The sequence below is a fragment of the Hydractinia symbiolongicarpus genome, chromosome 14 (genome assembly GCF_029227915.1).
Source record: "Hydractinia symbiolongicarpus strain clone_291-10 chromosome 14, HSymV2.1, whole genome shotgun sequence".
NCBI lineage: Eukaryota > Metazoa > Cnidaria > Hydrozoa > Anthoathecata > Hydractiniidae > Hydractinia > Hydractinia symbiolongicarpus.
The window spans coordinates 14238095-14310183 of record NC_079888.1 but is presented as its reverse complement, the minus strand read 5'-3'; the positions used below and the strand labels follow the sequence as shown (position 1 = coordinate 14310183).

The following is a 72089-nucleotide window of genomic DNA, read 5'->3' as shown; positions in this document are numbered from 1 at the left end:
ACAAGACTAAAAAGCTCACTGCCATTATTGACAGGTACATAATTAATGTTGGCGATATGGAAGCCTACATTTTGTAATATTCACTACCCGAAAGAAATAAAAGCGTCGGGTTAAAAGTATTTTGTAATGTCTTTTGTAAATTGTAAAGTTCTCCTACCAAAACAGAAGTTTTGAGGAGGAAAGAAACTTTTTTTTTTTTAATTATTGTGGAACCTATATGTAAAATGAGATCCGCTTTTTGCTATTGTAGAGCAAAGAGCAAAGATTAAACATTTTCAATAAAAATCATTCTAATTGCTTAAATTTATTTAATGCCTTTTATCTCAAAAATAAGTTCCTCCAAATATTCTTCCCTCAAAAATGTCTTCCCTTGAGGCATATGCATGCTATGCGTGTGTTCTCTTTCAAAATTTAACAATGCAATGTTATTTCCCGCATCCTTAGCACAAAGTATTTTGTACACAATACAGATATTAATAAAAGAAATAGACCATTCCGAACCATATTCATAGGCTTTCTCAAATGAAATCAAACTTGGTACAGTTAGAGTATATCATAGAGGGAATAAAACGGCAGCAATAAGTTTATGCTTATGCCAGCATTATCTCTGTGGCGTCTGCAAAATTTGGCCAAAATACCACTTCTTAACATCAAATTAACAAAATTTAACATTCTGTTTGAAAATTAGATTTTTAGAAAGATTTCTCTTGATGAAATAAAATTACAAGGGCGGAACACAGTTAGCAGATTATATGTTGCATGTGTTTTTTAATCTTTAGAAATTGTTTTGGATAAGAGTTTGGAGTTATGAGTTCACATAAAAAACAAGATCAAAAATTAATTTGTCATTTACTTCTATTATTTATTTTTTACAACCATAATCGCAACAGTGAAGAATATGGTATCTGTGGACTCCTGGGCAATTCCATCCAGTGCTACCCAAAGTACACGATACTCTGTACACGCATGTTTTAGCTGCAACAAATTTGCATTTCACGATCAGTTTTGGTCCAGGACATTCTGCAATTGTTAATTGACTGTTGTTATCGCAAGCAATAAATTCTGTCACAGTCTTTCTCTTTGATCGACCAACCTTTGACGCTATGTTGAAAAAAAAAACACGGTAAATGTAAAGTACCCTATCGTGGCTTATATCGTTATATTGCAATTTCATATCAAATCCTACCTTTGGCAGCTTGAAGAGCAACTGTTTCCATATCTTTTTCGGCATATTGCTTCACCTTTACAACAGTGTATTTGCCACAAAAGTCGTTGATGGCTTTGGATAGTGAAGTAGAATCAAGTTCCGTTAGAGGAAGAATGTCTAAATTCTCAACCCAATATTTATGGCTTGGGAATTTTCCATTAACCTAAATCAAAATTTAAAAAATACATTAGTAAGCATCAAACACCTGATAGATTTTATCAAATACATAACTTCATGAACAAAACTTAGATTCTACCTTCTTAATGCCAATTTCATCATCTTTGGGAGTTGGTTCCCCAGCAGGGATTTCCATGGCATAGCATTTCTTGAATCTATCCAATTTCATAACAGTTAAACGCTGGAATGTAAAAAGGAGATCTATTTTTAAATGTTTTTGATATAGCCAGTTACCATTAGTATACCTTGTCGGTAAAAAATACTCAATGAAAATTCACTAAGTTGTGATTCAGCGACTAATATTTTCTGCAAACAAAAAGCTTATACTGACCAACTATTTATACATTTTTTTTTGCTGAATTCGCCTTCCCTTTTTAGTGCATTAATAACCAAAATTCAAGAGAAGAATGTAAATGGCCCCTAATATCAGAGGATAAAAACATTTCATATTTTCAATATTCATTTTAGTTCGAAATTGGTATATAAAAATGGATATTTGGAAACAACAATTGAAATTGAATGATATTTGACGAACTTAAAATTTTTACCGCCTTTTTTCAATCTTTCTTTACCGATGCGCTATGTATATTAGTAGCTAGATGGAATTTATTCTCTTGTCTTATTACGGTAAGGTTGAAAAAGTAAATAAATTATGTCATAAATTGTTTATGTAGATACACTTACTAAGTTAAAATCTGTAAGATATTTTCCAGCTTCAACTCCAGCATGTGCAGGCACATCATATTCAATAACATCATTTTTCTTGTCGACTAAAATTTTTTCTGTGAAAGATTGACCCTTCTCGACAAAATCAAGAGTGTAGTCCTTCGCCTGTAAGTAAAGTGAAGAACATAAAAAAATGTGTCCGGTTTGCGAATTATACTTAACGAAAGAAATAGACCATTGTTCACAAAACCTAGATAGAAAGCGTTGACATGTTATACATACCACAGCGCAAGCCACTAATGCCAGAAGTGAAAATGTGATGAAAGCCTAAAATGAAATAGTGAGAAAATATTAAAGTATAACAAAAAGGAAAAAAAGTAACATATTATTAAAATAACTAATAAAAATATACATTACCATATTTTAGATCAAAGAAAGTAATAAATTTCTCACTTCGAGCAGTCAGATTATAAGCACATGGCTTGTTTGTTCAGGATGGTTTCGTAGTTGTAAAGGGTTCACTGCTGTGCAAATATATGTGGTGGTTTTTTCTTCCGTGTTTGAATTTTGACTTGTTCAAATTGACCAAATGTGTCGTAACCGAGCGGGTAAGGGAGCTAACTTCACTGAAAAGCTAGTTCAAAGATTGCGCATGAAGAGTAGCTACTGCGATTGCATAAACAATCTGATCGTTTATTATATACAAGCAGCAGAATGGATATCTGTCGATGAATGTCCCTATATCGCGACATTGGTGCAACGTTCTTGTGACGGCAAAATTTCCAATGTGGTCCACACGTTCGTTTTATAAAGGCACCAAACACTGCGTTCGAGAAAATCTTTGAAAATTCTAATTTTTTGAACTTTTAGAGCTTAAAATATTTTCTAAAAATGTTCTTAACAAGAGTTTTTTTCATATACAAAAACTATGAGGCATTGAAGTCAATTTAGGTTATGGACGCAGTAAAAAAACAACAAGGGGAATACAAGGTTAATAACAGCTTTTTTGTAGCTTACAGAAGTAATATTCCCATTTTTAGCAACTCAATAAAAAAAACCCATACAGATCAAATACAAAAAAATAGCAGGTTAGGGTAAGGGTTATAAAAGTAGGAAGAGAATCATAAAAATTGCGTTTTAAATATACTCTAAATTTCAGAACAGCCATTTAAAAAGAAACTTTTACCACAGAATATATTTTTTACAGATTTTTAGTATGTGCTACAATCGGCCGACATCCATCACTAAAAATCTGAAATCAAAAACGCGCCACGTACGTCTAAAAGAAAAACTATGGCTAGAGAATCAATGCAATTTTGTTGATCGTACTATGCATTAAGATGGAAGGAATTATGAGTATTCCTGTGTACACTATTTATTTTTCTTCCAATTTCGGTAGTATCCTCAATGGACCCCCAAAAATATGGTTACCCGTCGAAAGTGGAAAAAAAAAAAAAAACGTTCTAGACCGAAAAGAAAGCGAACTTTCAGAAAAAGTTAATTAAATATGTGTTGGAAGATATTCATTTTCACTTGCGTTCGGAGTTGATAATTTTTATTGATTACGATCCTATAATATCTCCTAAATTATTAAGGTACAATTAACCTCATTTGTAACACTTTACGTGACAACCAAATGTCTCTTTCGTCACTTTAGAGCCCCCAAAAAGCCCGCATGAAAAAGTTTAGTCAAAAACTTAAGAATCTTCCTATAAAAATACTTATTTTAAAGAAGACTCTCGTTAGGAAAGTATAATGTCTTTACGGTTTTCGCGGTTTACTTTCTTCATATAAAAAACGAATTCTTCAAAGTTTTGCGTTTTTAGACAAAGTTATCACACAATTTGTGATCTATATTTTGTATCTTTACTTACTTAATTTCTTCGGCAGGTGAATTTGGCGAGATATAAAAAATCAGCAAATAAAAAAACTTTTCGAATTCTAAAGCCACACCTGGAAAATGTGATAGTAAGATCTAACGGCGCCCCAGAGAACTTTCCTATTAAAAAGTATAAATGTTACGATAAGTATAAATTAAAGATCCCACGTTACGACTGCAAGAATAATGTTAACCTCATTCAGGCTGGGCTTTTTGGGGTTTCCCGCCCCCCTCATTTTCCTTCCATACCTAGAGTAACGGACGGCAAAAAGTTCAAGGATGTTGAAAAAGGCATTTAGCCGATTCCTTTTTCCGGACAACTGTTAACAAATGAGTTTTTACGACTACAAAAGTGACGTCATACCAAACGTTTTTTGACTATCGTAAAACTAACAAATGATGAAAAGTTATGACAGTATGCTTCAGAAGTTATGAAAAAACACTTAGGAGGAGGAGGGCCAGTCCAAATAGGGTTAAATACAACATCATTTTGCCATCATGACGACGTTAGTGTGCCTGCTGAGATAAAATTGACGGTAATTATTAAGTTTAAAATGATACAAATTTGATACGTAAAGTTTAGTCTTCTACAAGCAATTTTAAGAACGAAGAAAACGCCGTAAATAAGAAAAGTATAATTAATAAAAACAGTAAGCTCAACCGCTCTTTGGGCTGTATTAATTTGTAAAAATTGGACAATTTGTGTGCTGGAATTCCAAAATTACGTTAAGAACAACAAACATGACCTTCCCACTCTGCTCGCAAATATTGCACACATCTATAGATAAAATATGTTCAAAAGAAACTATCCATAAAACAACTACTATCTCTTAGGCTTAAAGTTCTTTGAAAACGTTATTCTCGGGCCTTCAACATGTATGCTTTTGCTCAGTTGATATTTTTTATTTTCTAACATACGATTGTACCCACTTTACGCATGCGTAGTAAACGATCAAGTGCTAAGTGAAAGTAAGTGACAGCCTACTTTAAAACAAATTTTTTAATTAAACTTTTCTTAACAGAAACAGTTGCTATTTGCACAGTCAGTTTTGAATCAACAAACAACTTAACGTTTAGAGGTTGGAATTTGCACACGAGAAGAATGTTTATATTTATACAAATTTTGTATTTACTTATGTACTCTTACGTCCATAAAATTATTAAAAAATCACACCATTTCCCTCCCATTGTCTTCATTGAAAATAATATGATACACTGGTTGATTGCACACCAATTAAAGGGGACTACAAAATGAGTTGGTAATTTTTGAGCTTAGTGACGAACGTCAAGCTAATGGTGCGGAAAAGGTATGTAGCATTGAAGACAAAAACAGCATATTAAATTATCTTGGATATTGAGATGTTTCAGCACCTCTTTCAATACCTATATGTTACTTGGAACGATAAAATATTAATCATTTTGAATTATTTCATTTAATCAAAAGCATAAAAAAATATGTCTAATTTCATTGATTAAGAGGGAATATATACGATATATTAGTCGGGAGACCTGGATTCGCGCGACGAGTTCGGCGCAGTACAAGTTAACCATGTGTGACATCCGTGCTTACATCAGGAAGATAATTAACGGTTGCGTTCGCTTGAACGTTAAAGTCATAAATAAACGTTTTAGAGGCGTACCAGTGTAAGTGTACCATTAACTGTTATACATTTTAAGCGATATCTTATGTTGCTTCCTTAGCAAATACCATAGGCGAATATAGATAAAAGTGTTATTATTATCCGTACCGAAAAGAAATTTTTCTGCTAAACTGATGCATAGTTTGCTCTCATCCATACTCGTAAGATAATAAAATTTAACCCTATTCGGTCCGGGGGGGACGGATTCCGCCCCCCTCACGGTTTTTTTTAATAACTTCTTAATGCTATGTTATATGGCTATGAAATTTACTGAGTTTCAATTTTTATCTATTACACACCTGCATGCCAAATTTTTTGGTCCCATACATTTCAGAGGCTTTGATATTGGCTATTACTCGAAACTACCCCTAAAAATTTAATAACCTCTCTTAGGATTATCCTTAGAACTTGAAACTTGCAACACAACTTTGTTTTATTAAGAAGAATCATTTTGCAAAATTTGGACACGTGAATAATCCGATTTCCCGATTTTGTCAGATTTTACCAATAATCGGAAAAAACGGATTTTCGGGCCATTTTTGGCAATTCTTTATGCGATCCATGTAAAAACCAGAGAACATGTTAAATAACTTTTATTTACCTTTCAGAAATTCCAAACAGAATGCAAAAATTCGTTCTGGAACAAAAGTAATTAAATTTTAAGCAGATAGTGGCATTTTTAACAAATTTGAAGGTTCTGATAACGTGACGGAAAATGTTCTGACGCAAGCAAAAATTGATTGCTGGCATTTCGTTCCTTTTATGACGTACTTTAAGCGTGCCAAGTTTGATTCAATTTGAACGACCCTTTCAAAAGTTATTGTGAGGGGGAGGGGGGCGCAATTCCCCTCCCCCCACACCCCTGGTCATAGTATGTTCGAAAAACCCCGGACCGAATAGGGTTAAGATTTGAAAAATATACAACATATTAGAATTTGGTATCGTGCAACCTAGTACTAATTTTCATTTATTTAATTTTTTTAACATTTAACACAGTTTCCAGATTTATTTTGTGCATAACCTATTTTATTACATGAACGTCTTTTGTTGACCTATTTTTATAGTTATTCCGAACAAAAAAATTAAGTCAAGTCAGTTAAGATCTAACTTGTTTCAATACATCTATTTAATTCAAAAAAGTATTGTTTATCGCGTTTCAGCAAGTCTAAACATTTTCATGATGGACATATGTGTTGTGGGACTGCGTTGCTGTGTTTGTTATTTTTATTTTTGTACTTATATGTATGTTATAAACAAGAGGGAAAGCGAATATTTGAGGAAATTGTCCAACATGATAACAAAAATCATTTAAAATTCAACTTTTTTGTCTTGCTAGTTACAGTAACTTCTCTGTCCAACGTTGGATTAAGGAACTTTATACTTTGACCGCTAAAAACATTGTTGCGTCAGTGGAGAGTCAAATCTCTGTTAAAGGAATATGATTAATTCCTTTCTCAATCATGACAGAATCTTTGAGTGAAATGTTTTTTGTTGGAAAGAACCCTGACATCAACTGTGTTAATCAAAGAGAAGAATAGTTTTTTGAACAGGTTTTCAACCACTGTAGTGAGTTGGAAGGGACATTCTGAATGACTCTACTTGCCTGTAGGCTATTCCCAGTACTTAATATGAACCAAAATCATACAGTAATTTATTTCTAATTAAAGGTTAGTAAACAGTAATAGAATGGTAAATGTCAAGAAATTCATATATACAATATTACTACGTCATATTTTGGTTGTCGTTTCTCTACAAATTAAACGAGAAAAAAGTGGAGATAAAGTAATAAATGTTGAAAAATGTGCTAATTAACGTACATATGTTTTTGGAGGAAGTAAAACAAAACCTGGACGTTGTGTTAGTAACATGAAAGAAGCCGGTAAGTAAATACTTTTCTTTGAAATATCGCTCAAAAAAGTTTTAACATAACTTCATTAATTATGCGCAATAAAAAAAACTTTAAAATATAAAACTCACCTTTCATTCATTTTAATTTGTCGAGCAATCTTAATGCCGGGTTGTCGATTCAATAATCACAAAAACCTTTTTACAGGGCCTATGTTTGGCAGCTTTTCTCGAAAACAGTCAGAAACTTAAATCACAAAAAAAAAATTTATATTAAATGCTACGCATTTATTAGAAATCCAAATGAAAAGAAAACAGAACCCTTATTGTTACAAGAACACGTAACAAACAAGAGAACTGGGGGTTAAAAAACTGTGTAAAAACTACACTAAAATCATCAAATAATAGTTCAAGTTAAGACAAACTAATAAAAGCCGTGAAGAACAGCGTTCAAGTGCATAGATTAACTTGCATATTAATGACACAGATTCAAAAATCAGTGGAGCACGGTTATTCATCATCATAATATTTTTGAGCCTGAAAAAAAGACTAAAGTGATGAAACAAAAACTTTGGAATGAAAAAGGTTTTAAATGGTCCAAATGCCTAGAATCTATATAATAATACACTAAGTGTGTCCGTCTGTCTGTGACAGGCAAAGTTGATATCGTCATTTTCCTTTGATGTTGCCGAAAAAAATCTTTGATGTTGCCGAAAAAAATATGTCTTCTTTGTCGTGAAAATCCGCGAGTTTTGTGTGGTTTGTTAAATGAAGTTCTAGCACAAATTAACGGAAATTGTGTTTGCAAAAAAGATGGCTGTCCTTTTTAAGCATTTGTCTTCTCTTGCCTTCAAAATAAATCTTTACAAAAGCATTTAAAAAGGGGCATGGTATATAAATGAAGTATAGAAAGGTTTCTGTAAGGTTTGTTTATGTTTTTTAAAGTTTTGATGATATTATTGATGCGAGACATGTTTGTTAGCTAGCATCAACCACACCAACAACAACTAGCTAGGTAGCTAGGAATTTATAAATATGTAGCCATGTTCTTTATACCTAGCTAAGTCTCCAGTTTATATTTAAGTGACCAGCTATTAGCTGCTGTAGCTACCTTATGTTAGCTTCAGTTTATGTTGCTTTTTACATGTAAGCTAATCTTAGTGGTCTTTGCTAAGAATGTGACTGTAACTTATTTTAATTGACATTTTAAGCTTAAATTAACAAGCCACAACAACTTTTAAAAAAGTATTACATAATATTTAAGAAGAGTTTAAGGACTGTTTTTAAGCAAATAATGTATTTTTCACAATTTGTGTATGCAAATAATGTATTTTCACATTTTATGTAACTAAACTTTTATACATCGGTTACATGCAATATGACGAAACGATTTTTATTTAACATGTAGTAATTCTGGTACCTTAAGTGTCGTGATTTTTTGTTGTTCTAGATGTTCTGACTAAAGTGTTACTGTTTATGGCATTTTGTCTCAATTAAGAAAAGTTTCAACTTTTTTGAGGGAGTACAACACCGAAAAAACTTGTGTTTTTGTTATATTTTGTATAAATTCCTACCGGGCAGGACTCTGTACAACATACCGAAATGACTGAAATTTTGAAATTTTGGGTAATATTTAATGAGTACAAGATGCAAATACTGATTTTTGTTGAATCAGAAGTATTTCCTACAACCATTTTTTTTTACACTTTTGTGGAGAAAAAGTGTATGCAATATAATCAGAATAACTGATTTTGTTGCAAACTGTTTTTCTTTTTCACATTTTGGATTGAAATATTGTTATAAAGGGCATATATCAATGGACATATATATACCAAAATAATTAAATTCTGCAAACTTTGATTTTGTCGTTCACCTCTCATCTTTTATATTTTGATTAAACTTTTGAGGAAAGCCATAGGAATTATTTAGAATTTGTATTTTGTGTTGCAAATTTAGTGCAAAAATTTAACTGTTGTGAGGGAGGACCATATGCAATTATATATACTAAAAATAATAATTTGATATTCTACAAGTTGTATTTTTGTATGCACTTAAATGACTCCTTTTTCTGAGTTGAATTTGATGGGTTTCATATCAATTTTGTGGAAGATTTTATGGCTGAAGACAATATAGAACATGCCAATTGAACTGATTTTTATTTATATTTTGATTTGCTCCTCATAAACCTTTGTGTTCTACATTTATTGTAAACTTTTGTGAGGAAGGACCTACTAACTAGATTTTACACCTTGGACGTCGTTGTTTTTCATATTTTGTCTGAAGTTTTGTTGGGAGGATTTCATGCGATTTGACATTTGATATTTTGTGTTAGATTTTAAGAACTTTTTTGTTAAATTATGACTTATATACTTTCTTTTTATGCATTTTCAGATTATTTTTTTTAGTAAAAGGGATATTCAATATACTGAAATATTTGCTGATGTCATCAAAATTCAAATGACAGAACTTTTCAATTGTTTTTCTGCCTAAGTGGATTTTTCCACGGGCCTAATCGACTAGTTGTATAATAAACACATAAAAAGGTCAAAATATCACTTTGGAATTGTGAATTATGGTATTTGAAGAGAAAATATTCTTCACTGATTTTCTTTCTCACCTCCTGTTAACCCAAGAGTCTCCATGTAAACTGAAGTGACGTGATATTAAAAACAGTGTACTGTCCAGAAACGAAAAATATGCTGAAGTGCAAAAAATCAAAAAAACATGGCACATATAAATTTCTTTTGTTGTCATTGAAAGTAACTATTAGTAACTGTTAATAACAACTTGTTGAGTATTTTCAAACAAAGTTGAGATAACATTTAGCATTGATTGCTATTTTGTTAACCTATTTTATGGTTATCCTTACAAGAAAGAAGTTAATTGAGAATTAAACTTGTTTCTATAAGACTACGTAATCTAAAAGCACTATGTTGTTTCGGATTAGCAATTGAATTATGAGATGAGAACATATAGAGTTGGATTGTGATTGTTAAATTTTCATGTATTATTTTTTGTGGAGAAAACATTATCCAAAATCTTGTAGATACTAGTTGTTTCCCGTGGAAGAATCCACTGTATTCCACTTAATTTATGTAGCAGATATATGTCCATCAAAAAACAAACAATACAGCAGTGTGCATCTTACATCTGCATTATTATATAAATGACCAAAAAAATTAAAGGTTTTCAACAACTGTAGTATTTATGTGACATTTAAAATCTAAATCTACTAAAATTACTGTTCTGACCATCTGACAAATGCGAAAATTATTCGGAAAAAATTTTTCAAAAGCATTTCAACATACATCTCACCCATAAAATTTAAATCACTCAAAACGCCACATATATACAAAAAAGCTGATCAATGTCAAACACAAATCTCTCTCATTGTATATGTTAAAATCAGTTAGTTTATTGCAAACCCTGCCAAAGGTTGACACAAAATGTGAAAAATAAACAATAAATTTTCCCTAAGTAGAAATTTTTATCTAAGGTGTTAAAAAGGGATTTGCAAGGATAAATTATAATGCAATAAAACATTATTTGATATATTGCATACGGTCCTTCTTCACCAAACTGTAGACAAAATGCCAACAAAATAACGGTGTTTAAATCTAAAATTAATAAAGTCCTTTTAGCAATTTGCATGCTGTTTTACCATCAATAAAGTAAACAAAATTTCAAATCTCACATAGTATTCTGTCACAAATTTTCATAAAATATATATATAAGTCATAATGAGTCATGTTAAACAACATCAATCAATCTGTATATAAGTTCATTTTATGTCAATTTTTGCACCAATTTTGCAACACAAAATACAAATTCTAAATAAAACTAAAATCTCTTATTTTGGTCCTTCGCATACCGACGGTCTCACACAAAAGTTTAATCAAAATGTAAAAAATGAAAGGTAACGACAAAATCAAAGTTTGCAAAATTAAATTATTTCGGTACATATGTCTACTGCATATGCCCTCTAAAACAATATTTTAATCCAAAATGCCAAAGAAAAACAGTTTGCAACAAAAATCAGTTATTTCGATAATATTGCATACACTCTTTCCTCACAAAAGCTTCACAAACTGTAAAAGAAAGAATGGTTGTAGGGAGTGATTCTGATTCAACAAAAAAAAGTTTTTTTGACATATTGCATCTAGCCCTTACCCATTAAATCTTACACAAAATTTCCAAAACTATATACGATTTAGAACACATCAAATTTAAATCGAGAAGGATCAGTCATTTCGATATATTGCACGGAGTCCTCCCCAGTAAGAATTTATACAAAATATAGAAAAACAAAGCTTGCAAGGTGTAAAATTGAATTCTTCTTCTGTGTATATATCTATGGTCCTTCCTCGCAAAATTAACATAAAATGTCAAAAATGTTCAGATATAACATCTAACACAACAAAAATCAGTTCTATCAGTATATGTCATGTCATTGTCTTCCACCAAATGTTCCCCTTAAAGTTTCACAGACACAGCCTGTAAATTAAAAACAACTAAGATCAGGTATTTTGGTCTATTTCATACCATTCTGTTCCAAATAACTTATAAAATGTAAAAATTGAATGGTAAAACATAAATTTGCAAAATTCAATTTTTTTATATGCATGTATATTATATGCCTTCTACAACAATAAGTTAATTCAAAATGTCAAAAAGAAGAAAAAAATAGCTTACAAAGAGTATAAAATTGAAATCAACAAAGTAGCTTTTTTGGTGTATTAAATATAAGCCATACGCACAAAAGTTTACACTAAATGTAAGAAAATGGTTGTGTTTAGTAATTCTAAATTAAGAAAAGTCAGTTCTTTTAGCATGCTGATTAAGGTTTTTGCCCACAATTCTTACATGAAAATGTCAAAACCACAATTTGAAACAAATTAAATTTATATTTTAAAAATAAGTAATTTCTGAACTTTATTTTCAGAATATTTGGAGGAAAAGAACTTCGCAAACCAAAAAAAAAACAGGAAAATGTTTAAAATTTTCAGGGTTAATAACGTTTGATGGGTCTTGTGGGAATATATATACTGGGAATCTTTAGTTTAAAGCTAGTATTAGCTAGCTACAGCAGCTAATAGCTAGTCACTTAAATATAAACGGGAGACTTAGCTAGGTATAAAGAACGTGGCTACATATATATATATATATATTCCTAGCTAGCTAGCTAGTTGTTGTTGGTGGTTGGCTTTTTATGATGCTAGCTATAAAACATGTCTGGCAACAATAATATAATCAAAACTGAAAATAAAACATGAAAAAACCTTACAGAACCTTGCTATGATTAATTTATAAAACCATGCTCTTCTTCAAATGTTTTTTTAAAGATTTATTTTGAATGAAAGAGTAGAGAATACTCAAAAAGAACAGCCATCTTTTTCGTAAACAAAATTTCCGTTTTATGCTAGGAACTTCATTTAACAGTCCGTATGCTTTGTGAATATCTAATACCGCTTCATATGTAGCGACACCTATATATATATGCTAACATAGAGTTTTTTGGCATAAGGGTATATATATATATAAGGAACTAAGAAAGATAAAAATCACCAAATTGGAAAGGGCTAAAAAAGCTCCTCAGAGCCCAATGGAGTTAAAAATGTTCCTACAATAATACTTATGAGCGCAACAACTTTTTGATTTCTTTTTGTAATTTTTGTTATCTTTGCAAAAAAAATAGTTGGTAGCAAGGAAAAGACTTAAAGGATGTCAAGGATGTAAATAAAGAAGATTTTCGTCTCCATTTTACATTATGGAAAAAAAGGAGTAAATGAATAAGGTAACACTAAAGTTCGTAAAATTGTAGATAATATTTGGCCTAATTTTGACCACGACAAATGCATCCATGTATAATCCATAAATGTATGAGAAGAAAGTGCGAAGACAGTTGTTTTTCATAATCAACTGTGATTGGGATTAATAATAACCCATTCAAGCACATTCACAGACTCGTTTTGTGAAAAAATTTTTTAATTTTTAGCTGATATTGAGACTAAAAACTCTTGAAAACTGAATGCATTAAAAAGCGTACAATTTTCTTATACTCATGGATGCAAAACTGTATAACTGGTAGACAACTTCAAAATTTAATCCATGCAAAACATAGCAAAGCAATAAAGAGGCCGATAAGTGAAGCACTTTGAACACAAAAAAGTAAAGTTTTTATCAGATGAATAAACACTGGGATCAGAGTAAGCAGGAAAAACACACAAAAATGCATGTGCCAATTTAAATGAAATTCGAAACACAACTAACAAAAAGCCCCTCGGCATTCAAACTGGTAGATATCGGCTATTTACATAAAAGAACATGAAACATTTTTTAAAATGCAAAGAGAAACTGTTTTTAAAAATAAAAATTGTTTCCACAGAAAAAAGCCTAATGCTTCAAGGTTTGTGCATTCTTCTGAATATTATTATCATGTAAAGCTCTCCAGAACGGTCTGTTTTTTGAAAACTTGCAACGCGTTTGTTGAACAATAAGGCAAATCAAATATTACCTACGCTGGAGAAAATGTTTTAATACAATCCTTTGATACACACAAGACGAAAAATATGCTGAAGTGCCAAAAATTTAAAAAAAACATGGCACATATAAATTTCTTTTGTTGTCATTGAAAGTAACTATTAGTAACTGTTAATAACAACTTGTAGAGTCTTTTCAAACAAAGTTGAGATAACATTTACCATTGATTGCTATTTTGTTAACCTATTTTATGGTTATCCTTACAAGAAAGAAGTTAATTGAGAATTAAACTTGTTTCTATAAGACTACGTAATCTAAAAGCACTATGTTGTTTCGGATTAGCAATTGAATTATGAGATGAGAACATATAGAGTTGGATTGTGATTGTTAAATTTTCATGTATTATTTTTTGTGGAGAAAACATTATCCAAAATCTTGTAGATATGAAATTAATTAATTAGGTAAAATGGATATTGGGAGTAATTGTGTTTGACTAGGCAAGGAGTTAACTTAAATTATTATAATCGGTTGGTTACGTTTTATTTTATTGCGATATATTTAGAGTAGAGTAAAAACTCTTCCAAGCGCACACCAATTGTGTCTAATTATTGAAAGTAACCATTTAGAAATCTAAGATAGGGACGCTATAACGTTACACTTCCTGAACGTTGCTGCTACCAACTTTTTTCACCGAAAACAAATATTGGTTAGATTTTTTGAATTAATAGGATAGACCTTTGATTCAGGCATTTTAGAATCAGAAAATGGTAAATGTAACTATATGTACGGTATTGCTACTTCATGTTTTGGTTGTCGCTTCTCTACAAATTAAACGTCAAGACAATGGAGATGAAGTAATAAATGGTGAAAAATGTGCTAATCAACGTACATATGTTTTTGTTGCAAGTCAAACAAAACCTGTACGTTGTGTTAGCAACATGAAAGAAGCGGGTAAGTAAACACTTTTCTTTAAATTGTGCTATTATTTCTGATAATGTTTTTTAACTTATGTACGCCGCAGTAAGAAATCAAATAAAGCCTCTTTAACCCATGGGTTTGGAATCGAAATGTGATTTTAAGCTCATGTGTTAACGTGGATTAAAGAAACTCCAAAGAACACCGGTACTCACTTCGTTTATAATACATCATAAAATGTCAACATTGTGTTTTATTTTGGGTGAGAGTGTTAGATTGCAGTTTTTGGTTGTAGAAGGTCACCTTAAAAGGTTGTAAAAGGTTACTGTAACAATGGGTTTATCGCGGAGCAAAGAAGATTTGTTCACTAATAAAAAATATACATGCAAAACAGAATGTACAAGACAGAAAAATGCAAATTGAAAACAAAAAAAAGAATAAGAAGAAAAGGAAGCTCTTTCCCTCGAAAATTAACGCCCTTTCCGCCATCCCCTGTGTGGGTATCTTGGGATCACCAGTAACTAAAGTGGAACAGGCTTTCAAAACTTGATTTAACCTACCCGTTATGATACAGACAGGTTGATCACGTCACCGAAAAATCTTTAAATCACAATATCTCTGCAACCGTCCGTCAAATATATATATTTTCTTGATCAAGATTTCAAGCTCTAGACAAGAGAAGAAATGGATAAACAAATTTCTCTAGCATTTTTGCAGGTGTACCGACAACGTCATCAAAATTCCTGAAATAAGCCGTGCTTCTTCCATTGTAGTTCTGCTCAAGTGGATTGTTTCACTGGATTATCGACTAATAATACCAATAATAATGACTTAACCTTTTTCAAACCGAAATGTCTGTGGTCCTTTCTCAAACCGAAATGTGTGTGGTGGGTAAACCTGTCATACCTACTAAGAGGGACATAATTTGGCGGATAGGGCGGAATATAGGAAATATTAACGAAAAGCATTCTACAATCGTGGACAAAAATATTGAAACTCAGGCAGTTTTTTACTCGTTATCCAAATATGGACAAAACAGTCAAGTAGTCAATACTCTGCAGCCAGGAGGCTGCAAAGTCGCCACTTTTGCACACAAGTAGGCCAGGTAGAGAGGGTTGAAAAGTTGCTAGTCACATTCTTTAGCACGCCTGCACACCGAAATAATTCACGTCAGGGACCACGAAGACCCCGAAATTCGTAATTAATAGCCTTGCTGACGTCAGCAACAATTAGCACATTTTAAGAATTTTGTATTTACCAAATAACCTAAGATCCTAAGTCCACTCTGAACATTGAAAAGATGTGTGAATCTAACATAGAATCAGCTTACGCAATTACTTGTGGTAGCGAACTTCGAAATTCGTTGTCTTGTCCCAATATATTGTGACCACGATTGTAGGTCGTAGTTTATATTTAAGTAACACAAACCCAAAATGTGAAACTTTACTTGTCATTGTTCACAGGTAAGTTCTTTGGTTACATTCAAAATCTGACTTTTCAGAGGTCAGCACATCCCACTTGTACAATTGTTCGGAAATGTCTGAACCGTGGAGCGGATTGTACTTTAATGCGGGCATGTAAAAAGTGCATCCAGTGCATATTTGAAAGTATATTGGTCAAGTGGTGCTATTTGGTTAGGAAAAAAGTACTTAATGATGATTATTAGAACAAATGTTCCATGTTCAAAACCTTAGTAAACCTTTGTTAATAACTTTATATCTTCGTATGAGAAGCAGCTTCAATGCATCAACGGTTTTTGAATAATTTAATGTTTTAATTCATATAATTTGAACATTGTTTTCAGACCCCATGAGTTAGAATTACGCAAGTTTTACTATACTTACTTTCCATCTTTACTGTTACGAATATATGAACTGTCCATTTGCAGTTAGTCCTAAAGGTTATTATATTGTCGTAGCAAGTGTATTGGAAACACAGCTTTCCTGACGTTTTCTTTCGTGAGTCTTTACGACATCTTTTTTTAAAGTTTTTAAGACGTCTTCCAAATGCGTTTTAAAGACATCTTTCAAATGCGTCTTAAATGCGTCTTTTCTAGGTCTTAAATGTCCGCTTTTCCGACGTCTTTTTGTGCGTCTTTATGGCGTCTTTTTGTGCGTCTTAAAGACGTCTTTTTCGCAGTCTTAAAGACGTCTTTGTAATGCTTTTTAAAGACGTTTTTTTAAATGCGTCTTAAGTGCGTCATTTTTAGGTCTTAAATGTTTGCGTCTTTTTTGTGCGTCTTTTTTAGTGGCAAATAAGACGTAAACTCATAAATACGAAAGCTGTTCAAACAACCTTTGTCCTTAGAGGGGTTAGAAATGCAGTAAAACTGTATAACTTTATCTTTTTGTAATATTTTCTTTAAAATCATAAATATCATAAATAATTCTATATTATCAACAAATTTACAATAATTTTATTCACAGTAGTTAAACATTAGCATTTGCTCAAATTAGTTAGTTACTACACGTTTTTCTTTTTATGAGAACCTAGTTTAAAAGAACGTTGAGGTTTAGTACTCAGTCTGAATTAAACATAGATTAAGGACCAAATAATGTGAGTCTAGAATCGCTAATTATATTCGAATAAAGGTACCGTAGTTCTTCTAATTATAAAAATAATTATTTTCACGCGTTAATAATTAAAGGAAAATAAAATAGAAACTGGAACGAAACTAAACACGCGTTAATAAAAAGCAAAAAATTTATAAGCGCGGAAAATAAGAATTTTTTTCAAATTATATTATCTGCCTTCTGTTATAGAAATACTGTGACCAAACATAATTTGCTTTTTTACTTTTTTTATAAATCTTGTTAGAAGACCCAGTAAACACAAGACGTCTTAAAGACGTCTTTAAGACGTCCTTTAGAGACCAGTGGAGACGTCTCTAAGACGTCTCCTACTCGTCTAAAAACGTAACGCCGAAAGACGTCTTTAAAAGACAGGACAAAGACGTATTTTAAAGACGTCTTAAAGACGTATTTAAGACGTCTTTGTAGCTACCAAAACGTTTTTAAAACGTCTTAAAGACGTCTCAAATACGTCCTCGTAGCTACCAAAACGTTTTTAAGACGTTTTAAAGACGTCTCAAACACGTCGTCGTAGCTTCCAAAACGTTTTTAAGACGTCTTAAAGACGTCCTTGCCATAACATATTTAAGTTTTCCTCTTTAAAATGTTATACTGCTAGTAGACCTTACAATTTTGTGATCTTTAGTAAATTTTTATTCTGGACAAGGGCATTAAAAATGAACAAAGAAAGGGTTTAATGAAAACATGGTTAAAAAATTTGTTAGAAAATTTATATTTATATACAAATTTATAATTTACATGAACATTTCTACAATTTATATTTCTATGAACATTTATGAACAATTTGATATTAAAAATGTAATATAACAGCAAATATACAACGCATGGAAATAACATATGTAAAAAATATAATTAAAAACACAGAATGACAGTGATGAACATTCATAGACAGAAAAGATTTTTATGGTTTTGATTGATATTTACGGTTTTTATTTTTCCTAATTGGAATAAAAAGGTTTTGCTGTCTTTATTACTAATTAATTATGTGTCTCCGGCAACACTTCAACGTTGTTAGGAACACTGGCATTTTTTTTGCGTCCACCACCACCAGACCTGTCGGGGGCCTGTTTAAATGCAACAGACATGGTGGTTTGCACATCTGATGCGGTGGCATTTTTGAAGTTGTTCAAAACAGCTTCTAAAATAGTAGAATGAATTTCAGTACACCGCTGAAGCTATTTGCGTACATACTTAGTAAAACTTCAGGGCGGGATTAAAAAAAAATTGCTTTTCCTCTAATTAGAATGAAACTAAAAGAAACCAACTTGTTAACATACTCAAAAGTAATTTCACTAAACTTCATATCAAATAAAACTGGGTTAAAATAATTCTAAGGAGGAAGTTTTAAAATAAGATTATATACTCACTTTCAATTAATAGAAGAAGATTTGAAAAATCCTTAAACTTCTTCTTTCCCCTTTGCCCATTCATGTTATATTGGGACATACACCCGTTAGTCATAACTCTAAAATCAGAAAACAAAGCCTTAATTATTGCAAACATACGAGAACATTTACAAGACATCACACTTACATTAGCAAAAAGAAGACGAAAGGGCGATACAGACACGACACTTAAATTAGTCTAAAAAACTAGAGAATAATGTTCATAACTCGACTTTGCCAATGAATCTGACATTTCAGGAAAAGTTTACCCACCTTCGCATTGCATTACGCGTGTTGTCTTTATAATTGATACCGCCAATTCTTGATAACTGTTGAAGCTATAGAGCAAAAAATACACACATAATTAGTCTATATGGATATGATTGCAAGGAAATTCATTCAATTTATCTTTAATAACTATTATTTAATTCTTTTTTATTCAAAATACTGTCTAAACAATATATTTTTATTCATTTTTTGTATTTAGAACAATTGAACATACAACTATAAATGACAACAACATTACCATGCTCTTGTTCGAGGAAGCATCTCCCAGCTTCACCTCTAGCGACGACAGCTCCTCGTGTGTGTCGCATATTCTGTATTCTTCTTCTATATCTATTTCCTGCTCCCCCACTAACTTCTTGAGCATGTCTCGCATCTCAGTTAGGATGGAAAGAGTCTTGTATTGGAATTCTATAGAGATCAAATAGATAGAAATAAAAATCTAGCTTACTCTTTGTGCACGTTTAAAAGATTAAGCATGTCTTTTTCATTTCAACAGGTTAACACTTTTACTCCTTAAAAATATAAAATTTAAAAATTATCGCATTGTCTCACTTTTTTCGGACAAAGGAAAGCGAGAACAAGCAGCATCATCTTCAATGTCTATGCATTTACGTTTGCTGGCACTGCTAATTGGAGTACCACTACTTCTCTCTTCAGATCTGACTTTCAAAGGAACTATAGGTAAAGTAAATGCATGATCGTTAAGAAAATACTAAAAACTCAAACAGACAACTTTATAAACAACTATATTAAATACGCTCACCATCTATCTCCTTACTGTTCATCGCAATAACAGGAGAGGTATTTGGATTTTGAACTAAATAATTTCGTTGGTTACTTAATTCTGTATTGACATATTTAATAACACAGGAACGGAAACAAGGTCTACGAAACTTAAGATGTATATATGGAAAAAAATGAGTTTCTTCAAAGAAATACCTTGATATATACTTACAATATGTGTTATGCGCCGCAGCTTGGAGAGTTGCAGGGACGACTTCTGGTAGAGCTTGATTTTGAACTGAATAAGAAGTTATAATTAGCTAAAACTTATAAATGTGTGCATGTATTCAGGAGCAACAACTGTCTCGATTTTTTTTTTAAATATTTAGATTCGCACAAACAGTTTCTATTAAAATTACCAAAAAGTATACGTTCTAATCTGAGTAACTTTGTTTCATAAAGCTGGTACATACTTACAATTCAAAGATTATAAATTCGTAGGTGTGGATTTCTTAACTGAAAAAAAATGTGTCTGTGTAGGTATATATCGTCCTATTTGTAGTCAAAATATTAAAATAGCAGCATTACTTACAATATATTTTTGCAGTCTGTAGATTGCGAATTATTGATTGACCGGCTCAGTGTCTCGGTATCTAAAAAGAGGCAATCCTTTATCGTTTTATTACTTTATAATAGTATTAATTTTTTTAGTATTATTTTAAATGGTTAGTGTATTATGAATAGTGTAAGCAATGTTATGATAAAACTTAGACATTTTTACCTGATACGTCACTTTCATTTGATGCAGATGTAACATTAAATGCATCACATAATCTTATATCATCTTGTGAAAAAAAGAAAAGATTTAAATAAAAGTCAGTGCAAAAATGTTCACAATCAGTATAAAAATATTTCACATACCATCAGCTAGTTTTACTTTAACTAGGTTGAAGGTTTTCCAGTTTTCCTGGGGCAACCTCTGCTCCTGCATTGCTCTCAGGGCATTTACTTTTACTGGCCACCTAATTACGCAAATACCCACGATGATGGTATTGTTGCCTCTTGCTCCATACCGTTTAATTTTTCTACCCACACGCATTTCGTGTATGCCATTTTTAACCTAAAAAGTATTTCAAATTAATAAATAATGAAAGAGAAGGTGGAAATAAAATCTACATTAAAATTATTTTGAACACAGTTTTATAATAATATTTCGATGAAGTAATACAGGATGGCTCAATAACATGGCATAAAATTAAAATAAAATTAAAATATCATACAAAGGAGCTGTCATACAAACAGGAAAATAGAAAATCTTCTGGTAAAAAGAAAGCTACTAATAAACTGTTTTTGTACAGTACTTATATCCTTAAATGGAGCCCAAGGTATAAAATGATGTTGCACTTATGCTATAGAGCTTAAAAAGTTGGTTAACAAGTCTTTTTTTGTTCTAAGATATTTACAAGGAATCTCAGATTTAATTATGTTGCATAAATTATGATGTCATATTTAAGTATTAGCAAATTTTGACAGTTTATGTCATCAGTAATTTTAGACCTGTTAAGGGATGTGCATTTAAACTTTATCAATGCATAGATAATATAAAAGTGAATTGATTAATATAAAGAAAAAAATTATGTTAATCAATTCACCTTTATAATATCTATGCATTGATAAAATACACATCCATTAACAGAAAATTACTGATGACAGAAAATGTCAAAATTTGCTATTACTTAAATATGACATCATAATTTATGCAACGTAATCAAATCTGAAATTCTATAAATGAAAATATCTTGAGAACAAAAAAAGCTTTTAAAAAAATTTAAAATGATTTGTTAACCAACTTTTTAAGCTCTATAATATAAGTACAACATCATTTTATACCTCATACATACTCTCATATTTTATAACTAATCGCATTAAAATTAATATCTATAAAATTTAATTTCGTTCAATTTCATGAAGAAGTGGAAACAAGCATTTCCCTCTTCTATCTGGTATGCAAACAAGCTTTCTATCGAAGTCAATACCATCAAGCCATTTTTTGACCAATTGCCTTGCAATTAGGGCGAAGCAGAAATATGTTAAATATCTTTGAAGGACATGGTTTACTAAAAACATCATCAAATTGATAATATTTGTAAATGTTACACAAGTATCGATTAGCCTTTATCTCCTCCACTGACACAACATTGTTTCTGTTTATGAACCAACCATCCTTATCGTTGCACCTAACTTTGGAATATTTTTCCTTCTTCTTTGAAGGTAATAAAAACTTTTCAGCTTGCCGCTTACAAATTTGAACCAATGGACTTTTTCCCGATCTTACTGCTCTTTTGATGTGCTGCATAAAATTTTCAAATGGGAAGCATGATATTTTATTCAAAGAACATTTGTGGAAAACAACATCTTCATGTATATGTAACAGACCATGAACATTATAAACACAAAATGTACTACCATATATGCTAAGACAATTGGATACAAAGCAATGAAGAAGATCTTTAGCAAGTGACAGATTGTTTTGACGGAATTCTGCATCTGAATTTAAAAGTATTGATACTGCTACACTCAATAACAAAAAATGTTCATAACTTTTTTCTGGTAAAAGGTCACGCAATACAACAGGACCAGTATACAACAAAAACTGGCGGAACTCTGTTGCTGTCCAGTAATCCAGCTCAACAATTGAACGTGGCTGCCTTGAAAACTCCGAAGGAAGACATCCTTTTAAAGTGATCATGTTTGTTGAAAACTGTTGTTTCAAATTAACAGAAAGCCTTGCCTTGGAACCAAAGGACGATTGGGTAAGGGCCTTCAATAATCTTTTCACAACCCCAAGTGTAACTAAATGCATATAATCCAAGACAAAACCATGAATGCATGAAAACCCTGCATTGATAAGTGGAGAAATTTGTTTTTGATGACTTGGGTAGTATCCAAAATCATTAAATACATCCTCCGAGCGCATGTTTAGTTCTGGAGGAAAGTCATTAAACACAACTCTACCTTCATAAGAACCTTTTATTGTACATCTCTCACAAGAATAGTACCCACTGTGGTAAGCTATCCCTTTTAAAAAAGCACGAGCAGGAGCATCGCACATTATTGCATTCAGAGTGAGATGATGTACTGTAGAATTAACTTCAATACCACTTATTTTTAAAATCTCCCATTCAGTAAGGAAGTCTTCCAAGAAATCACCAACAAGTTCAGGTTTCTTAGCACCGAAATAGAGACCAACAGTAAATATTTCACCGTTATTAAAAGCACACAGAATGGGCTAAACAGACTTTGGGCTTGAATTGTAAAGTGGCAAACCATCAATGTTCAAGGAAAGTTGGATTAAGTCACATTCTTCTGGATTAGAAAGCAAAATTCTTCGAATGTTACTTTCTAAACCGACATACACATAGTCACCACCACATTTCTTTTCAACTTGAATTGATGTTGGAGTATGCAGCAGAGTTCTTGCAGTTTTTGGGAGATCCTCATGTCCATGCAATCTTAAAGCAGATAAAAGTTGGTCCACTGACTGATGTGTCCAGCTATTGTCAAGTGCACATTTTGCCAATGATTGAGTTAAACTTGGCTCCTTATTGCATTCCCCATAATTCTGTAACCTGATCTCATCCCGAACATCCATATTTGATAGCACGAAATCCTCATTATCACTACTAGATGCACATTCCACATCTGATGATATTAATTCATTTATATCAGCGTTGTACGCATCGTCACCATTACCACCACAAATAGCTTTTAGTGACTGAAATCTCGAGGAATTACAAGATATTTCATCTGTTGATGAGGTATCTTCGTCAATATAAGCAAGTACTTTTTTTTTTCTTTTCCTTCACTTTCGAGCTCGATCAGCCATGGTTCTAGTTAAAACGAAGTAAATTTGAACAAATATATATAGCCTGGCAGTGGGAAAAAACTTGTTTTGGTAACTAATTAATTATACAGACTAGCTAGCTACAGGGTGTGCACAAGGTATGAACACACTAATCATATATATACTAATTTAATTACTAATTACGGTTGCTTTTTTGTAGTGTATGGTAAGTAATTGCTATAATATAGATGAATTCTGTTGTTTACATTCTCAGTGGTAAGCTCCTTCGGCTCTGGTAGGAAAAAAGATAGGGGTTCTAGGTGAAGCAAAGTAATTATCAGTCAATTTCTTCACATGAAGGCATTTCTAGGACTTTAGCTAGCTAAATGAATTCAAATAAATCAGAAGACATAAATCTGCACTTGATAATAGTTTATAACCTCAAACGAAAAGCATGTAAACAAATAACGCCATGTTGGAATTCACCTATATTTCCTTTATAGGCATAAAAAGCTTGAAAAGTGTGAAAAAAAATTTTTAAGCTTGTCTGCAGCTACATCAATTGGTTATTATTATATAATTGCAAGTTTTTCCCTCACTTTATTAAGCTACTAAATTTAGTAGCTTAATAGCTACCTGCACTGCATGGGATTTTAACTTCTTAATATCTGCTGTAAAGTGGTCAGAAAAGTAGAAAGAAAATGACAACACAAACGATTCTTACCACACAACCAAGACAAGCAAATTCGAAGAATGACTTTAGTGGGCTGGAAAAACCTTGTTGGTGGCAGCCACACTACCACACAAACGGTAGCCAGCTAAGCTAGCTTTATCGTTGTGCTTTTTAATTTCCTTGGTAATTTTTATCATTATTTACTTATATTTAACCATTATATTTAACCAAAGTGCTAGACAACGAACGTTCGTTTCAGAATAGCATCCATTCATCAGAAAAGCATCTGCCTACCATTTTTATGTTTGTGTATATGAAGAAAAATAAAAGTGTAGACTTGCCTTTATGATATTTCTATTGTTTCCCGAAGAGCTCGGCCTTATGTGTTTCAGAAAATCTTGAAAAAAATCCGCCGAAAAAATATTTTGAAAAAGGCGCGAACTTTCACGGTATGGGGGTATGAATGTAGAGATGTCAGCAGAAATATTACACACATTCCAAGTAACCCAAAACATAAAGAAGTACAAAAATTTCTTATAACACACCTATTTATTTTATTTGTCATTATAACTAATTCTGTAAAGACTATGATTTAATAATGTAAACTACTATCTGTGCTACCCCCTTACATATAACTCTAACTAGTTTCAGGCCATAGTGTAGAGTGGGCTTTAACTCGTCTCGGTGATACGAGTTTCACAATAGATGTCTCGCACTCGTCTCGGAGAAACAGGGTTGCAGTTTTGCAAATTTATAGGAACTGAATTTCTCTTTTCAATGAACACACGCTTTTTTCAAAAAAGTTTTTAGTATCATGTGTTATTATTCTAAATGTTAATCATTGTTCAGCTTGATTTGTTCTCCTACAAACAAAGACGTCTTTAAGACGTTTTTTTCGAACGAGATATAACTCGTCTTACGGAGACCAAATCACCAAATAAAGACGTCTTTAAGACGTTTCTTTCGAACGAGATGTAACTCGTCTTACGGAGACCAAATAAAGACGTCTTTAAAACGGTTTCCTTCGAACGAGATTTAACTGGTTTACGGAGACCAAATAAAGACGTCTTTAAGACGTTTCTTTCGAACGAGATTTGACTGGTCTAACGAAGACCAAATAAAGACGTCTTTAAGACGTCTTTTTCTGGTCCAAAGACGTCCGAACGAGCTGGGGACGAGAAAAGACGTCTTTAAGACGTCTTTATGTTTACTGGGATGGTACTTCCACTAAGTCGGATAGATTTTTTTTCGGGCTCTTTCAATGTTTTCCACCACAGGTAGGTTCCACTTTCCCAGAGCGTACTGTACTGATATGTAAAAAGAATAAGTCTGTCTTGGTAATAAATTACAATTTTTGCTAAAAATGGCCTATGCGCGTTAATAAGAGGGCGTGTTAAATTAGACAAACTACGGTAGTTTTTGAATGACTATCCTGTTAAATGCTCGTGATAAATAAATAAAGACTAACAGTTCCAAATCCTGTGGAGCGAAATAAACAAACAGAAAAACAATAACAAAAATATTAAATATTTCATTCTGGCTGGTTTGCTTTTTGGCGACCGGCACCGCCCTTTTGATCAGGGGCGTTTTTTAGCTTTATTGCAATTTGATTGCGCACATCCTTCTCCGTGGCGGCAGGGTACTTTCGAGCAATGGCGTCTGAAAAAAAAAAGAAAAAAAAAGACGATTGTGAGATTTTTTTTTCTAAAATTTGAAATAGGCAAAGCCAAAAGCACTCACCGACGATTATTTGGAAAATTTAGTGACAGGCCGACATGCATATTAAAAAGTGAAAAAGAAGCTCTTGGAACGATATTGCATTTTACTCAAAGAGTTACATCTTGTTTACACATTCTATTGCTAGATACTTTTTCTATATATAAAATTATGAGGAAATCAATTGACATTTTCACAAAAAAACATATTGATTTATGAATTTAAGTTTCTGCAACCTTACTTTCACGGAAAGAACTAGACGAAGAATTTGATGATGAAAAGTATGAGCAGTTCTGTTTCACCAGATTGAACTTCGAGGCATTCTCTTCGCAAAAGTTTTGATTTCGCAGTTTCAACGTTATAGGGCCGAAATGTTTGGCTCTATATTTTTAACCATAAGACGCTGATGAGGTTTTTAGGAAAATATTTTAATCAGTGTCTACTTTAATATACTATCACTTATCTCCATGTGCTATTTGAGTTGCATTGACTTTGTCTCAAACTTTATCGCACTATTTTGAATAAGGGAAGATTCTAAGTTAGTGTCTGCTACTATTAGGATATCACTTTTATAATGAATTTTTGCATTAATATTAGGATGTGACTGGGAGCTTAAGAGTAAATCATTAACTTTCGGATTTGTTCCAAATGAAACAATCAAAGCTACAACATGTCATATCAGACTAATGGAAAAGACGCATTTTCCAGACGGACAGTTATGTAGAAATCATTCAGATGAAAAAATAGAAGTTCAAAATACGAACGCATATTTAAACACATCAATTGGGGTTCCAATATTGGCGAACATATCAAACGCACTTTGACTTATCAATTTGATTATGGTAACAAATTTGTAAGTTATTTTTAGCAGCTATTAACAGTTCCATTAAAGAAGAAATGCCCCCCAAAAAAATTTATAATATTTTTTCTTTCTTTAAAATATAAAAAGAATTCTTAACAATTTCATGACTGAGTCTTGCGCTATTGGTAAATTTTAAAAAATGTTCGCATCCAAAGCAAAAATTCCCGCCTTAATTTTGTCGCCAATTCTCTTTTCAGGTAACAATAGGTTTCGCTTATCACTGGGATGGAATGTTAATCAAAATATTTATAAATTGTTTGGATGAGAATGGAGAGAATATATCAGGGTCTGCTGGAACAAGATGTGTGGTTATTAATAATGAAGGAACTGCAACATGTAAGTAACTATTAGTATGCAATGAAACATTTTTATTTTATTCTTTCTCCCAACATTATAATTCTGCCACAATATTTACTGCGATTTATTTTGCAAAATTTTATCAGCAAAACGAATTTCTCGCGCTATTATGACAAATCCCCAAATCCATTCTATATGATCAAATATGTGTGAAGCATGATATGTCATAAAGGATAATAGTTAATTGTTCCAAATTTTTTTTTACTTTTAAATATCTGGTGTTTATTTTATGCACCCTTATATTTCTGCGGATTTTTCCTTTTTTTTTCTCAAATATTAAATATTATATAGTATTTCTGATATGCAGCTGAAATGGGTAATTTTTATAAAAAAGTACATGGTAGACACAAATATTAGGAAGCAAATATTTCCACCAATGCATCCTCCTTTCACAACCAAATGCACAAAGTATTAACATAGCATCGGATCACTCCCTAACACATGCCTAAGTAAATAGTTACGTACATAAACTTAACAATTAAAATATGGTATGTAAATTACCACAATTGTCCTACTTTTTAGATCATCTAAAAGGTGATGAATATTTCCCTCCTTCCACCACAATCACAACAAGAAGCCCTGGGGGCTCCAAGAATTTCCGCGCGCTACCAAAATATTTGATGAAAACCTGCTAATTCGTTGTGTTATTGTGCCAAACATTCAAAGGGGTTCGGTGCATGAACCTCTGAAGATAAAGCACACCACTGACATTATATCTTACAACAAACGCAAACAAATCGAAACGTGTCATTAAACTCACATTTTAAAAGAAGCTAACAAAAAATACAGCCTATCATTCATGGTTGAAAGTCTTGCGATTGAAACGTTTATGGTCTTAAACGGCATTAGTTGACAAAAAATCAAAATTTTGATGTGACCATCATTTTCAGCATACTTTTTTTATTAACTGTGTCAATTTTTGTCGAAAATAAAGCAGTTTTAATTTTTGGATAAATTTTGGCCTGAAATGACATTTAGGTGCCAAAAATTAAACTTTTGTACCATCATCATTTTCAGCATACTTTATTTGTTAACTGTGCCAGATTTAGCCGAAAATGAAGTGGTTTTAATTTTTGGACCAATTTTGGCCTAAAATAGCATTTAGGTGACAAAAATCAAAATTTTGATGTCACCATTATGTTCAGCATACTTATTTTGTTAACTTTGCCAATTTTTGTTTAAAATAAAGTAGTTTTAATTTTTGGACCAATTTTGGCCTAAAATGACATTTAGGTGACAAAAATCAAAATTATTATGTCACCATTATGTTCAGCATACTCTTTTTGTTAACTGTGTTAAATTTTGTCGAAAACAAATACCAATTTTGGCCTGAAACGTCAATACGAGACTTCCCAGTAGTTAAGGGGCTTGGGTACGAAGTTTACATCTGTGACTGAGCAAAGTGAAATCCCATGGTCGATTTTTTCTCAAAAAATGCTCCGAAAGAAAAAAACGACGGTTTTAAAGAATTTCCTACGCCTTCGGGCGCGGAAATTCAACAAGTACACAAACCACTTCAACAACAACCAATGATTTCACGACAACTACAAAAGTAACAGGTATTTTGGAAAATTATTTTTTATTAGATAACGTAGCGTTTATTTAAACATTTTAATGGTTGAGTGCATAAATTCAGTCTTTGAAGCTTGTAAGCGTTGCATTTAAATGTACTACTTTTGTATAATTTAAGCGTTTTTTCGTTTTATTTTTGCAAAGCATTAAACAAAATGCACTTATGGCATTATGAAAACAGATTCTGATTTAACTCATTGAGGGAAAACGCAGTAAGAAATGCCTTTTCTCACAGTTCAAAACCCACAGTTTAAACATAAGATTCATTTATCTTTTCAGATCAATTAACTGAAAGTACATTTCCTCCTGCATGGACAACCACGAGTGCAAACACACAACCCGTGTATCAGTGTAGTATTGAGACTAAAAATGTTTTAATTGCTTTGTTGAGTGGTTTTGGTGGATGTCTTATATGTTTATGTCTTGTTATTTTGATTGGAAAGAAGAGAAATTTTCTGATGTAAGTTTTAAACAAAATAATTTTCTGTTGATTTTTATTTCTTGACTCTGTGATTTCGTAACAAGTTATTAATGCCATTGTCAATCAACCTTTTGCTCACAACCACATATGTCGCGTCTTTTAGAATATCAATCCGTTGGAAAAAAAAATAAAATAAAGAAGCATGTGAGTTCAGAATATCATTTTCCCTTTTTGTTTATGCTATACTGTGACACGTCGAAATAAAAAATATTCAAATTCATGGCAGCCTTGATATTATACTGATTGTGATATATTATCTTCCACTTCGTATTTTCTCCACCACTTTGTAATTTCTGTGCCTAAGCAAATAATATATATGTTCATAACTAGTTGAACAACGTATTGTTTTAACAGATGCAGAATTGAAAGTTGTAGCTTTCTATCCACTTGTTTTTAACAGCAATAGTACTACCAAGTAAAATTACGCTATTTAATAAATTCTCAGGAACTCATGTGCAACAAATTTTAGAAAGAGATTTCTGGCCCATCGTGTTAAAGGGGTTGTTCTTTTAAACAGAAAAAAATTGTTAAAGAAACTATGAGCACTTATTATAGCTAGTTCGAAAAATTGGACATGTACTGCTCTCTTAATTACAAGGTGGTGCAAAAATTCCAAAGTAGTACATAACATAGTATAAACTGCCGAGCCTAATTTTTAAATAAGCTGCAAATCACAAAAGCAGTTGAAAGACATTTTTTAAAAAGCGAGGCGTGGGAACTGTGTTGTTCACGCCTCCTTCGTCACTTAGAAAACCCAAAAACTTGACTAGAAAAGGGTTTATGATATATGGCCAGTTGTGCACAAATTCTTTTAATATTAATGTCGAAAACGTTTACTGGTATGACTTTGGTCAAGATGTGCATTAAAATTTTCTTATTTCTTTTTTTTAAGCTAGGCAGTGCTTAAACAAAATTTCAGGTTAGAATGCCAAATTAAAATGTACGAAAGCAAATAATTAAGGGTATTCAGATTCAAATTCATAGGCAGCGGCAGGGAAAGGGTTATAGTATATTAAAACGTTCGGTTATTATTGACGGCATTGCTTTTATTCTATTTATTCACCAGACAAGGAAAACACAAGATAACTATGGAATAATGTCAAACCGTATAACTAACGGTAAAACATTCGTCGGCAAAAAGTGATAAAGCTTTGCTTTTGACTAATACACATTACGGACGAATTTTTTTTTCCGAGGAAATTTTTTACCGACAATTTATTTTTTAACGATGAATAATTTTTATCGACAAAATGTTGTTTACTTATTTGCACAGTATTTGCAGTTTATAGACACAGTAGTGCTTCCTACTAACTGTATTTTTCCTTAATTTATGTTGGCAAGTATTAAAAGATAAATAGAATGCGTAAGCTTGAAATGAGTTTAAAGATTATTGCGGAGAGTAGCGGAGCCTATTTCCTCATTATATAAGCCAAATATAAGGGAAAAGAAGTACGATGGAGAGTATATAGCATTTCTATGCGATTTCGTCCCTATACATCCGAATTATAAAAATTCAAACAAAAAATCACAGTAATCCAGCAATTTAATGTGGTCATTCTTTAGTACAGTTTATAGTAAGCGAGAAAACGTGTTTATCAAGGAGCAAAGCGATGGAGTGTTTGTTGTTTTTTAAAGATGGGGACGAACTGATATTTTCAAGAAAACGAAAGAGGGAAGTATGAATAGCTAGCTAGTATATCACTATTTTTTACATGTAATGAACCTCTTCTCACCCACACCTAACTAGCAAAAAACTACCAACATATGTGGCAAAATAAGCTGGTATAACACTACCAAATTGGCTAGCTAGCAGCATAAACTAGGTAGTTAACCAGCACAAAACTGTTTTTCTCACTAGCTACTTATCTGACATAAAACTGGCTACTTGGCTGGCATAAAATTAGCTATGTAGCTAGATTTAAATGATCCTTAAGACATATTTTCTAGTCATACACATACTGCACAATGAGTTAATTATGCTCTGATTAGGAAAGTACCATCAAATATCTACAATTATCCACAAAATATGTTGGTTCTAACAATTTTAGACAAAAAACTAAGAACCAAAAGTTTAGCCAAATCAGCAAAAGAACATTGGTATAGACATATATTCTTTTTAGCAGAAGAGCCTGGACTTTTTTTATAAATAAAAGAATAAATGCAACCTCCATAATGTGTTTTTTGCAACCTTGTCCATAGTATTTATTTTGAAAAATATAGTGAAAATGGAAGGTTATGTAGAGCTATCACTATTTTTCACTTTTAGGTCATTCACACCCCTAAAAAGCTCCCTAACTAAAGCATAAAACATAATTTAGTGGCTCAGATTTTCTAGCTAAATAAAGAGGGTGCCGATAAGCCGCAAACGCCCGCATATATACGGGCGAGTTCGGGCGACTTTTCGAATTAAATTGACGGTTGTCGGCCGAAACCGCCCGCACTTTCCCGAACACGCCCGAACTCGCCCGGAACATTCCCGAAATGCAACACCTTGTAACATAAACATGGCGGACGACAGTTAAAAGAATGCGTTTGAAGTTATTTATCAAGTAAATATTATCACAAATCATAAAAAACAGTTCTTTTAAGAACTTCGCTATCACATAGTTAGTTCATTTTAATTTTTATACTTTTTTAAATAATTCTTCGAGAGTCATTTGTGGTGAATCTTTTTTTTTTCGGGCATTGTTCGGGACTATGCGGGTTTTTTCGGGCAAATACCTGAATTTTTTTCAAAACGCCGAACTCGCCGAAAACGCCCGCACTTTTTACGGCGTATGCGGCTTATCGGCACCCTCGTGCTAAATATCCCAAACTAGGTGCCATATTTTTACGGATTCTAATTCGTCAGATTATAAACAGAATGTAATATCATTGGCTCGTGAAATATTGTGCCCGGAACGAACTGTGGATTAGCTAATACAGACACTGGTAGCTAGTTTTTTCAAAAAACAAACATTTTTCTGTTCATTTATAATATATTTTCTGCCTGTGCATATGCATGCACATGTCCATTGGTGTGGATGCAAATCAAAATATTAAGTCGTGCTGCAACTCATCTAAATCCAGACAAGCGCTTCTTGTACAATCATCTATATCACATTCATTTTTGCAGTCAGAACACCTTTCAGAAATTAAAAATAATTTGCAATTGGAAAATCTCATAATTTCTACACCGGGAAATAATTTCCCTTTCTGTAACTTGACCTTAACTGTATATACAACATTGCCAGATACCATTCTAGCATCATTGTCTAAATAAAATGTGTCACCGGCCCATGGAATATTAATAATATATAGAAGGGACATATGTCCTCAAATCAAATCTTTTTTTTGCTTTGGTTTTGTTTATATATATATTTTCAAATTTTGATCTTATTATCTATTGTGGCCAATATTGGAGTACATGTTTTAAGAATTGGAGAAGTCTTAAAACTTATATTCTTTTTAGCAGAACTTTGTTATAATGATATTTAGTATATTTTACAGACCATACCTTATTTTACCGCCAAAAAGAATATTGAAGGAAAATTTTCTTTTTTATAAAATAAAAATTACCCAATTTATCATAAAAATTATTTATTTATAACAAGTTATTTGTTGAAATGTGCACCTGTGAAGTTTTGTATATATATTTATTCATGCCCTGTTGGTCTAACGGCTATGATACTCATGTAAATGAGAGATCCAGGTTCAAATCCTGGACAGGGCAGAGAAAAACAAATTATCTTGCACCTACAATAACCAGGTAATCATGACTAAATGCTATAGCTGTATTGAGAATAATAGTAATTTTTGAATCGTGGAGGGGAGAGTTGCATACATTCATCATTTTCATTTATACAGCACAATGTCATGTCAAAAAAGGCAGGTATACTTGATCATCCAGACACCAAGGTTAGCTGCTGGCTACTAAGTATATAGGAAAATTGTTTGTGACATGCCCAGACACAATAATTGAGATTATTCTGTTTTGATTAGGAATACCCATTATACAGATATTTAGTTAGCTATATCGTTTCCAAAAAATGAATTGCCATAGGGAGCGTTCACATATTACGTAATCAATTTTTTGCCTAATTTCTACTCCCACCTCCCCCATGTAATCAGTCGTAATCATTTGGTCGACCCCCTCCCAAAATTACGTCATCATCTACTTACCACCCCCCCCCCCCCCCCCCCAATATTTCATTTTCTCGGTTATACCAGACCCTACAAAAGTTTTAGATATTTACAGTTTTATATTTTACTTTTATATTTTACATGCAAGATATAGAATATGGCGAATACAAACGCTTTAAGCCGCTTTTACACGATCAAATTTTATATGACATATACTATAAATTTGATCGTGTAACATACGTTATATGATGAAAATTTTTATGATCATATATATATGATCGAATTTTTAAAGATAAAACACGTCCTATTTTTTATATGATATATGATCATATAAACCTATTGTCCTCTTTTGAAATTGAAATGTTAACCAATCATAACGCGTTTTCAATTGTACCGAAGTTATGTAAACATGAAACAAACATACAGAAGAGCGAGGAAATATTCAAGAGAAAAACATTGCAGAAAGAAAATCTAAAAACACAGACAAATTTTTTCAACAAGCCCAAGAATTTCGTCAAAATTTCTGCCGCCATTTGCAAGTAATTCTTCTTGCCTACCCCCTTGCTGATTCCTCTTCATGTTTCCTTGCCTGCCTATGCCGTGCCTTTTCCTTGCCTTCATTAATGCCTTTGCCTTGCCTGTGCCTTGCCTACCCCTGCCTTACTGATTCCTCTTCCTGTTTCCTTGTGTGCCTTTGCCGTGCCCTGTTTCCTTGCCTGCATATGCCGTGCCTTTTCATTGCCGTGCTCAATGCCTTTGCCTAGCTTGTGCCTACCATGCCTTGTCTACCCCTGCCTTACTGTTTCCTTGTCTGCCTCTTTGCCGTGCCCTGTTTCCTTGCCTGCCTTTGCCGTGCCCTTTCCTTGCCGTGCTTAATGCCTTTGCCTTGGCAACCTCTCCGCAACACTTTCTATACTAGTTTCTTATAGTAAAATAATAAAGAATCATAAATTTTACAATCATTGTTGTTTCTAAATGAATATGTCAAAGTTTTTTTTTAGAATTTCCCAAAATGTAATTTATACCGCTTTAACATAAGGAAATTTTTCGGAAGATTGAAGGAAGATGTATTTTTTTAATAATTGGAACTTTCTTGGCAAAGAATTAAATATTCCGAAAATATCATTTTTAAGTCAAAACGCTTATCTTAATGTTTGCTACAGTGTCTTAAAGTTAGGAGGCACTTTAGGAAGATTTATTCCATTTTGAAATTGAAAGAAAATTTTAAGTGGTATAATTCTTCAGTCAAGAAAGATGTGATACGATTATTTGTCAGTAGAAACTAATAATGTACAAAATTTCATTGAAATCAAAAAAAACCAAAATGAACTTTGAAGGAAGAAATATTCCAAGTTAAAGAAAATAACAGAGCTGCAGCGTATGTATCTATAGTTGCTCATTTAAAATTGGGTAGTTCTGGCTTGCAAAAAGTAAAATAAAGGAAAGGTATAGTAATGTTTTATGTTTTTGTATACCAGTGTTTCTGCATTTAGATGTACGATGACGTTATTCCACCTTCCGGGGTTGGTTTGCATATGCATGAAAAGTCTCACCCGGTTGGACATGCTTCTCTTTTAAAATTGAATATCGGATTTCTGGCTACAATAATAATATGACCCTTTACACTCTTTCATTAATTGAGCTGAATTCATACCTTGTCCTTACAGGTGAATGATCATTATACTGAATTTTCGCTTCCACAAAATGATGGTTTCCAGGCTAATTACGCTAGTCTACATAAAGATAATGATAGTTATGACACAACCTCGTTCCCAGGGCTTTTTGTCTCTCATCGGCGCTGCGCTTATTGATAGGTCTGACGAAAAAGGCCCTGGAGGAGGCTGGTTTTATTCCGAGCCGTGATTGGTCGAGAATTTCACCTAATTATGCGAAAGATAAAACGTCACTCGGTCCGTGAAATATTCACGCTGAAACTAACTGTAAACAATAAAGATGGCCGACACTGTGCATACATGTTTTGTATCAGAAAAAAATATTTGAAAAATACATTTTGGCAAGAAACTTTTATGGCTTCAATTAGTTTTAACTAGTTAACTCTCAGTCCAGATGTGCTTGTATGTAACTACATGCTACTTATGCTCAAATTAATATTAGCAACTGACCAAGAGATTGTCTAGAGCTAGCTAGTTATAAAACAAGAAGTGTAGACATATATATAGTTACAGATAGATAGCTACTAGTTATTTATTATTATTATTACTACTGAACATCAGAATACAAAGTAAGCGCAGTTAGCTACATCAACGCAAAAACAGATAAAGGATTGGATGTATTTTCCATGCTAATTACACAGATTTTACATATTGCAAGAATTCTGTTAACTCTTAAAATGGTAAGGGATTATATATAAGATAAAAACACAAAGCTATCTATACATTTATATATATACATCTATATTGCTAAATATAAAAATTTTCTTTTTTTATTCAAGGTATAGAAGAATGGCTAAGCCAGCTACTCCTAAGAAGATTTACTTTCGTAACACTTCCAATGATGGAAATTTCTGCAGGTTATGTGCCAAATTAAAACAAAAATCTTTGTTTATAAAAATATTCAGCAATATTGGAAAAAACAAAAACATTGAGAACAAAATAAGTCTAACATGTGGGTTAAGAACAACGGAACTGGATGCTCTTCCAACTGTTATATGTCAGTCTTGTGTCACCTTTGTCGAGAAAATGTCAGACTTTCGGAAAAATGTTCAACTGAATCAAATTCAGTTACGACAAAACATGTCTGTCAAACGTGGCATATTGTCTCCGCATAACGAGAAAAATCAAACTATTGAAAGTGAGAAAAAGAACGAAAAAGGAAAATCTAGAAAGCAACTTAACTTTGCTGAAAACAAGGAGTTAACTGAAGTTCCTACCACACAACTGCAACCACGCAATATTGTTTTTCCCAAAGACAATATACCAGCAATGCAAAAATTAAAACTGGAAACAGCGCTTAAATCCAATAATAATATGGTAGTAGCAAATACAATCATTAACCACTGTCCAACTATATCTACATATTTGAAAAATAATTATATTAATAATTTGAAAAGTTCCTGTAAAAAACTTGCCACAAGAAAAAAACCATCAATTTTACACAAAAAAGGGTATGAAGAGATGCAAAATTTTAATATTGAAAAACTGTGGGCTGAGATCAAAGAAAATCATCTATTACTTGTTGATGTTCTTAGTGCTGTGTGTGGGCAAAAGGATATTGTACTTGAAACTAAAAACAAATTTTGTTTCATATATTCCATACTGATGCAAATGCGGTGGCATGAACTTAGTTTATATCAGAGAGTCAACACTGTTTTGATCATTGAGGGTGGATGCAGCAAAAAGGTAATATATAAGTCAGTAGATGTAAGATGTAAATAATGGGAAATGCTCTTGAGATTTTAACTCCGACTAATAGAAAAAGTTTCTGTTCTTATTTTGCTTTTTATAGAAAGGTGAAAATTTATCCAAAAAATTCTAAATGTATATATATATATATATTAAAACTTTTCATTAAAACATGTTTTTGGATATAAGTAAACATAACGAACAACTAAATTAAGCTATGTTGGGTACTTATATTCTAGTTACAAGAAAGATTCAACAAACTAGGAGTATGCCTGTCACACAAGATGAAAGGAAATCTGTTAAACTTGATTGGAAGCCACTATATGGAAAAGGCGATTGATTTAGTGAAAAACAACACAACACTCAGAGGAAGCGGCGATAACTGGGATCTGAAAGTACTAGTAGAGACAAGAAAGGGTGTTGACAACAAAGATTACCATCTTTTTGCAACAAATCTAATCGCAAACAGAATTCCTTTTGACCATCTTCCAAACAACCAGCCAATTGGAGATATTCGATATATGGACAGGAAGAAATTTGCTGTCAATATGGCAGAATGGGAATGTTACAGACAGACAACAAAGGTTCTGATTGGAAGAATTCTGGTTGAGTTTTTCCCAAAATTTAAATTTTTAAAAAAAGTAATCCCAGATCATATTGACAACAGATTTAGTGACAAAATGTCCCAAAAGTCAACAATAATTTCAATGCCGATCATTGATGCAAATGAAGCAAGGTATGCAGATTGTGTCGAGATCCTGCGAACATATGAGAAATGGATTGCAGAGATATACCAAAAGGCTGGTAAACTGACTGACATGCCAATTATCGACAATACACCATTACCTGAAAACACAGCTGAGCCAGGTCAATCATATTCTCACACTGTGTTTACCAACGAAGATCCAATGAAGGACATGAAAATAATGTTTAGTGGTGATCAGCTGACACGAGTCCGTTTCGCTGGTGCGAAATCCCTATTAGCTGGGAATCACACACCAACAGACCGGGTGGATCATTGTTCCCCTTTCAAAGCTGCAATGTGGCACTGTAAGGCATCTTTACTTCAATATTCATTTGCTCTGCTTTACTCAGCAAACTCTGTCAACCAGATAGGAACACTGAAGTATTTCAGGGAGAAAATGAATAGAAGGAATTCAACCCCAGGTAAAGTGTTAGACTAATACGAAGGTAGTGAAGATCTGTTTTTAAGTGTTGGTAGAGCATATGTTGTTGTAGCAGCAATGTCTTTTCTGGAGATGGATACATTGGAAGATGAACCAAAAAGACATCCCTTTCCTAAAAATTTGGTGCATGCTAGCAAAGAGGTAAAAAAAGAATATTTTAACACTTTACTGGATAATTTTGTCGATCAATTTGTTCTCCAAAAATCAATTGAAGATGGTGATCAAGTGAAAAATTACGGTCTGTGTATCATTTTCTTAACAGTCCTCATCCTTCAGATGAAAGATACAGCTAAAGAAGGAGATGGTGACAGAAACCTCATCAATCAAAAGCTTTTGTTGTCAATATTTCGATCACTTGGTGCATACAGTAAATATGCGATAGGATGTTTGTAAGCATTGCACAAGTAGAATGCTTGTTGACACCTAGATTGTCTGAGGAGTTCAAATGGGGATACTTTTCAAATTGGAGAGGTGGAGCAGGGCAAAACATTGAAGATGATCTATCACAAGAAATCAGTAATCGTTTAGAAAAACACATCGTGCAAAGAATGGGAGCAAATAAAACAATAAAATCCATTAGCAAAGTGTGCAAGGCTGTGAGCGGTGTAAAAGAAATCAAAGAAAATTATGATCAAAACCTAAATATTCATGATACATCGGTCCAACACTCTAAACGAGAGTCCATATCTGATGAAAAAGAGATGACAAACGACCTGCTTAATCTTCGCCCATTTAGCCACATTGTTGGAAGAGCTCATCAAAGTTTTCCTGATATTAAACGTTCCCCACTACGTTACTTGAATATTGTAGAACATCAAAAATGGTTAGAAAAACATAAATTACAGCTATATGTTCCCTAGGATTTTATAAAGTAAGAATCTGTTATATCAAGGTGAGTTCCATAAACGTATATATATTATTTATGCTAACATTGACTGCTGATAATTCAAACCTCCAGAAAAAGTAGAACTTTTTTAAATTCTGTCTACTGAGTGCTTTTAATCTTACAAGTTTGTTTTATCAGAAGTGAATATTATATACTATATATTTTAAAGTTTGTTTATATATATTTATATATATACCTAAATTATTTATGCTTTGGGGCATACTTATTTATTTTATCGTATATGGTGGTAGCATATTGATCATCCCAAACATCATATTCAAATAACAGATCATTTTTAGATCTTATAAATGGAAGTTTACTCAATAGTGTTTGAACCAAATTTTTATTGATAGATGGAAGTTCATAAGTTTGATCAAGGGTAGTCAATAGCGAAAGTCTCCAAGTTTCAATAATTTCTTTCAGCTCAGTTTGTAAGCATTTAAAAGCATCTTCTGATACTAAATCACGGCAAGGTAATGTTGTTTCTTTTATCAGCAAATTAGACTTTGTACAATTTGAGCAACAATTATCTTGTTCATATTTTTTAAAACCAAAGAAATTTAGAATAAATTTCCTTAAGCACAGATCTGTTTTGCAGAAGCACTTCATGCTATCGTCAACATTATTTTTATTAACAGCAATATCTGCATTATTGTAATACAATGTTGCAGTTGAGTTTTGCCCACGCCTTCCAGCTCTACCAATTTCTTGCATGTAAGATTCAATATTGGCTGGAGGCGTTATGTGGATAACTTCAGTAACCTTTGGTGCATTAACACCCATCCCGAGTGCTGTGGTTGCAAACACAACTCTAATAGACGAATCTTGTTTTGTAATTTCATCTAAGATTTCTTTCTTAATTCTAGATGTTTGAGGAGCATGAAATTGACAAAATAGTTTTGTGTTATTTGGAGTTACTGTTTGCTGAAATAACGAATAAGCATAGCCACAATATTTTAGCTTCATGTAAATGATTGTCATGGGATAATCATCCCGTAATTTATTTAACTCTTTAGCAATGGGAACTAAAATATCGTCATAGCTTCTTAAGCCAAAGTTGTTTCCGCGTCTTGGCAATTTCTTTAAAAATATATTTTTTCTATTTGGATTTGCAACAACAACCTTACAATAAGGACTGAAACATAGTTTCTCTTTTAAATTTTTTATTTTGCTTGGGGGTGCAGTTGCTGTCAAAGCAATCATGGGTGTGCTTGGAAAAAGAGCTTTCAGTGTGCATAATTTTCCAAAATCTTCACGAAATTCAGCACCCCTAAAACATATAAATGGAGTGTTTTTTTTAAAATTTTGTATAGCTAATATATTAGCAATTTATTATATTATGTACCAACAGATATATATTATCAACTTGTCAAAAGATATGTTCGTTTATATTAGTTTCATTATATATTTTCATATATATATTACATATAGCTATATATATATAACAGATTTTTATACTGTATATATTCAGTTTTGTTAAATATTTCATATGATATGTGCTATATACATACCTACATTACTTCATTATTATTTTATAAAATGAATTTTAAAAACCACCAAAGTTTTTTTATAATTTTATAATCTATATTCTTGAATAGCCAGCTAGAGCTAGTTTACTTACCATATTTCAACATAATGCGCTTCATCAACCACGCAAGCTACCACATTTTGTTGATAAATTTTGCTCTTTAAAATTGAACGCCCTTGATCAGATAAAAAGGATTCTGGATGGGCAAATAAAATCTTAATATCTCCGTTTTTAATACCACAATCAATTGTAATATTTGTACCATCATGGTCGTCCTCCACTGCATCATTACTTCCAAACAAGCTCTCATCTGCCTCAAACTTCCTCTGTTCCAAGTTCAATACAGCAGCAGAAAAACCAATCCCATTCAAGTATTTCACCTGATCATTTATAATGGAAGTTAAAGGGCTGATGACCAAAACAATATTCTTTTCATTTTTAACTGGGAAGAGATCAGCAAGTAAATGAAAAATAATTGATTTTCCAAATCCAGTAGGCAGAACTGCCACCACATCATTCCCCTTTAACAAAGCTTCCAAACATATGACTTGCTTTGGTTTCAGGCAAAACTGAAAAATGTAATTATTTAATGCGAAAGATATTCGCTTTAAAATATCAATATACGTTAGAGCCATCACGACCTAAAGCCTTCAAGGTCCAGTCTTCACTAAAAAGTTCTATTTCCATCGATCACGATAAAATCCAGACCCTAATAATTAAATTGAAACTCGCTTACCAAAGACTAGGAAGTATAAAATTCCTGATAAACGAGACACGAGTGCATTAATTAAAAATCTGCGAAAATCAAAGATTTTTGACCAGCCTCCACCAGGGCCATGTTCGTCTCGCCGTCCGGTATTCAAAAAGAGACAACTTGTCCTGGGATCGAGGTTGAGTTATGACACTTACGAAACAGCCCCAACATACAATTAAAACGAGTGTTGCATAATGCAATTATTTAAAAAGTCCTTTAATATGCATAGTAACAGTTTCAGTGGCTGATAACATAAGGCTTTGCCGTTATCTTGCATCTGTTAAAGATTAATAAATATGCGATCACATGGTAAACGTTGTTCTTTTATCCCGCCGAATCGACCCATCTTGTCTCGGAAAAAGAATGCATCAGGTCGCCTAACCTAACCAGCCCGGTTAGCTGGACCAGCTCGCTACATTGTTTGTTGTAGTATAAACCCTCTAACCATTTTTATAATGTTTTTATTAATTCCTTACTAACATCATTTTTGTTTCGTGTTTTGTGTCATTTTGATTTAAAATATTATGTGAGCTCAACCGCCTACGGTATCAATCCTATTTTTCTACCAAACACTATGGTGAAATGACCGACAAACATATTTAGTCAGCAGGATATTTTGGTATCCCCAGGATAACATAAAATACTAGAGCGAACGAACTCTGTGTGGTCCGGGTGGCAAATTTCGGACAAATGAGTGCGCTCCCCCAATTATAATATGTTCGAAAAACCATATCGAATAGGCTTAAGTGATGATAATAATCTCCGTATTAATGGACAAACATATGAGTGACAGACTTGCAGTATAATATGGCATTAATGCAAATACCCTCTGTATTCGACAGAGGGTATTTTCATTAATGTCATACTACACTGCAAGTACCAAGGCTTTCAAAGTTACAATAATTCCTTTATCCTTATTCTAAATGTAAGTGCTCGAAGGACTACAATCCGGGCATAATAATATCGAAAAAAGAGATTTTCTTGTCCTTTTATGTAAAAAACCCTGGTGTCATACATGTCTGCGACGGAGTAGAAAGAAACTCGCACTAATCGGTACTAACAAAATGGACAAAAGGAAATGATTTTTCTTTGGAATTGTAAAAGCTCACTATTGCGGAAACTCTCCTAATGGGACACTTGCTGGACAAACGTATTTGTTTTTTAAAAGAGACTTGTTTTAAACCGTTTACACATTAGCTAGCAAAAACTCCAAGTGGGGTGATGAATTGAAAACCCTCCTTGTAAGTATTGCTTGAAGAGTCATTAAGTGATAAAGAAAGAAAGTGCCTAGTACTCCAAACACTTGTTTGGAGTACTAGTATATAACTGTTCTGAAAGAAGTTAAAGTATAAAGTGAATAGATAAAACAACAGTCCGCTTTATTAAGGTCGGTATTAACAGAAATGGATCCAAACGATAGTACCCAAAATAGTGTCCGCTTTTTTTCAGGTCAATGCTGGCCAAAATGAACCCAATGGACATTCCATTAAGCGGATACCAGTGTCCGCTTTATGGAATGTCCATTTTACAGTAGTTCTCAATTTAAGAATTTTTTGTTGTGAGTTTTTTTGACGATATTATTTGAGGCAAATCAAATCGAGACAAACCGAACTGTTAGATTATGTCGGATGTAAAGAGGTTCCACTTTAATGACTTTTTTACTTTACTTTATAAACTTCCATCTGTACATATTTTGAAATCTATATTAAATCAATGAGGTATATATTCATATTTTTTAATATGTAATCCTTCAAATCAGATTTACGTAAGAAGTTAATTAACAAGTTTCGTTTCAGTTGTTATCACATGAAAACAAATTTTTGCTTACGATTGAAATTACTTTAAACACAGATATAAAATGTGAACATGTTGGATGTATGGACTTCAAAGAGATTTTTTTATTAACTAATTAATTACTACAACGTTCGAAATGTCAAAAACAGAACTATCGTTAGTAAATTGCGTACAATATCTAAAGTTTTCGATCGAATTATGTTTGGTCACATAAGTGAATTTATGAAAAGTAAACTTTAACCATTTTTAGCGGTTTTAGGAAAGGCTATAGTGATTTGTATATGTTGCATAACTAGTACAGCTTTTTAGATCAGAGTCAAACTGTGGCTGCTGTTTTAATGGATCTTAGTAAGGGATTTAATTCATTAACCATGATCTTCATATTGCAAATATACTTTGGTATGGTTTTTTACTTCTTGTTATAAAATTTATCTTAGTAATCGTAAATAAATCGTTTGGGTATATGGGACATAGAGCATGTGATAGGATATATTGATCGGTGTACCTTCATGCCATATTTTCGGGCCCCTGCTAATTGATATATTTTTAAACGATTTGATGTTCTCTTACATTGACAATGACGTCAATGATACTCATAAAAGCATCTGGAGGATATGTCACTGAACTACAGCAACAATTGAAAAATTTGCCTGTATTTATTTCTATCTTGCTTCCCCGTAATTGACTTCAGTTACATGCGGAGAAGTGCAAAGTTATTTTGGAAAGCCTGGAGAATGACCACTTTATATACCTGTAAATGGTCAACATCCAGTGGAGTGTAAGGAAGTTAACTGTTAGAGAAAAGCATTGACAATTGTTTAACATCTCGTAACGACGTCTATACCCTATGCATAAGAGCAAATGCTAAGGTTTTAGCATTGCAGAGAAGTGCTTATTATATGCCACTTTTGTAGCATCGGAAACATATTATTGTCAGCTTATTTGGTCTCTTTCGAGTAGGCTGAACTCATATAAAGTCTAGTGCCTTTTCATCTGCTTATTAATTGATTTTTCCCATCCATTTTTGATTGATTATATTAGAATTAGCACTAAAAGAGATATTTTAAACGAAATTTGGATTGAATCCTCCCTACATGGGAAAAAGTTAAAAGGGCCCGTGGAAAAATCCAATAAGACAGAGGAACAATGGAAAAGATATGCTATTTGGATTTGATGGCGTTAGCAATAGCCCGTCAGTAGACAATAAATTTTTTTTAGAAATTTTATTTACTTGTTGCCTTTGTTGTGTACAGCCTAAAACGCTAATAACAGAATGTGTAGGATCATGGTGTTTAAACATATTATTTAAACACCATTTATTAAATCGTCTATTTCGAACTGGGTCCTGTGAACAGCTTTTGAAAATTGATTTCATTTTAGTCCCAGGTGTTCCCTAGTTACACATGCCGAAGATGACGTCAGTTATTTCGACCCGTTTCCAAGTCAAGAATGCAATACAAGGGCTTTTCCGAATGTTTGAATGCTATTGACGTCAATCTTTGTAATTACGTAATGTTTAAATAGCCGATAAACAAATTAGACTGAAAAATACTATTCTGCTTAAAACTCTTCAAAGCACTTCAAATTGCACGAGAAAAGACTGGAGATAGACTTGCAAATGGTAGTACGTGTGGAAATGGAACTTTCGTTATGAAAGAAAGTGTGACGCAACATATAGAATGTGTTAATTATATGCATCAAGCTGGTAAATGTTGATATACATTGTTATTTTTGCCATCTTTTGGAACCTTAAGTATGTCTATAAACGTGCTCTATCACTCGTTTTATTAGTATTACTTAAATTACAACATTTCGAAGTTCGAAGGTTTTTTGGATAAAACTCAAAATATTCTTTTTACTGTTTTAAATTTATGTATCCTTTTTTCTGCAAACTACAATCGGATAAATATTGATACTACTGAGGAAATCAATCTGAAAATGAAATAAAGTTTGGTAAAAGCATAGAAGTTAGGGAAAACATTTAGCTACAAGTTTGGGCATGATCAGTTATAATAAAATTTATCGGATAGTTAGGTTTATCTCACATTTCGATTAGACAATTTACAAGAAGCTTATAGTATATTATACTTACTACCAATAAGCGAATGCACTTCTAAGGCGCGGAAAGTTTATATTTTTTCCTCATCGGATTAGTAAATTGTTCTTGCTAAATTTTCTTTTGATATGAAGATTATTTTTATCGAATTAACAACACTTAATTTTTACATATAGTCATTTAAAATTGACTAAGGAGCTGTGATAATAATAACAGAGAGAATTTTGTTCCATTGTTATTTTACGTGAAGTTAGATTATTCAAATGGCACGGAATAATTTTCGGAACAAGCTTTATCACAAATTAAGAGATTTACCATATATTAAATGCCATAATCTATGTGATATACATTCTCGAACAAATCTTGATTGAAGTTTAATAAGCAACTGTGGTGTATGTCAAACTACAATGGTTCTTGCTCTATATTGGCAATAATGTTGTTATTGAATAATGTAAATATTAATTATTATATTATGAACACATGAGTTTAATTTAAGCTACGGTTCTAGGCTACTTTTTGGCAGCTACGGCTGTCATTGACGGTTAATGATCGAAATCATCTTTGGTTATTTATTAGTTGCAGAGATAATTAGCAGAACGAAATTAGCCAATCACATCACAGAAATTGAATTATTTAACCTTTTACGGACCCAGATGGAAATAACAGATTGATTATAATCTTTTCTTTTTACAAAGGTATTGTTTTCGTTACGTTTTCTCGAACCAAGTTGCTCTTATTTCAAATGTGATAGGAAATACTATTGATGTGAATATTTCTGTCTGTACTATTTTTTTTTGTTTTTTCACTTCTCACAGTCTATGATCTTTTTTTGGTCCTTTTTTCATTTATGGTCCGCAATTTCATTATAGTCTTTATTAGCTTTGTAGATGTCCCTTTTGTACTCTTTTACACGTTGTTTGAACATTCGTCTCGTTCAACTGACATAAACAACTTCACAATCCTTACACAAGATTTCATAGGCAGTATTGCATTGATTCTCTACATATATTTTGTCCTTCGGATGCGGAGTATACTGTAGCGTGTGTTGATATTGAAAGACTGGCTTTATTTTATAATGTTTTAATACCGGACGAGGTATGTTACCTGTTTCTGGTACACAACCTTTCTCTTACTCATTTTCTCCACTGACTACATTGACTGCTCTGTCAATTAACGAGTACGCATTCTTTGCAAAACATTTCATGATTAGGTGGGTATTTCAGATATTGATAAGTATAAGTTGGTTTTGCGTAAAGATGGTACATAAATACTATGTATCATAAGTACCACTTTTATAAAGGACATTAGATTATTTAAAGTCACATGTGTTTCGTTCTCATACTCATCATCATTTAACAGTTATTCCCTTATGATGTAAAATGTGTCCTTTATCAGCACATTTGCGTAAAGCGAAGTAGCATCAATCGATACCATACACTCGCCGTCTTTGATTCGTACGTTTCGGGGTAATTTAAAAAAACTCTTTTGAGTTTTTACAGTTATTAACTTTTGTGTAATTGCTAAGAATGGTAGCTAAATATTAGATAAAGCATATAAAGGAGATTCTGTAGACAAAAAAAATTAAGCGTACGGGAATTCTCTGTTTATGCATCTTGGAATGGTCTAAATTTAATGTTTTAAGTAAGTAATCTAATCTATGATCGATGCAGTTATCTCTATTTAAACGTATTAAGATATTCTTTGTGTCACGCTTAATAGAATATGATTGACTAGTTTTGATCTTCTATTATTTTCGCAGCTAACTAATGGCCAAAGATGATTTCGTTCATTGGCGGTCGATGACAGATGTGGCTGTCAAAACGTAAACTAGAATAAACAGTCTTGTTTATATCATGATAATATTTATAGCATTCAATGACAATGACTGAACAGATAAGATCTATTATCATGCATTTCAGGCGGGAGCGTCTGACGAAATATTTTGGTTATACATGCAGTCCTTAGTCGAATAGGAAAGCCGGACTTGGATTTGGGACCCGGTATTCTGGATCCCGGATTCGGAACTCGAGACTCGGTACTCAATATTTGCAAATGTGTAATCAATATAGAAAGTGTTGCGGAGAGGTTGCCAAGGCAAAGCACGGCAAGGAAAGGGCACGGCAAAGGCAGGCAAGGAAACAGGAAGAGGAATCAGCAAGGCAGGGGTAGGCAAGGCATAGAGGCACAGGCAAGGGCATAGAAGCCAGGCACCAGAAAAGGCATGGGAAGGGTAGGCAAAGGCAGGCAAGGAAACAGGAAGAGGAATCAGCAAGGCAGGGTTAGGCAAGGCAAGGGAACGGCAAGGCAGGGGCAGGCACCTTAATAGAGAATCCCCCTACAACTCAAAGATTCGTATACTCGATATATCTAAGATATGTATCATATTAATCCAGGAGTATAGAAAATATTGAGATGCAAATATTTCAAATTCAGTAGCTCAAACAAAGCTCTCAAATTTATATCCGTTCAATATATATACAGTACAATATATATACAGTTCAATTCAATATATATACAGTACAATATATATATATGTTAGCAGAATTATGTGCCAATACAAATATTTAAACAATCGGTCATAACGCCAAAAAAACTATCAATTTTTAATAAATCTGAGATTAAAAGTTAACTTGGTTCCAATGACAACAACATTAAAAAGTCAAGATATAGAAATAATTAGAGAAGTCCACGAAAAAGGCGAAACATTTACCTGGTTGTTGTAAGTGCAAGATAATTATGTTTTTCCTAGCCCTGTCCAGGATTTGAACCTGGATCTCTCATTTGCATGAGTGTCATAGCCATTTGACCAACAGGGCATGATTATATATATATGAAAAACTTTACATGTGCATCTTATATATGCTCACAGTCTTTTTACTAAAAAATATGGCACCTAGTTTGGTATATTTAGCACGAGGGTGCCGATAAGCCGCATACGCCGTAAAAAGTGCGGGCGTTTTCGGGCGAGTTCGGCTTTTTGAAAAAAGGTCGGGTATTTGCCTGCAAAAACCCGCATAGTCCCGAACAATGCCCGAAAAAAAAAAGATTCACCACAAATGACTCTCGAAGAATTATTTAAAAAAGTATAAAAATTAAAATGAACTAACTATGTGATAGCGAAGTTCTTAAAAGAACTGTTTTTTATGATTTGTGATAAGATTTACTTGATAAATAACTTATATATAAACTTTATTAACTCCTTTCTCTTCAAACGCATTCTTTTAACTGTCGTCCGCCATGTTTATGTTACAAGGTGTTGCATTTCGGGAATGTTCCAGGCGAGTTCGGGAAAGTGCGGGCGGTTTCGGCCGACAACCGTCAATTTAATTCGAAAAGTCGCCCGAACTCGCCCGTATATATGCGGGCGTTTGCGGCTTATCGGCACCCTCTTTATTTAGCTAGAAAATCTGAGCCACTAAATTATGTTTTATGCTTTAGTTAGGGAGCTTTTTAGGGGTGTGAATGACCTAAAAGTGAAAAATAGTGATAGCTCTACATAACCTTCCATTTTCACTATATTTTTCAAAATAAATACTAGGGACAAGGTTGCAAAAAACACATTATGGAGGTTGCATTTATTCTTTTATTTATAAAAAAAGTCCAGGCTCTTCTGCTAAAAAGAATATATGTCTATACCAATGTTCTTTTGCTGATTTGGCTAAACTTTTGGTTCTTAGTTTTTTGTCTAAAATTGTTAGAACCAACATATTTTGTGGATAATTGTAGATATTTGATGGTACTTTCCTAATCAGAGCATAATTAACTCATTGTGACTAGAAAATATGTCTTAAGGATCATTTAAATCTAGCAACATAGCTAATTTTATGCCGGCCAAGTAGCCAGTTTTATGTCAGATAAGTAGCTAGTGAGAAAAACAGTTTTGTGCTGGTTAACTACCTAGTTTATGCTGCTAGCTAGCCAATTTGGTAGTGTTATACCAGCTTATTTTGCCACATATGTTGGTAGTTATTTGCTAGTTAGGTGTGGGTGAGAAGAGGTTCATTACATGTAAAAAATAGTGATATACTAGCTAGCTATTCATACTTCCCTCTTTCGTTTTCTTGAAAATATCAGTTCGTCCGCTTGGCACCATCTTTAAAAAACAACAAACACTCCATCGCTTTGCTCCTTGATAAACACGTTGTCTCGCTTACTATAAACTGTACTAAAGAATGACCACATTAAATTGCTGGATTACTGTGATTTTTTGTTTGAATTTTTATAATTCGGATGTATAGGGACGAAATCGCATAGAAATGCTATATACTCTCCATCGTACTTCTTTTCCCTTATATTTGGCTTATATAATGAGGAAATAGGCTCCGCTACTCTCCGCAAAAAACAGACCAAAAGAAGTATCGAAAGTCAACAATGTGTTGTTTTTAATAAAAAATATACACAATATAAGCTGTGAAAAAAATATATAGAGCAAGGAACAAAATGTAAAAAAATCGTCAAAAGAGGAAAGAAAACCTCATGCTCAACATTATAGTCGTTACTGGGATAAGTATAAAACACAATGTGTGATGCGAAGAATTCAAACTCGATGAAGGGAAAGATAAAAAATAGATTAGGTTCAAGTCTGTTGATAATTCGGACACTTTAAAAACAATAACAAAAGATATACACGTGTAAAACATCTACCAGAAAAGAACACTAAACTTGAAGGAAGTCCTCAAATGTTCTTTGCTTGTAGATTTAAATCTTTTAAATTTTCTTAGATTGTTTTTAATTTTCCTCTTATTTTATCATTTTTGAAGTTTAAATATTTATGTTTTAGCCCCATCATCATAGCTTCCTTCCCTAACTTTTTGCCTGTTTTACCCCACTCTTTATATTTTAGCTCCTTCATAGCTTTGTTGTGGCCCTTGTGTTCTCACAGTTACACAGTTTTTTGAGTAACTGTGAACAGTAAACAGTAGGGAACGATCCTCTTCCAATTTTCTGTTTCCGGGAAATTTTGTACATGTCAAATTTGGGAGACTATTTCAAGCTGGTGGTATTGTTAAAATCTTTGAAACACAATTTCCATTAGTGTGTATCTTTCTTCTCATCATCTATTTTTCGTCATTATTGTAGCGCTATATGAACAGATTAACCTTTTATTATTCCAAGGTGTGAAAGATAAAGATACTGTAATTGCGCATGATAAATAATGTTTATAATAATAATTATACACAAACAATACTTGCAAATACCTTTATTGTAACTCTCTATAATAGCAACAGGGTGACAAGAGTCCCGAGTCTCACTTTTCCGATATGGCATTGAATATCTGCTCGAGATATATTCGACAGATTCGCTGGCACTTATAAATATAGTTCTTTTATAAAATTACATGCAAGTCAATCAGATGAAGAATTAGAACTAATTAAAAATGAGAAGTTATCAAACAAATGATGTATTATATATCGCACTCCATCTTTTATTGTTTTCTATAGTAGTACACAAAAGATAAGCAATCAGACGGAGAGCTGAAAATAACAGAAGCGCGAACGTTTAAAACAACAAGAAACAAAAACAACGAAAAAGACAAAAACAAAAACAAGTTTGAAAATTGCTGATTGTGTTAAACAAAATAAATTGTTCTTGTCATTTCATTCCCTTTCGATGGTGCATGATAAAAGAAACATTCAGCGCGGTAAAATCGGATATCGTAATTATTCAGTCTCGTTTTGTTGATATTGATATCACAAGCTCGACTAAACAATTACGAATATCCGATTTGACCTTGCTGAATTTGCTTAACATTTATTTCTTTTATAACATAAACTATTTATCAGATTTGTTATTGGTTAATATAATCATATTGTTTTCTTCCTTGGCACTGTAAGATACCTACTACTTACAGTGCTGAAAATGGAAAATTAATAGAAAATAAATCTAACAAAGACAAATTGCTCTTAAAAGCAACCATTGGATCTTTTAAAATGATAAATTATATGTGTTATTCATTACGTAATAAAAAGAATTTATACTAACAAAATCTAATATAACCTTAGAATGCGAATGGTCGTTTTATATTTGGCCCACTTACACTATTCGATTTGTTCCGAAGGTTGCGTTTAATGTTACAAAATCAAAAGTGATAACTGTTTTTTTTAATAAATTTTATGTTATTGATTAGTAATGAGAAGGAACACTTACATGGATTCATTTTATATTAGGCTGTGAATGGATGTTTTATTTATGGCCCGATCGGTTTATTGGATTTGTTCCGAGAGATGCATTTAAAAAAAAAAGTTTGAGAGTGACATTACCGCAGAAGGCGTCCTATCCAAACGGAACAAATTGTAGTAATCACACAGCTGGAAGAATAGATGTTCAAAGCGTAAACATAGCAACATCAGCAGTTTGGAATTCTCGCATGGGTGAAGAAATGAAAAAAACTTTGGCTTATCAATTTAATTATGCGAAACAATTTGTAAGTATGTCATATTCTTGACAACAGTTAATTATACTTATGTGATTTTAAAATTACTATTTTGTGTTCTAGGTTGAAATAGGTTTCAAAAAACACTGGGATGGAATGTTAATCAAGCTTTTTATAAATTGCTTGGATGATACAGGGAAGAATATCTTAAACTACTCTGCGACAAGATGTGTGATTATTAAATATGAAGGGAATGTTTCTTGTATGTCCTAAATCTATAAAATCAATATAGTTATACTATATTATTATATATTCAGCGCAGAAATTATACAATATAACGTCACGTATCTTTAAGATAAATCACTTTCTCTGTCCTAAAATTTATATTAATTATATTACATCAATTTTTTTTCATAGATCTAACCTCACTACCTGCAATATCACCATCACCCAAAACAACAAAAGCAACAGAAAACAAAACAATAAAAACAACAACAACAACAACAGAAATTACTGCCACAAATGCAACAAGAAAAACACGCATTGTTATTGTTCACAAATGTAGTACTGAAACTGAAAATGTAGTTATTGTTGTATTATCTCTTTTGGTTGGATTTTTACTAATTTTATTTTTTATAATCTATATTGGAAAAAAGAAGAATTTATTGATGTAAGTACATTATATTACACGTTCATTTATTAATATTTTTAAAGCCAGTTGTTAAGAAACCGATACCACTTACATGAACCTGGTTTACTGGATAGAAATTACATTTTTATGCATTCTTTTATTATTTAGAATAAAAATTAATTGGAAAAACAAAAATGAATCCCCTGCACAAGTAAATTTAATTCACATTTTTTTACGTTTTTTAAAATATTTTTAATCTATAGAAGTTATGTAAAATTGACGAACCAAGTATGTACTGCTAAACATTTATATTTATAGGGAAATCTGTATGATGAGATTTCTTTACCTAATTCAGTCAATATGGAAATGAGTAAATCTGATCAGGCTAGTAAATATCTCCATATTATTTGTAAATTGTTTTTCACACAAGCTAGTGCTAAAAGTTGAGATTACCAATAATTTCGTTTCTATATTTTTAGACGAATAAGCATTACACTGAATTATCACTGTCACAAAAAGACTTTTCCCAAGCTAATTACACCGGTCTTGAGAGAAACAATAAAGGTTACGATGATTATGAAACAGCTTCAAGCTAACAACTTTTTTTGATGTATAACACAAATGATGTTGGATTGGAAGTTTATGTCAGAAATGAAACGCCAGCAAAGCAATTTAAATTTTTCTAAAAGCAAAAAAAACATATCGCACATTTTCTTATGTTATGATTGTAAATTTAAGTGATAAACATGAAGGAAATATTAGAGAGGGTATTATGTTTTGTTGAAAGTCTAAAGGACTACCAATTATATATGACCGAAGTTTATTTAGCATCATCCAAAAACAACATATTTTTACTATAAACATTTCAGTATCAATTACATGAGGCTGATAAAAGCTTCTTTCAAGTGAAACGATTCTGACACAAAATGCATATCGTAAAGAATAATAGAAAAATTAGAATAATGAAAAGTTTGGTTAAAATGTGTGAAAGTGTGTAATAAGAGAAACACAGGGGATATAAAATGCGTTAACCCTGAAAATACTAAGAAGGGGGAGGATTCTGCTTCTTGTAAATCTTTTGTTGCATATTGCGCAAAACTAAGAAATCCCTATATTCAGTAAAGTAACTTCCGCCAACCTAATTCGCGGAAGGGGAAGTTTCGCTCAATGCTCATTTTTTCTTAATAATTCCGTTTTGCTATGCTACACATTTATGTTACATATTTATGTATTAGACATCTGTAAGCCAAAGTCGCATACCTTTCATGGCCTAATTATTCTTTAAATTTTGGACATGTGATTAATTTGATTTCCTGTATTTTTCGAACACGAAGATCGCGAATACTGGTTTTTGGGGCAATTTTTACCATTTTATATACGAATTACATAAAAACAGAAAAACATGTTAAATAACGTTTATTTGGATTCCTGAAACTTCAACATTAAAATTTGTTCTAGAATTAATAAAGTGGTATTTTCGGTATGTTTCAAGTTTCTAATGACTTCACAAAATATGCTGCCATTAAAAACTTTTTATAGTTAACATTTGGTATGCTAAGTTTAATTAGATTTTGAAAACGTAGTATATTTCAAAGTGTTAAGTGATCTATGGTTTACAAGAATGATACAAGGTAAATGTATACAGGTTATTGTGTTATAGATGTTCGACGCAGTTTCATTGTAGCATTTTATATTTAAGTTATTTATATAAGGTAAAGAAATTTAAGTTGGCTTAAGCTTCTTCTTCTTTTTTGACTCATTTCCTAAATCTTCATTGTTAGATATGGTTTTGTAACCCAAGTTTAATATTAAATCTCCTTGTCCAATAATATTACTCAATTTAAACGGATCGGAAATTCCCAACTTGGTTTAACTTATTTATTCACTCGCCACATGATGTTCAAAATGGCGGAACAAAACCTTGACGAGCACAGAAAACGTTTTGGTGAATAGTTAGCTGACGCATAGACGGCAAAGTGAAGTTTAACAATTGCCTGAAGATCTGTTCAAGTACGCCAAAGAGAAAGAGTTTGTTGAATGATTTTCAGCCACAACAAACTCTTTTTGAACTTGAAGTGTAAAATCTTTGTACACATTTTATTTTAAAAAATACATCTTTTTACTTTTAAATGTCTCATCAGTCACTTAAGCCTACTATGAACCCAATTCAGCCTGTTATCTTATTATTCAGACTTCAATATATCGGGAACTTTACAAAGGACAATGAAGCGAGTTAAATTCATGCATGTGGTCAACTTGGTTTAAAAAGAATATAAGTCGAAACTGTTTGGTTTACTGTAATATGCCCAGGATTACTTGGTTTGAGCCATCTTGACTTTCGGTCAACGTGATTTAAAATCCAACTCGGTTTACAACATAGATGTAACTTAAAACAAACAAACAAACCAAATAAAAAACAAACAAAAGTTGGCATAAACTACACGGAGGTAGGCCCAGAAACGTTTAAAAGTGGCTCGTTGCACTTTCTAGCATAAGGAAATGACGAAATAATCCACGTCAGTCTCCACAAGTACCAAGATATGTTGATAAAAACAGTAAACTTTGACAAGTTCAAGTTTAAAATTGTACAAACAACCTACTACTTGTGGGAACAAACTACGAAATTTACACTCATGTGTCTACTCATGTGCGTACTTTTTTCTTAATAATAGTAGCTACTTGTTAAGTCAGTAGAATTTATTGTAACTATTGTAATAAACTAGTCATTAGCCCGTGGAAAATCCACGGGTTCGTCCGTTCTTTTTTTATAACGCATTGCGTGCGTCTCGCTACCTGCGCAGCTAAGCTACCATTTTGCGTGACAGACAGAAAGATGGACAGACGTATACGGGTACTAGCCGGGAGAACCGGCGTCGAAACGCGGGGTAAGCGACAAGCCACTGTTGTTGAACGCCTTGAAGCGCTTAATAAGAACCGCAAACTGTGCAACACGGTCAGGTGGAGCGCTTTAGTACAGGTATACAGTATGTCGTGAAGCTGTGCGGCCTAGCAATGAAGGTCAAGTTAAGTGCATAATAAAAACGGCAAACAGTGTCACACATTTAGGTGGAGCGCTTTAGTACAGGTATGCAGAATATATGTTGTGAATCGAGTAAAGCGCACACAACATTATAGTGTTTCGGTTGTAATGTAGTTTGGAAAATATAACTTTACTACAACTTTAGCCAAAATAAAAGCACAGTTTACAACCATTTGTTACCCCGTCATAGCAAAAACAATAAGTCAAAATTATTTTATTTTGTGGAATAAGTTTCAGTAAACAGTAACAAATTAATCGTGACACCGGACTGAGCACTTAGTACAGGTATAAACGGTGTCACACACACGTTATAGGCGTAATTGCCTTTTCCAATAAAAAACTTATCGCAACTTCAATTTAAATAAAGAACTGACAACACAAGCTACTCCTAACATCTGGTTGAACGTTTATTACAGGTAAACTGTGTCACACATGAGTAATAGGCGTAATACCATTTTCCAAAAAAACTATCACAACGGTGTAAATAAAATCACAGAAAACAGCCCCTCGTTAACACCAGACTACATACATGAGCATAGGGGTAATACTATTTTCCAAAAATCTTTATCGCTTCGGTTTTAAAAGAAATCAGGAAGCAGCCCGGCGTTACCCAGTCCAGTTAAAGAAATTACTCAGCAATTTCATTTTCCCGAATAAATTTTCCTAACAGTATTTAAAAGCTGTGGCAACCTGACTGTATTTAGCATACTGTAATCATTATTAGGAATGTTGTTGTTAGCCAAACTGCATTTGGCTACTTTATAGCTTTTAGTGAGAGGTGGTAGCTAAAGAACTATAGTTAGATAGCCACAACAACAAACACAAATGAATAATAGTACACCAAACTGAATAAACATTTAAAACAATATGAGTAAGTAAAGCTAATTATAGCTAGCTAGCTAGCCTTAAAGATGGGTAAAGATCTACGTTCCCTGCCAAAATCTTAAAAGTGGTGATTTAAGACTTGTACGTGGGTAAAAAAGGTAAAAAAATATACCTTGCCTTAACATGTGAAAACAGAAAGAAAACAAAATTAAAAAGCTTAGAGAAGATAAAAAGGTGATCTGCAAACTTGGCACCGTCACTTTTAAACTGAAATGGCCTCCGTAGCATGTTTTTTATTTATCCGGTTCTGGCGCGATTCCGAAATTATTCCCGAATTTAACGGCGTCTAGCCGAAAAACGCAGGTCCGTAAAAATCGGGCCCCTCGCTATTTTTCTGAAAAAAGCTGCCCGCAACCATTTTGAACAGACAGAATACGGCTATTATTTAAGAGATTATAATATAGAGGATAATACGATTAATTGAATTGCTAGGTTCTTTTATTTTTTTCTAATAAATTCAACATAAGCTCTGGAAACAGCATTTTGTGTACAAAAAGAATACACCTCTCTTTCTTAAAGCAAAAGTATATAGCAGCAATCTACACACCACAATTTTTTCCCTAGATTAAAAGTTACAAACTTGACTCGGGGTCCGGGAAACCAAGGGACATGTTCCACAATTATTTTTGCTGTTAAAACTTTAAAATGTTTCCCAAGTAGGAAAAGTAACAACAATGATACCAGGCGACAATCCAGGACTTTTTTCCAAATTTTGCCAATAGTTTAAGCATAGATTCGAGGGCCCTGAATATGTGTGGAACTTCCATACAATGTCAGATTTCATGTCAGTCAGAGTTGTAGTATCTAATAGAACAAATGAAAATGGAACCGCCAATCTGCTATTTATTTATACTATTATATATATTAAAATAAATTTATTGACTAATTTACTGCTTCCTAATTGCGGAATTATATCTCACTTCAGCAACTTAGTTTCACGACTCAATTTATTCGTTTCTGGGTAGGTTGTTTCTAAGCATGTCTCATCGATTCTTTTCATCAGACTTATAACTGCAAATTTTTTACAGCTCTATAGCATTTGTTTAAGCTAAAACGATTTTCTGTTGAAGCATTCAGCATCGAGAAGATGACGAAAATTGTATATACAACTTACACAACTGAACAGCGTGTGTCAACAAACGGTAGTCATACATGCAAGAAATATACAATTAAACACAAATCTGCATAGTAACCATGCAAATCTCCTTCATTAATTTTGACGACTTTTAATTCTTGGATTATGTCTTTCAAAAGTTATTATAATCCTTGTAATTTCGTTTCAGACGTTGTTTATAAGTATATATAAAACTACTTTCATAAGCAGAGAGACTTGGTAAAACAAAACAGATAATACGCAGAGACTACAACAACAACAAAAGTTGGTTTGTTTGTCTTACACACTGATGTTTACCTTGCCTGTTATATTTTCGGGTTAAGATTATTTTTAAATTTTGGTCTTTTCTTTCCCTTTTTTTAAAGGATACGAAATTTTATGGAAAATACTTGAGAAAGTTTTATTAAAGATGTTATTTATTATATTATAGTTTATATATTATATAAGTAATGATTGAAATGTTCACATAATTCTTTTCTCAGTTGGGGTTAAAAAATGAGAACATGGAAAATGTGTATATAGTTATTGCCTAACGCATCAACAATTTTTCGTCAACAATTGTTTTCAACTAAAAAAATAAAAATATATGATATAACTTTAATCTTGAGCACCAATATAAACGATGTCCTTCGCCCACTTTGCTTAAGAAAGAAAGGTTTGCTCTGTTTCTATTGTCACTTTTGAAATACGAAATTCTGCAAGTATCCTGTTAGTAAGAAAAAACATTTAAATTCGACTACTGTCCAATATTTTTAGATACTTCACATCGAATAAGTAGTTTTTTTAGGGATTAATGTTTTATAGTTATAAACTTGACATTGATTGATTATCTGTATTAAGTGCGTTGAACGGGCAACGACGAAGAGACTTGTGGTTGATACGTGCGTGTTTCTTGCTCCATACCTTTTACAAATTGCTGAAACGGTTGAGAAAATTTCCTGAAGACCAGTTAGACTGTAATTGGTAATTGTAACAAGATAAGCCATTTACCAAAATATTTTTTTTTAGGTTTCATAATTTAGTGATGAACTTTATGTGTGTTATCAAACTGATGCTTTTTTGCTTACCACTCGCAAACTCACTTCAAATTGAACGACAAAAGACTGGAGATAGGCTTACTAATGGGAGTACGTGTGAAAATGGAACTTACGTTATGAAAGAAAGCGCGATGCAAACTATAAAATGTGTTACATATATGCATGAAGCAGGTAAATGTTGATATTTATTTTTACTCTTGTAATCAACTGTAATAAACACAAACCTGAAGCCAGAATATAAAGAACACAGACCTACAATAACGAATAGAAGTTTTGGAGATTGAAATGGAGTTCTCTGTTTTATTTTATATTTTACTTCGTTTTTTCAAATGAAAAAGAATTTTACGTTAAATACCCTAAATTAATAATGGTGGGGCATAGACCAAATAAAAATAAATATGTGCTGAAACCAGGCTTTTTATACAAAATTCTAGCAAAAGTTGTACCTTACTACGTAGATTTGTTTTTGTGGATTTAATTCTGAATAGGAAAAGTTGATTTTGTTGATCCGCTTAGAGGGGAACTCTAGTGAAAATCTTTTTTACTTTTTTTTCTTTTTACGTACTAAGAATAGCATAAGAAATAAAAAAAAAAACTATTTACTTTACTTGTTTTCCTCATTCATAATTATTGTACTAACCTCTGCAACAATAATTTTTTCTTTTATGGAAAAACGGACAAGCACAATTTCATTTTAGACTAGATCGAATATAAATAACGACGCCACATCGTCCAAAAACTTTGAGTGCGCTCAAAAAAGGTTATTGTTAAGGCTTTTATTTTAAATTTATATCACTTTTCGTATATATTTTACCTTCAAATCGATTTGACACATGGTTAGTTGTTTTGCGCTGGATGTATCAATCGATCAGAGAAATGTAAAGATGTTTGTTTTCACAGATTTCAGTCTTTGAACAAGAAAGAACTCAGACAAAAATGACCCAACAAAATACGTCGTGCAGGTGATCTACTAAGCAATCAAAGGTTTTATATTTGTTCGTCGCACTATACAGACAGTTCTTTAAAAGAGATCGCCTGGTAAAAAGTTTTATATAATATTGCCAATTTGTAGAAAAGACTTTTTAATTCCCGTCCTCTCATTCTTTTTGTTTGTACACATCAACACCACACAGTCAAATAAAGTTTTGTACATTTTCATCTCAAAGTAAAATGGTATCAATTTCCAATACAAACACCCAGTAATTTCCAATAAAATAAAATACTGAAATAGAAAAATTGTCCAGCTAGCTACGCATCTTTCGCAGCGCTCGTCAGTTTTGTTTCGTTTTCTTTCTTTTTAAAAAGAAGCGTTTTAGATGGAACAACCTTCCGGATTTTTTCAGGTGGTAAATGTAACGTCATACCACCGGCGCTCTTTAACTTAGGTTACTTTCTAAGCTGAACTTAGAAAACAGCTGACCAACGATGCTGTTCCAACAATTTTTATTTTTCAGTAAGCCCGAAAAGTCAGAGTAACTACATCAAGAAGATAAGTCTTATATCATATTATATGCGTTTTATATCAGTTATGCCATTGCCAAGTTACCGGTTGTGCTATAGATTGTGTCATACTAATCATCTTTTTTTCAGTGACCTCCTCCTTTTTAGTGAGCCTTTGATTCTTGGGGATGGTGTTGATCTTGAAGTACACCCTGGAGAGTGGAGAAATCCGTTGGAACAAATATTTTTACGAGATCCTTTAGAACCAAATGTGATCCCGTAGAGGCCATACATCGTAAAAATGTTGAGATACAATCAACAAAAGATCTTTAAAATATGTAAAGTGATCATGATATCGTCAGTGCCGATAAAAATCCTTCCAACAATTCTTCATCCTTACCGCCACTAAAAATTCACTTCGACGACATAATTGGACAGAAGTATTTTGATTTTATTGCCTATTACTATTATTTCATGTTTGTTTTACGTGTTTACAACAACGTGCATTACTCGTGCGGTGAAACGTGGAACTCTTATCATTCTTAATATAATTTTTCAAAATAAAATGTTTCCAGCTGGCAGTCTTAGCCTATCGTAAACGAAAGAGCTGCAGGAACCTATTACTTTCTGCAGCTATATTATATTCCGGAAATACATACGCCCGAATTGTCCAAATGATGAGCATGTTCAAACTTTAGTTTTTTTCTGAGTTCACCTTCCATGATATTCAAAAGTCCGTTCTTTTTCCAAAATGAAACACTTTGTATAACAAAAATTGAAACAACATCTATTCTGGGTGTGCCGCAAAAGAAGGTAATTCGATAGTTGATGGGTGAAGTGACTGTCCTGGTTAAAGAGCAAAGTATGGTACATACTTTGTGAGGATCACCGAACCAGTAGTCTAATGGAGAACTGGTTTTAGTAACGCAACTAAATAATTGCGTAACCACAAACTGAGAGTTTCAACATTAACAACATATCACCATGTATAATTCCGCGCATTCTAAAGAAAAAACATCCCGAAATAAACCACTAGTTCGGTGTTTGTCACTTGAAAAGAACTTGGAAAAAAGTTTAACTGCTGCTGCGAAGCGCAAAGAATGTATTGAACTAACACTTTGATCAAAGCAGTTATTAATTATTGATGGTAGAGCTGCACTTCATGAAACAAAAATAAAATGTTTTACGATAAAAGTGGCTTAGTATTCTTCATGATTTTCGTTAAATTCACTTTTGAAGTCAGAAAGAAGTGGTAAAGGAATATTTTACTGAAGTAAAAGATGAACTTTCTTGATGAAAAGAATGTAGCTAACAAGAAAAGTGATGAAATACTTATTAAAAAAGAAAGACGTTGACAAAGAAAATTGTACATCATTCAAAAACTGTTGCTGTATATCTCTTCTCCTACCTTGAAGAAATATCATCAGAAGTTTCGTTTAATTCCATACCAGCACACACTATCAGTATGTGTTTCCATCGATTTACAATTTTCACATTCGCGTTAATTTGTATTGCCAGTGCATAGTTCTGTGTCATTGATAGAAACCTCGTTACATTTTACACCGTTGTTAATTTCTTCTTTGTGAGACACAAGAGGTGCGAAATCGTGCGAAAAAGCTATAGCTTCGTATAATCCTTTTTATTAAAAGAATTATCCGATTCTGAGCTTTCTAAGTTGTAATCTTCGTTATCATTACAAGACATCTTATCAACGAACGATACAAGCAGTAAACAAGTCTTTTACACGCGAGTTGTGGAGCTCTCAGACTTCTTGAAGGATGTGACGTATTCAGGATTCAAAGAAAGTATCCCGATTCAAACGAAAATAAATATTGTGAAAACGGAAAGGTTATTCGTTTTCACCTTTTTGCACTCATACACAAAAATAATATCACCTTCGTGTTATGCTTTATGGTCAGTTTACGTTCGAAAATTTATACGGATTCGAGCAATTGTTACGGATTCAAACCAATTCGGAAAAAGCTTTAATAAATTTGCAAAGTCTAGTTTAACCGCAATCCGAATAAATTTCTATTTTTTATTATCTTGACTCATAAATCGGATATATTTTCTCAACTGTAATCGCAGTATAGGGATGGACAAAAAGTGTTTGAAGTATTAGAACGAACAAAATAAAAGACTTTTTAGATTTTTTAAAATTATGAAAGAAAATCTTACAAAGAGTTTATTAACTACTTCTTTTCACATAAAAAAACGAGAAATGTCGATTCACAACATTAAAAAAAACCTAAAGTCGGAAAGTCCCACTTCTCAGCCGGCACAAAACGTCTTTAATACCACTTTATATGTCTCTTTTAAAACTTCTGTTAAAAAAAGTTAATACATTCAATCTCTTGTAGTATATATGCTTTAACACTCCAAACAATTGGAGTATTAAAGCATGATCACGATTTACAACTTTTATAATATCGCGAATGGGAATGAGTTAACTCAAATTATCATCACGTATCATAATTGGATTACTTGTTTAAGATGTCAGAACGACCACAGTAAAATCTGCCCTGGTCTTATAGTCTTTCCCACGTGTGCATAGTTTTGACTCAAGCGTTAGTTTTAAGTGATAACTATGTTTTTTTTTAATAAATTTTATGTTATTAATTAGTAATGAGAAGAAACACTCACAAAGATTCATTTTATATTAGGCTGTGAATTGATGTTTTATTTATGGCCGGATCAGTTTATTGGATTTGTTTCGAGAGATGCATTTAAAAAAAGTTTGAGAGTGACATTACAGCAGAAGACGTCCTATCCAAACGGAACAAATTGTAGTAATCACACAGCTGGAAGAATAGATGTTCAAAGCGTAAACGTAGCAACATCATCAGTTTGGGATTCATACATGGGCGAAAAATTGAAAAAAACTTTGACTTATCAATTTAATTATGCGAAACAATTTGTAAGTATGTCATATTCTTGAAAACAGTTAATTATACTTATGTGATTATAAAATTACTATTTTGTGTTCTAGGTTGAAATAGGTTTCAAAAAACACTGGGATGGAATGTTAATCAAGCTCTTCATATATTGCTTGGATGATACAGGGAAGAATATCTTAAACTACTCTGCGACAAGATGTGTGATGATTAAATATGAAGGAAATGCTTCGTGTAAGTAAGCAAACATTTTTTAAAAGAAAATCAAGTCCTAATTTTCCCGAAAGTAAGAAGAAAAATATTTTTAAGATGTTTTTTTTAAATCTCCTTGCATAGTGTACAAAATACGCCTACCTCAAGTAAATTCATGTACACGTAGAAATAATACCAGTCTTTTGTTTTCTGGTACTCATTTTTACAAAATCCCGTTAATCCCGTTAAAATCAAGCTCTTTATAAATTGCTTGGATGATACAGGGAAGAATATCTTACGCTACTCTGCGACAAGATATGTGGTGATTAAATATGAAGGGAATGTTTCTTGCATGTCCTAAATCTATAAAATCAATATAGTTATACTATATTATTATATATTCAGCGCAGAAATTATACAATATAACGTCACGTATCTTTAAGATAAATCACTTTCTCTGTCCTAAAATTTATATTAATTATATTACATCAATTTTTTTTCATAGATCTAAGCGCACTACCTGCAACATCACCATCACCCAAACCAACAAAAGCAACAGAATACAAAACAATAAAAACAACAACAACAACAGAAATTACTGCCACTAATGCAACAAGAAAAACACGCATTGTTATTGTTCACAAATGTAGTACTGAAACTGAAAATGTAGTTATTGTTGTATTATCTCTTTTGGTTGGATTTTTACTAATTTTATGTTTTATGATCTATATTGGAAAAAGGAAGAATTTATTGATGTAAGTACATTATATTACACGTTCATTTATTAATATTTTTAAAGCCAGTTGTTAAGAAACCGATACCACTTACATGAACCTGGTTTACTGGATAGAAATTACATTTCTATGCATTCTTTTATTATTTAGAATAAAAATTAATTGGAAAAACAAAAATGAATCGCCTGCGCAAGTAAATTTAATTCACATTTTTTTACGTTTTTTAAAATATTTTTAATCTATAGAAGTTATGTAAAATTGACGAACCAAGTATGTACTGCTAAACATTTATATTTATAGGGAAATCTGTATGATGAGATTTCTTCACCTAATTCAGTCAATATGGAAATGAGTAAATCTGATCAGGCTAGTAAATATCTCCCTATTATTTGTAAATTGTTTTTCACACAAGCTGTAACAACTAGTGCTAAAAGTTGAGATTACCAATAATTTCGTTTCTATAATTTCAGACAAATAAGCATTACACTGAATTATCACTGTCACAAAAAGACGTTTCCCAAGCTAATTACACTTGTCTTGAGAGAAGCAATAAAGGTTACGATGATTATGAAACAGCTTCAAGCTAACAACTTTTTTTTATGTATAACACGAGTGATGTTGGATTGGAAGTTTATGTCAGAAATGAAACGCCAGCAAAGTACTTTAAATTTTTCTAAAAGCAAAAAAAACATATCGCACATTTTCTTATGTTATGATTGTAAATTTAAGTGTTAAACATGAACGAAATATTGAAGAGGGTATTATGCCACGTTTTGTTGAAAGTCTCAAGGACTACCAATTATATATGACCAAAGTTTATTTAACATCATCCAAAAACAACATATTTTTACTATAAACATTTCAGTATCAATTACATCAGACTGATAAAAGTTTTTTTCAAGTGAAACGATTCTGACACAAAATGTATATCGTAAAGAATAGTAGAAAAATTAGAATAATGACCAGTTTGGTTAAAATGTGTGAAAGTGTGTAATAAGAGAAACACAGGGGATATAAGTTGTGTTAACCCTGAAAATACTGAGAAGGGGGAGGATTCTTCCTCCTGTAAGTCTTTTGTTGCATATTGCGCAAAACTAAGAAATCCCTATATTCAGTAAAGTGACTTCCGCCAACCTAATTCGCGGAAGGGGAAGTTTCGCTCAATGCTCATTTAATAATTTTAATAATTTCGTTTTGCTATGCTACACATTTATGTTACATATTTATCTATTAGACATCTGTAAGCATAAGTCGCATACCTTTCATGGCCTAATTATTCTATAAACTAGTCGATAAGGTCCGTGAAAAAATCCACTAAGGTGCAGAAGAACAATGGAAAAATAGGTTGTTTTAGATTTTTTGCTGACGTCAGCAGTGCATATACAAAAAGAAAACTGGTGAAATTTAGTCATTTGTTGTCTGTAATGTGCAGAGGTTAAAACGCTGATCGAAATAATGTATAGTATCGTATGTTTTTGAAAAACGTCTAAGGAGATATAGGGTATAAAAATTTTGCTGACGTCAGCAAAGTCCCTACAAAAAGTTCCAAAAAAAATTTCTTCACAAATTCGTACACCCGTTGCATTCATCGTATATATCTTGAAATGCTGATCAAGAAAATGTATAGGAACACGAACTTTTGACAAACGGTTGCAGAGATATTAGGGTTTGTAGGTTTTGTGTCGACGTCATCAACCCGTCCATTCCGAAACGGATTCAAGGACCCAGGTTTGGGAAAGATACCCAAGTTGGTCCCAGGTGGTCCCTAGTTACCTGCGCAGGAGATGACGTCAGTTATTTCCACCCGTTTCCAAGTTATTTAGCCTAAAATTTAAAAGTGCAATGCAATGGTTTTACTAATCTTAATATACTTTCCTTTGACGTCAAAATTGCTTTAACGTCAAAGTTTGGTAATTTACAGAACAAATTTTTAGACGACGTTTTATAGACTTTATCAAAGAAATTTTATCCACTTTGCAAAAGTCACAGAGAGACAGACAGAACTGGCGTATTATTATATAGACTAGTCGATAAGGACTGTGGAAAAATCCACTTAGGCAGGATAACAGAGAAAAACAACCGTCATTTAAATTTTATGATGTCAGCAGAGACCTGTCAGAACACAATTTTTTTTTCTCAGAAATGTGTATGCCTGTTGCCTTCATCATATAGATCTTGAAACGCTGATCAAGAAAATGTATAGGATCGTGTAGTTGTGACAAACGGATGCAGAGATATTAGGGTTTAAAGGTTTTTTTATGACGTCATTAACCCGTCCATTCCGAAACGGATTTGGTGACCCAGGCTTGGAAAACTTACCCAAATTGGTCCCAGGTAGTCCCTAGTTACCCAAGCGGTGAAAAAACATTGACGTCACCACCTCGTTTTCAAGTTATTTGGCCTCAAAGTTTTAAGTGCATTGTAATGGCTTCACTAATCTTAATTAACTTTCCTTTGACGTCAATACTATTTTATCGGTAAAGTTTGGTAAATTAGAGAACAATTTTATAGGCGATGTTTTATAGATTTTGTTAAAGAAAATTTTGAAGAATGTAATCCACTTTGCAAAAGTGACAGACAGACACACGGAACTGGCGTATTATTATATAGACTAGTCGATAAATCCCGTGGAGTAATCCACTTAGGCAGAAGGACAATGGAAAAATGGGTTGTTTTATTTTTTTTGCTGACGTCAGCAGTGCAAATACAAAATAAATATGTTTTTTTAGAAATTTGTATACCTGTTGCCTTCATCGCATAGATCTTGAAATGCTGATCAAGAAAATGTATAGAATCATGTATCTTTGACAAACGGTTGCAGAGATATCAAGGTTCAAAGGTTTTTTGATGACGTCATCAAACCGTCCATTCCGAAGCGGATTCGGAGACCTAGGCTTGGAAAACTTACCCAAATTGTCCCAGGTTGTCCCTAGTTACCCACGCGGTGAAAAAACATTGACTTCACCACCTCGTTTCCAAGTTATTTGGCCTCAAAGTTTTAAGTGCATTGTAATGGCTTCACTAATCTTAATTAACTTTCCTTTGACGTCAATACTATTTTATCGGTAAAGTTTGGTAAATTACAGAACAATTTTATAGGCGATGTTTTATAGAATTTGTTAAAGGAGATTTTGAAGAATGTAATCCACTTTGCAAAAGTGACAGACAGACACACGGAACTGGCGTATTATTATATAGATTTTGGACATGTGATTAATTTGATTTCCTGTATTTTTCGAACAAAAAGATAGTGTATATCGGTTTTTGGGACAATTTTTAGCATTCTATATACCAATTACATAAAAACAGGAAAACATGTTAAATAACGTTTATTTGGATTCCGGAAACTTCAACATTAAAATTTGTTCTACAATTAATAAAGTGGTATTTTCGGCATATTTCAAGTTTCTAATGACTTCACAAAATATGCTGCCATTAAAAAATTTTTTATAGTTAATATTTGGTATGCTAAGTTTGATTAGATTTTGAAAACGCAGTATATTTCAAAGTGTTAAGTGATCTATTGTTTACAAGAATGATACATGATAAATGTACACAGGTTATTGTGTTATAGATGTTTGACGCAGTTTCATTATAGCATTTTATATTTAAGTTATTTATATAAGGTAAAGAAATTTAAGTTGGCTTAAGCTTCTTCTTCTTTTTTGACTCATTTCCTAAATCTTCATTGTTAGATATGGTTTTGTAACCCAAGTTTAATATTAAATCTCCTTGTCCAAAAATATTACTCAATTTAAACGGATCGGAAATTCCCAACTTGGTTTAACTTATTTATTCACTCGCCACATGATGTTCAAAATGGCGGAACAAAACCTTGAAAACGTTTTGAAGAATAGTTAGCTGACGTATAGACGGCAAAGTGAAGTTTAACAATTGCCTGAAGAACGGTTCAGGTACTCCAAAGGGAAAGAGTTTGTTGAATGAATTTCAGCCACAACACACTCTTTTTGTACTTGAAGTGTGAAATCTTTGTACACATATTTTATTATAAAAAATACATCTTTTTACTTTTAAATGTCTCATCAATCACTTAAGCCTACTATGAACGCAATTCAGCCTGTTATCTTATTATTCAGACTTCAATATATCGGGAACTTCACAAAGGACAATGAAGCGAGTTAAATTCATGCATGTGGTCAACTTGGTTTAAATAGAATATAAGTCGAAACAGTTTGGTTTACTGTAATATGCCCAGGATTACTTGGTTTGAGCAAACTTGACTTTAGGTCAACGTGATTTAAAATCCAACTCGGTTTACAACATAGATGTAACTTAAAATAAACAAACAAACCAAATAAAAAACAAACAAAAGTTGGCATAAACTACACGGAGGTAGGCCCAGAAACGTTTAAAAGTGGCTCATTGCACTTTCTAGCATAAGGAAATGACGAAATAATCCACGTCAGTCTCCACAAGTACCAAGATATGTTGATAAAGACAGTAAACTTTGACAAGTTCAAGTTTAAAATTGTACAAACAACCTACTACTTGTGGGAACAAACTACGAAATTTACACTCATGTGTCTACTCATGTGCGTACTTTTTTCTTAATAATAGTAGCTACTTGTTAAGTCAGTAGAATTTATTGTAACTATTGTAATAAACTAGTCATTAGCCCGTGGAAAATCCACGGGTTCGTCCGTTCTTTTTTTATAACGCATTGCGTGCGTCTCGCTACCTGCGCAGCTAAGCTACCATTTTGCGTGACAGACAGAAAGATGGACAGACGTATACGGGTACTAGCCGGGAGAACCGGCGTCGAAACGCGGGGTAAGCGACAAGCCACTGTTGTTGAACGCCTTGAAGCGCTTAATAAGAACCGCAAACTGTGCAACACGGTCAGGTGGAGCGCTTTAGTACAGGTATACAGTATGTCGTGAAGCTGTGCGGCCTAGCAATGAAGGTCAAGTTAAGTGCATAATAAAAACGGCAAACAGTGTCACACATTTAGGTGGAGCGCTTTAGTACAGGTATGCAGAATATATGTTGTGAATCGAGTAAAGCGCACACAACATTATAGTGTTTCGGTTGTAATGTAGTTTGGAAAATATAACTTTACTACAACTTTAGCCAAAATAAAAGCACAGTTTACAACCATTTGTTACCCCGTCATAGCAAAAACAATAAGTCAAAATTATTTTATTTTGTGGAATAAGTTTCAGTAAACAGTAACAAATTAATCGTGACACCGGACTGAGCACTTAGTACAGGTATAAACGGTGTCACACACACGTTATAGGCGTAATTGCCTTTTCCAATAAAAAACTTATCGCAACTTCAATTTAAATAAAGAACTGACAACACAAGCTACTCCTAACATCTGGTTGAACGTTTATTACAGGTAAACGGTGTCACACATGAGTAATAGGCGTAATACCATTTTCCAAAAAAACTATCACAACGGTGTAAATAAAATCACAGAAAACAGCCCCTCGTTAACACCAGACTACATACACGAGCATAGGGGTAATACTATTTTCCAAAAATCTTTATCGCTTCGGTTTTAAAAGAAATCAGGAAGCAGCCCGGCGTTACCCAGTCCAGTTAAAGAAATTACTCAGCAATTTCATTTTCCCGAATAAATTTTCCTAACAGTATTTAAAAGCTGTGGCAACCTGACTGTATTTAGCATACTGTAATCATTATTAGGAATGTTGTTGTTAGCCAAACTGCATTTGGCTACTTTATAGCTTTTAGTGAGAGGTGGTAGCTAAAGAACTATAGTTAGATAGCCACAACAACAAACACAAATGAATAATAGTACACCAAACTGAATAAACATTTAAAACAATATGAGTAAGTAAAGCTAATTATAGCTAGCTAGCTAGCCTTAAAGATGGGTAAAGATCTACGTTCCCTGCCAAAATCTTAAAAGTGGTGATTTAAGACTTGTACGTGGGTAAAAAAGGTAAAAAAATATACCTTGCCTTAACATGTGAAAACAGAAAGAAAACAAAATTAAAAAGCTTAGAGAAGATAAAAAGGTGATCTGCAAACTTGGCACCGTCACTTTTAAACTGAAATGGCCTCCGTAGCATGTTTTTTATTTATCCGGTTCTGGCGCGATTCCGAAATTATTCCCGAATTTAACGGCGTCTAGCCGAAAAACGCAGGTCCGTAAAAATCGGGCCCCTCGCTATTTTTCTGAAAAAAGCTGCCCGCAACCATTTTGAACAGACAGAATACGGCTATTATTTAAGAGATTATAATATAGAGGATAATACGATTAATTGAATTGCTAGGTTCTTTTATTTTTTTCTAATAAATTCAACATAGGCTCTGGAAACAGCATTTTGTGTACAAAAAGAATACACCTCTCTTTCTTAAAGCAAAAGTATATAGCAGCAATCTACACACCACAATTTTTTCCCTAGATTAAAAGTTACAAACTTGACTCGGGGTCCGGGAAACCAAGGGACATGTTCCACAATTATTTTTGCTGGTAAAACTTTAAAATGTTTCCCAAGTAGGAAAAGTAACAACAATGATACCAGCCGACAATCCAGGACTTTTTTCCAAATTTTGCCAATAGTTTAAGCATAGATTCGAGGGCCCTGAATATGTGTGGAACTTCCATACAATGTCAGATTTCATGTCAGTCAGAGTTGTAGTATCTAATAGAACAAATGAAAATGGAACCGCCAATCTGCTATTTATTTATACTATTATATATATTAAAATAAATTTATTGACTAATTTACTGCTTCCTAATTGCGGAATTATATCTCACTTCAGCAACTTAGTTTCACGACTCAATTTATTCGTTTCTGGGTAGGCTGTTTCTAAGCATGTCTCATCGATTCTTTTCATCAGACTTATAACTGCAAATTTTTTACAGCTCTATAGCATTTGTTTAAGCTAAAACGATTTTCTGTTGAAGCATTCAGCATCGAGAAGATGTCGAAAATTGTATATACAACTTACACAACTGAACAGCGTGTGTCAACAAACGGTAGTCATACATGCAAGAAATATACAATTAAACACAAATCTGCATAGTAACCATGCAAATCTCCTTCATTAATTTTGAGGACTTTTAATTGTTGGATTATGTCTTTCAAAAGTTATTTTAATCCTTGTAATTTCGTTTCAGACGGTGTTTATAAGTATATATGAAACTATTTTCATAAGCAGAGAAACTTGGTAAAACAAAACAGATAATACGCAGAGACTACAACAATAACAAAAGTTGGTTTGTTTGTCTTACATACTGATGTTTACCTTGCCTGTTATATTTTCGGGTTAAGATTATTTTTAAATTTTGGTCTTTTCTTTTCCTTTTTTTTAGAGGGATACGATATTTTATGGAGAATACTTGAAAAAGTTTTATTAAAGATATTATTTATTATATTATATTTTATATATTATATAAGTAATGATTGAAATGTTCTCATAATTCTTTTCTCAGTTCGGGTTAAAAAATGAGAACATGGAAAATGTGTATGTAGTTATTGCCTAACGCATCAACAATTTTTCGTCAACAATTGTTTTCAACTAAAAAAATAAAAATATATGATATAACTTTAATCTTGAGCACCAATTTAAACGGTGTCCTTTGCTTACTTTGCTTAAGAAAGAAAGGTTTGCTCTGTTTCTATTGTCACTTGTGAAATACGAAATTTTGCAAGTATCCTGTTAGTAAGAAAATACTGGAAAACATTTAAATTCGACTACTGTCCAATAATTTTAGATACTTCACATCGAATAAGTAGTTTTTTTTAGGGTTTAATGTTTTATAGTTAGAAACTTGACATTGATTGATTATCTGTATTAAGTGCGCTGAACGGGCAACGACGAAGAGACTTGTGGTTGATACGTACGTGTTTCTTGTTCCATACCTTTTTAAAATTTGCTGAAACGGTTGAGAAAATTTCCTAAAGACCAATAAGACTGTAATTGGTATTTGTAACAAGATAAGCCATTTACCAAAATATTTTTATTTAGGTTTCATAATTTAGTGATAAACTTTATGTGTGTTATCAAAATGATGCTTTTTTGCTTACCACTCGCAAACTCATTTCAAATTGAACGACAAAAGACTGGAGATAGGCTTACTAATGGGAGTACGTGTGAAAATGGAACTTACGTTATGAAAGAAAGCGCGATGCAAACTATAAAATGTGTTAAATATATGCATGAAGCAGGTAAATGTTGATATTTATTTTTACTCTTGTAATCAACTGTAATAAACACAAACCTGAAGCCAGAATATAAAGAACACAGACCTACAATAACGAATAGAAGTTTTGGAGATTGAAATGGAGTTCTCTGTTTTATTTTATATTTTACTTCGTTTGTTCAAATGAACAAGAAATTACGTTAAATACTCTAAATTAATAATGGTGGGGCATAGACCAGATAAAAATAAATATGTGCTGAAACCAGGCTTTTTATACAAAATTCTAGCAAAAGTTGTACCTTACTACGTAGATTTGTTTATCTGGATTTAATTCTGAATAGGAAAAACTGGTTTTGTTGATCCGCTTAGAGGGGAACTCTAGTGAAAATCTTTTTTACTTTTTTTTTTCTTTTTACCTACTGAGAATAGCATAAGAAATAAAAAAAAAACAATTTACTTTACTTGTTTTCCTCATTCATAATTATTGTACTAACCTCTGCAACAATAATTTTTTCTTTTATGAAAAAACGGACAAGCTCAATTTCATTTTGGACTAGGTCAAATAAAAATAACGACGCCACATCGTTCAAAAACTTTGAGCGCGCTCAGAAAAAGTTAT

General features: G+C 32.6%; 5 protein-coding genes and 1 long non-coding RNA gene across 14 annotated transcripts; 3 read left to right on the top strand and 3 right to left on the bottom strand.

The window, feature by feature from the left end:
* Nucleotides 1–837: 837 nt before the first annotated feature.
* On the bottom strand, nt 838–2492 carry LOC130625657 (uncharacterized). The gene is made up of 5 exons (XM_057440757.1): nt 2333–2492; nt 2069–2215; nt 1464–1565; nt 1187–1370; nt 838–1101 (listed from the first exon to the last, which is right to left on the bottom strand). The coding sequence occupies exons 3-5, from the start codon at nt 1551–1553 to the stop codon at nt 863–865; spliced, it is 513 nt and encodes a 170-aa protein (XP_057296740.1). The 5' UTR covers nt 1554–1565; nt 2069–2215; nt 2333–2492; the 3' UTR covers nt 838–862.
* An 11620-nt stretch (nt 2493–14112) lies between these two features.
* LOC130625582 (uncharacterized) lies at nt 14113–29317 on the top strand. Of its 2 annotated transcripts, XR_008981737.1 has the most exons (5): nt 14113–14845; nt 26627–26882; nt 27089–27227; nt 27771–28807; nt 29100–29317. XR_008981737.1 is itself a non-coding variant. In XM_057440687.1 (3 exons), the coding sequence occupies exons 1-2, from the start codon at nt 14659–14661 to the stop codon at nt 26851–26853; spliced, it is 414 nt and encodes a 137-aa protein (XP_057296670.1). In that variant the 5' UTR covers nt 14113–14658; the 3' UTR covers nt 26854–26882; nt 27089–27763. The 2 variants fall into 2 exon arrangements, 1 of the variants encoding a protein (XP_057296670.1); XM_057440687.1 differs by lacking the exons at nt 27771–28807; nt 29100–29317 and having other exon boundaries at nt 27089–27763.
* LOC130625583 (uncharacterized) lies at nt 19075–19739 on the bottom strand. The gene is made up of 3 exons (XR_008981738.1): nt 19626–19739; nt 19312–19481; nt 19075–19123 (listed from the first exon to the last, which is right to left on the bottom strand). It is a non-coding gene; the product is annotated as an uncharacterized LOC130625583 (long non-coding RNA).
* Nucleotides 29318–39059: 9742 nt separating the features above from the next.
* Nucleotides 39060–41021, bottom strand: LOC130625205 (ATP-dependent DNA helicase RecQ-like). The gene is made up of 2 exons (XM_057440267.1): nt 40480–41021; nt 39060–40128 (listed from the first exon to the last, which is right to left on the bottom strand). The coding sequence occupies exons 1-2, from the start codon at nt 41019–41021 to the stop codon at nt 39060–39062; spliced, it is 1611 nt and encodes a 536-aa protein (XP_057296250.1).
* Nucleotides 41022–42987: 1966 nt separating this feature from the next.
* On the top strand, nt 42988–53730 carry LOC130624936 (uncharacterized). Of its 7 annotated transcripts, none has more exons than XM_057439996.1 (7): nt 42988–43090; nt 51158–51414; nt 51487–51625; nt 51781–52033; nt 52163–52205; nt 52313–52378; nt 52474–53730. In XM_057439996.1, the coding sequence occupies exons 2-7, from the start codon at nt 51169–51171 to the stop codon at nt 52588–52590; spliced, it is 864 nt and encodes a 287-aa protein (XP_057295979.1). In that variant the 5' UTR covers nt 42988–43090; nt 51158–51168; the 3' UTR covers nt 52591–53730. The 7 variants fall into 7 exon arrangements, with proteins under 7 accessions (XP_057295979.1, XP_057295981.1, XP_057295977.1 ...); XM_057439998.1 differs by lacking the exon at nt 42988–43090 and adding an exon at nt 43119–43333 and having other exon boundaries at nt 52313–52382; XM_057439994.1 differs by lacking the exon at nt 42988–43090 and adding an exon at nt 43121–43282.
* A 3477-nt stretch (nt 53731–57207) lies between these two features.
* Nucleotides 57208–64432, top strand: LOC130624934 (uncharacterized). 2 transcript variants are annotated; one of them, XM_057439991.1, is made up of 7 exons: nt 57208–57301; nt 58042–58241; nt 62174–62427; nt 62500–62638; nt 63102–63351; nt 63481–63523; nt 63631–64432. In XM_057439991.1, the coding sequence occupies exons 2-7, from the start codon at nt 58058–58060 to the stop codon at nt 63766–63768; spliced, it is 1008 nt and encodes a 335-aa protein (XP_057295974.1). In that variant the 5' UTR covers nt 57208–57301; nt 58042–58057; the 3' UTR covers nt 63769–64432. The 2 variants fall into 2 exon arrangements, with proteins under 2 accessions (XP_057295974.1, XP_057295973.1); XM_057439990.1 differs by lacking the exon at nt 57208–57301 and having other exon boundaries at nt 57764–58241; nt 63631–64431.
* Nucleotides 64433–72089: the final 7657 nt, after the last annotated feature.

Bases quoted from the DNA above. Each gene is read 5' to 3' on its own strand.
- LOC130625657 (XM_057440757.1), bottom strand. From the start codon at position 1,553: ATGAAATTGGATAGATTCAAGAAATGCTATGCCATGGAAATCCCTGCT. The intron at 1,371-1,463 runs GTAGAATCTAAG...ATTTTGATTTAG, and splicing joins ATGAAATTGGCATTAAGAAG to GTTAATGGAAAATTCCCAAG. The intron at 1,102-1,186 runs GTAGGATTTGAT...TTTTCAACATAG, and splicing joins TGCTCTTCAAGCTGCCAAAG to CGTCAAAGGTTGGTCGATCA.
- LOC130625582 (XM_057440687.1), top strand. From the start codon at position 14,659: ATGGTAAATGTAACTATATGTACGGTATTGCTACTTCATGTTTTGGTT. The intron at 14,846-26,626 runs GTAAGTAAACAC...CATTAATATTAG, and splicing joins TAGCAACATGAAAGAAGCGG to GATGTGACTGGGAGCTTAAG.
- LOC130625205 (XM_057440267.1), bottom strand. From the start codon at position 41,021: ATGGCTCTAACGTATATTGATATTTTAAAGCGAATATCTTTCGCATTA. The intron at 40,129-40,479 runs GTAAGTAAACTA...TATATGTTTTAG, and splicing joins GCGCATTATGTTGAAATATG to GGGTGCTGAATTTCGTGAAG.
- LOC130624936 (XM_057439992.1), top strand. From the start codon at position 43,273: ATGGATCTTAGTAAGGGATTTAATTCATTAACCATGATCTTCATATTG. The intron at 43,334-51,157 runs GTATGGTTTTTT...ATTTTATATTAG, and splicing joins CATATTGCAAATATACTTTG to GCTGTGAATGGATGTTTTAT. The intron at 51,626-51,780 runs GTATGTCCTAAA...TTTTTTTCATAG, and splicing joins ATATGAAGGGAATGTTTCTT to ATCTAACCTCACTACCTGCA.
- LOC130624934 (XM_057439991.1), top strand. From the start codon at position 58,058: ATGAACTTTATGTGTGTTATCAAACTGATGCTTTTTTGCTTACCACTC. The intron at 62,639-63,101 runs GTAAGTAAGCAA...TTTTTTTCATAG, and splicing joins ATATGAAGGAAATGCTTCGT to ATCTAAGCGCACTACCTGCA. The intron at 63,352-63,480 runs GTAAGTACATTA...TTTATTATTTAG, and splicing joins AAAAGGAAGAATTTATTGAT to AATAAAAATTAATTGGAAAA.